This window comes from Rhipicephalus microplus, chromosome 4 (assembly GCF_043290135.1).
Source record: "Rhipicephalus microplus isolate Deutch F79 chromosome 4, USDA_Rmic, whole genome shotgun sequence".
NCBI lineage: Eukaryota > Metazoa > Arthropoda > Arachnida > Ixodida > Ixodidae > Rhipicephalus > Rhipicephalus microplus.
Genome location: NC_134703.1, coordinates 154,197,327 through 154,269,415, shown reverse-complemented (window position 1 = coordinate 154,269,415; position 72,089 = coordinate 154,197,327). Strand labels below are relative to the sequence as shown.

At 45.6% G+C, this 72,089-nt stretch overlaps 1 protein-coding gene across 1 annotated transcript; it reads left to right on the top strand.

Moving 5' to 3' along the window:
* The first annotated feature begins 38,119 nt into the window (after nucleotides 1-38,119).
* Nucleotides 38,120-52,410, top strand: LOC142814651 (uncharacterized). Its single transcript, XM_075893780.1, has 2 exons — nucleotides 38,120-38,320; nucleotides 43,784-52,410. The coding sequence occupies exon 2, from the start codon at nucleotides 46,561-46,563 to the stop codon at nucleotides 47,269-47,271; it is 711 nt and encodes a 236-aa protein (XP_075749895.1). The 5' UTR covers nucleotides 38,120-38,320; nucleotides 43,784-46,560; the 3' UTR covers nucleotides 47,272-52,410.
* Nucleotides 52,411-72,089: the final 19,679 nt, after the last annotated feature.

Sequence of the window (72,089 nt, the reverse complement as noted above, 5' to 3'; positions counted from 1 at the left end):
TGCTTCTTCCCGATTAACGAAATTTGCAAGAACTTTCAAATGTCCGGACTCAGGTTGGCGCTCCCCCACCCGCAAGAGGCCGAATGCTAATGGATATGTGTGAAAGGCATGATTTAATCATTTGCAACAGTACTGAGAAATATGAAGGGCAGATAATATGGGACGTGGGAAAGATGCAGTCGACAATAGACTACGCCATGATGTCACATAGGATGTATGCCGGGCTAAGTGTGATGCACATAGATGAATAGGGGCCGAGAAGCTTAGGTAGTGTTCACAAACGTATCAAGCCGAGTTTTGCAAGAGAAATAAAAATGAAAAAGAGGCATTACGAGCAACCACACAGTAATACTTATTCAGAAAGGCAAATATAAACAGCAACTAAAGAGATTGAGAAAATAATCACCAAGAATACTAAAACAGAGTGGACGTACACGAGTATAACTCGATTGTTTAAGTTGGAGCTTGCTAAGGTACGAGTCGAATCAACCGGGAAAAGGAGACACAGACCTAAGAGCTGGTGGAATGAGGAAGTTAAGAGAGCCATAGTAAGACGCCAGGAAGCCTCCAGGGAACATAGACATGCTTAACAGAGGGGTTAACCGAAAGACGATGTCAAAAGAAAGCAATAAAACGTTTTGAGCTGCAGAAGGGAAGTGTCCGATGTGATCAGTGAAGAGATTAGAAGAATAAGAGACCAATAGATGGCGGAAGTAAACAAGAACAATAGAAAGGTAGCTGCAATGTTTTGAAACCATATCTATTCTCTGAGTAACAAGAGAAGCATGGAACACTGGTTTATAACTACAGTTCAAGCGTTTAGACTAGAAGGGGATGATGCAATGGAATATACATAAACAATGACAGAAAAATTTAAACACCAAGAAAGCGCTGCATGCACCGTACCGAATTACAACGAATCAATCTGCGCAGTGGCCCCACTGGGACAACGAGAGTGGCAAAGGGCAGCAAAAAGGGTTCATCATCAGGCCCTGAAGAAATCTCAGTTATGATAATAATAAAGCAAGGACCAAACTCTAAGCAAACATTAAAAGAGGTAGCGAGCAAAGCAATAATGAATGACAATAATGAGTGAAAAGTAAGCAGGATGAGCATGATATATAAAAGAAAGGGGGACAAAGCTGGTGTAAAGAACTACCATCCTATAAGAGTGACATCGGTAGTTTACAGGCTGGTGATGCAGATAGTAAAGGAAAGACTACGGATATGTGTGGGGAATGATATAATGTTGGGAGAACTACAAGATGGGTTCCCTAGACGAAGGAGGTTGGAGGACAATCTGTTTTCATTCATGCAGTGTATTGAAGTAGCAGGAAAAGAATACAGGCCCCTGTTGCTGGCATTTCTAGATATTAAGGGAGCTTACGATAGTGTGATTCAAGTAGACTTGTGGAGAATACTGGACACACTAGATGTGGAAGATGGAATAACTAATCTTCGAAAGAATATCTGCAAAAGTAACAAGGTAGTTATAAAATGGGAAGAACAAGTATCTGAACCTATATAGATAAAACGCGGGCTTCGACACGGATCTCCCTTGTCACCTTTGTTACTTATGCTGTATCTACAGGAACTAGAACCTAATTTAAAGGGGGTCGACTCGGCTTCAGCCTATTATTTGCCAAGCAAGTAAAACCAATTGAACAGTCATTACCAGCATTGATGTATGCAGATTATGCAGTAGTATTCGCCGAAAACAAGGAAGAACTGCAGAGATCGATAGACATCTTTGGTACTGAGGGAGATGGGTTAAAGATGACGTTCAGCAGATAAAAATTGGCAATCATTATTTTAATAAATAAAATTAATCTGTAGTAAACGAAAGTAATGCACAACAACCTCAGAAGACAGCAGCGCTTCTAGATACGTAATAGTGCACTTCAAGTTGTAAAAGAATATGTCTACTTAGGGCATGTAATAACCGCGGAGCCGAACCACAAGATTGAAGTAACTAGAAGAATAAGAATGGGGTGGAGCACATTTGGCAAGCACTCTCAAATTATGACAGGTAGATTGCCACTATCTCTCAAGAGGAAGGTATATACCAGCTGTATCTTGCCATTACATAGCTACGGAGCAGAAACCTGGAGACTTACAAAGAGGGTTCAGCTTAAAATGTGGACGACGCAGCGAGCAATGGAAAGAAAAATAATAGGTGTAAACTAAAGAGACAAGAAGAGAGCAGAGTGGATTAGGGAACAAACGGGGATTAAGGATATAATAGTTGAAATCAAGAAGCGGAAATGAACATGGTCCGAGCATGTAGTGCGTAGACAGGATAACCACTGGCCATTATGGGTAACTGAATGAGAGAGAGAGAGAGATAAAGATGCAAGGAAAAGCAGGGAGGTTAACCAGACGCACATCTGGTTTGCTACCCTGCACTAGGGAAGGGATAAAGAGGAAAAAAGAGGTTGTAGAGAGATGAGAAGGTACACACAATCACGAGCACACTCGGGGAGCACACACAGTCTACAGGTGGTCGCTCAGGTTTGTTGACTTTGAGTAAAGCAGCAGTGCTTTAGTTGCTTTCTGCGCAACTGAGGCAGATGCCCAAGGTCTGAATGGATTCCTAGAGAAGGCAAGCGGGTTAGGGGGAGACAGAAGGTTAGGTGAGCAGATGAGTTCAAGAAGTTTGCGGGTATAAATTGGCAGCAGCAAGCACAGGACCGGGTTAACTGGCGGAACATGGGAGAGGCCTTTGTCCTGCAGTGGACGTAGTCAGGCTGATGATGATGATGATGGTAATAATTTTTATGATAACGAAGGCAGGGAGCATAAGGTACATGATGTGATGCTAAATATAGCGGATAAACACAAACATTTGGGCGTATAGATAAATAACAGGCCTGAGTACCAAAGGGGCACGAAAGATACGTAATGACTAAAGGCAACAGCATGCAGCTGTAATGAAAAATAGGACACGGTGGAACTACAATGAGTTTGTCGTTGTGAGAGGAATTTGGAAAGGTGTCATGATCCCGGGTTTGACATTCGGCAATGCGGTCTTGTGCATGAAATCAGAGGTTCAAGCAAGATTAGAAATTAAACGACGTGGCATAAGTAGCCTTGTTTTGGGAGCACACGGGTATACCCCATATTATGGGGCACATGATGACATTGAATGTACATCGTTTGAATGCAAGCAAGCTAGTAGCAAGAGAGAATTTGAGGAGCGGTTGAGAAAAATGGTTGAGGAGTGGTGGGCTAGGAAAGTTTACCACTATACTTGTACATGAAGAATGTTGATATTGAATGGAGGAAGCGAGCTCGAAAATCGTCAAGCAAGTATTTAGATAACAGCAGAAGGATGGATGAATGAACGGATGGACGGACGTCCGTCTGTCCATCCGTCCATTCATTCATTCATCCATTGATCCCAAAATTTTTATTATTTTATTATCTACCCCAAAACTTTTATTAATAATGCCGTAGTGGGCATCAAGCAGGTGTGCTTGCAGCAGTTACTCAATAAATGTTTGGAAAAAAGCATTGAGAAGCCGCTGTTCTATTTTTCGCTGTGACTGTGCGGCGCCTTCCGCGCAGGCCTGGCGTTTTTTTTTTTTTCGGGACGAAGCTCCTTATGCTGTGGGTCGTGTGTCCGCAATGTATGTAGTAGTAGTCGTCGTAGTAGTAGGTAGACATCTCCCTTTAGTCCTTAGAATGTCCACTGAATTACGGTACTTTTATATGATGAATATATGAAGAAAAGATGTGAGATGGCGGTAGTTGGTGTGTTCTCTAGATGGACGGATAGATTGACGGATGCACTGACGGTCAGACAGACAAACAGATGGACGGATGGATGGACGAATGGATAGATGGGCGGATGCACAGATAGATGCACGCACGGACGGACAGATGGACGCTCAGACAGGCGCACGGACGGAGGGACGCATGGATGAACAGATGAACGCACGCACGGATGGACGGACAGACGAACGGAGGCATGAAAGGATGAACAGAAGCACGGACTGATGGACGCTTCACCCCACCCATCATTATTAAGTCCTTGGATATTCTTTTATTTTAGGAGCTTTCACAAGATTTTACAAACAAAAAGTTCGATACCCCTGTAAAAAACTGATCTTTTGTTCATGTCTTTTCTTACACCTTATTCCGTGAACTTTAAATTAGGTGAAGAGCTGGAAGTGATTGCGTTGCGTTCGTAGTGCATGCCTCCGCTCCTTCTCGTCCCTCACTCAGTGATCCTAAAAGTCGTATTGTGCTCAGTTATCTCGCTCGGTTGGCGTGTCAGCTACGGGAAAGATAAAGACAACAAGTTGTGGCAGGCAGAGAACGGAAGCCGCAGTGAGCTACGCCGAACAAGTCAACCATGCATATGTGAATACGTGCCAGAAGGCTTAATAGGGAAACACATGTTTTCCGCGGCTCTGAGGCGTGCTTTCTCGAGAATTTCTAGTTCCACAAAGGTTTTTCAGTGTTTCCTAAAGGCAATGGATAAGCACAAGAATTTGGACTCATTATTTGAGCAGGTATTGATTTGGCATGACTACGTATGGGTAAGCGCAGCTTTCTGCAAGTCTGATTGGGCTCATCGAACTGTGTAGTCACTTGACGAATTGGTGAAGACGGTAGCCAAGCTCCTGTCGGAAAACTGCATTTATTAAAGGCTTGAATACGAGTTAGTTCGTCTAGTTAATTTTAGTCTATCCTACTTTTGACGTGTAGTTCATGAGATGTTAAGTAATTATGGGCTGCTTTCTGCTCATGACATTCTTATAGCCATGGTTTCAAAATGACTGAGTCTTTACTTTTGATAGTGTCACTCAAATACGCGTGGTGGACTAAATGCTTCTAGAAATTATTACAGAGAATGTTGATGGAGCCAACGCTCTCACAAGTAAACTTTTCTTTGTCAAGGCAACTCTATTGCCCTGATGAAAAGAACTCAACTTGCCGAAACACTGTTTCCAGCAACGTTTTTTCTCCAAAAACTTCTGATCGCTTCAAGCCTCTCCGTGACTCTAAACTTCTGTCTCGTTTGGTACTCAAGTTCTGTAAAAAAACTATGCACATCATCGTAACAAACGTGTTTGAGTCAAATAGCTATACTCGCAATTGTTGATAATTTTTGCATTCGTTTAAATATTCTGGGTTCAAGACTTCCTCGTTATGTCCATATGTGGGTTGTAAATTAAAGCGGCGTTTATAGATTAACATTTTCACACTACGCACGCATATCTGTTTTTTATACAAAACATGCAAGGAATAGGGCATTTTATATGTGTCAATCAAGTTTCGTGCTACTGAGATATCAGTCAGCTTAACTTTCGCCTCTTCAGAAAACACGAACAAAATTTAAGAAGAAGAGAATAACAAAACTTTATAGCCTCATTGCCCAAGTGGCCAGCAAACCTGAAAGAAGGCACGAGCGTATTCCGCTTGCATGCGAAGTGAGAAAAGATGGCTTCCGCAGCAACCCTCCTCATCTCAATATTTCGTGCTTTCTCTCTTTTTATGAACCTCACCAGTGAGGTTATGATAGAATTTTTTTTCCTGATTCGTCAGCATTAGGATGCCCAGCAAACCCCTGTGGTAATAGCGGCGCTGCCGCTGCCGAGAGCGAACACAGAGAGAGTTTCCACGCTCTGGTGTTGGTGCGCTTGGTGCGCCTGGTGAGCCTGCGGTATGCACATAGATGCTAAATTTACGCAATATACACCTTGTAACACCTGGCTGAAAGTAAAAAAACTGGCAGATTCCACATACAGTGGGACTCGATGATACGCGAAGCACGGATGAGAAATGTTGATATGTCTCTTTAAAATCAGCACAACGCTACCAGGTAGAGCTAAATGACACCGTACATGAATTCCGCGTCATGAGTATTATGTTTAGATGTTTTGTTTGCCCCCGTCCTCTATTCACGTCACGTGATACCGAATTCAGTACACGTGGAGCTAGCGAAACGGCCGTCAGCACGCTATGAGCGTGGTATGTTGTCATGTTCTTACGTGACACGCGTGTCAGGATTATCATGTTTGCACCAGTCTTACATTTAGTCATCTATTAACGCCACGTAACACCAAATTTGGTATGTGGAGCTAGCAAAAAGGCCGAGAGTGCATCATGAAGGGCCCAATATACTCCAGTGTAGCGTTGACGCGCGCGCACGCTGGGCACAGCGACGTTACGTTAGCAAAACGCGAGCACTCTCTAGTCTGACGCCAGGCGCGACCAGCGTCCGTCGGAGCGGCCCGACGGCGACCGGTGCGAAGTTGGACATGCTGCATTTCGTGCCGATGCGTTACCCAGGCAGCACGACGTCTCCCTTTTTTCGTGACGGAGGGACGCCGGACGAGCTGAAGCGCGCATGCGTCAAAGCAACCCAGCGCGGCATGCGCCTGCGAGTATGTAGCAGGACCGGCACCTGGCATGGCAACGCCGGCGTGACGCGACAAAATGAACGCCGGCGAGCACGTGCACCACGTTACTTCGAAATGTATTGGCGCCTTGACTGTGGTATGTAGTCATGTTCTCACATGACACGCATCTCATGATTATCACGTTTTCAGTAGTCGCAGAACTTCATCATTCATTGGCGTCCCGTAATACAAAATTTAGTATAAGTGAAGATCAGCGAAATGGCCACCAGGCCATCATGGGCATGGAATATAGTCATGTTGTTACATGACACGCACCTCATGATTATCATGCTTGCACCAGTCACATACTTTCCTCCTCCATTCACGTACTGTAATACCAATTTTGGTATTTGTGACGCTAGCAAAACGGCCGAGAGCGATGATGAGCGTGGCATGTAATGATGTTATTACATGACACGCATATCATGATTTTCTTAATAGGGTCTGTCACTTGTGTTTGCCATGCAATCTTGCCATACCAAACCAGTTTTGCAACATGCCATGTGAACAAAACCACCGCAAGAGCTGAAGAACCATAAAATGTAAACCATGACATTCATGACATACATGTCATGATTTTCATGTTAAGACTAGTCAAGTCTGTTTTTCATACAACCATGTTATGCCATACCAAGTTTGGTATGGATACCATTTTCGAAAGGGTCAGGAGAGCTAAAAGTCGTAGGCGGCTAGATAGATAGATAGATAGATAGATAGATAGATAGATAGATAGATAGATAGATAGATAGATAGATAGATAGATAGATAGATAGATAGATAGATAGATAGATAGATAGATAGATAGATAGATAGATAGATAGATAGATAGATAGATAGATAGATAGATAGATAGATAGATAGATAGATAGATAGATAGATAGATAGATAGATAGATAGATAGATAGATAGATAGATAGATAGATAGATAGATTAGATAGATAGATAGATAGATAGATAGATAGATAGATAGATAGATAGATAGATAGATAGATAGATAGATAGATAGATAGATAGATAGATAGATAGATAGATAGATAGATAGATAGATAGATAGATAGATAGATAGATAGATAGATAGATAGATAGATAGATACGCTCAAAGTCGCCGAAGTTTGCTAAGAAATTCTTCGCATCTAAAAAGGGCATTTACTTCCACTTGCTGACCGCTTTGCATCAAATTGAAGAGAAGTTCTCAAAAATATGGCAGCTGTCGTATATTTAAGTGTAACACACTAAGTAAAACATTAGCAGCATCAACCTCGGTTCCGAACTTTCGAAAAGCCAGAGCGGTTTTGAGATACAGTTCAGAAGCGAACATCTGATTGTCCAGTTGAAGTATGGCCTTGATAAAACAAGCTGACTCCCGCTGACCTCTCTCCTTCATTAGTGGTGCAACGAGGCACAAGAAAAGCCTCCTGCAAGTTGTTTCGCATGAAAATAAGCTGTTTACTTGCTTAGTTATTTGTTGTTGTTTTTTCATAACAATGACGTCTTGCGTCCCACGCCTTACGTAAGAGCGCACCGAGAACCATGCAGCATGGCTGAGGATTCACAATATAGATATAGGCAGGACCATTCAGTACAAAATGACGTAAATTTACACATTAATCATTTAGATTCAGATAATACAGGCGTATACAAGAATACAACACAATGCATTAAAAGAGACAGTGAGCATATTCAAAAATACACCACAAAATAAAAACGTTTCCTTTTTTGCAGTGTACTGACACCAAAGAAAACGTACGTGTCCGTAATCGACGTGTTGTACAGTCCACGAAGAGAGCCTCCTGTTCCCAACATTTTCTTTAATTCAGACTGAAGTCAAGTTATAACGTCCGTCTGTTTCCAGACAGACGCTGCGGATATGCCGGCATAAGTGATGGTTGAAGTTTTGAAGGGTCATAAACCACACTGAGTTCAAAGATGAGTTAGCAGTATCTTTCTCGCGTTCACGGCCTGTCTTACGGGCTCTAAGTCTTCGTTGTCACCAATTTGTTTTTAAAACACGTGGAATATTAGCACTAAGCCTGGAGCTTGTAAAAGTTTCACGTTTCTGCTGGCGCATTCGCAAATGCGAAAAATGCAGAAAAATTCATGCGAGATAACGCATACGATAGGCATGTTGCTGCGTGGAAAATCAGCTTAGGAGAGAATTTAGAAGAGATACATCTCGTATATTGACCAATATAAAGCTTATTTCACGTTGACGTATCATCAACGAATTGCTGGCGTCTCTATTAGGGCCTCAGGCGCAGGACATGCCGGTAAAAAATATCGCACTCGTTATTTGTAGCACCAGAGGTTCTTTAGAAGCCCTTTTACTCTGGTGGTTCGTAGAAATAATTTCTTTTTTTCTCTATTCAAATCTGTAGTCACTCACTGGTACTTAGAACAATACTGGTCTTTCAAAACCACGTGGCGGATCAATATTCGTCAATTAACTTATTTCTAAGTACTCAAGCTTTTTGGAGACGGCAAGTTTATGTTACGAATTCTTTACTTAATTGAATGTTTTGTTTGCCCGTTTCAAGGGTATGTACCACTGCTGGGCACGGCTTGATCGCTCGGTATGGGGACATTTTTATTCAAGTACTCTGTGAAACATGCCCAGTTACAGCCTGACAACCACCCAAGCTGTCCATTCCGCCCCATGGTAAATACGGAGTGCGGACTAAGTTCTAAAATCCGCAAGATAGTCGCAATACTCGTTAAGTTGAGAAACATCCAGTAAAGCATGATTGATAGAGCGCTAAAGTGAAGACATAAGGAGCACAAAGTAAAGAGCGAGAGCGCTTTTGCTGATGTCTTCGTCTTTGACGCTGCATCAGTCATGCACGTATTTTTAGTAGCCCGGCTATCCAATCTACTTCATCATAGAAAGCTTTGCTCAGAAAAATATAAAACTGCATGCAGCGATGTCACTATCCCCCTTTTTATTCTCTTGAGAAGTTCGTGGTTTTATACATTTCGAAGTATAAGATATAAAACTGTACTTTGAACACTCGCAGCGTTTTCGTCGACCAAACAAACAAAAGTCTTTGTTCATCGCTTGGAAATCAGGATTTCGCAATTTAGCTCCCAGCGTGTCACTTTTCGACGCACCCACTCCTCCAAATCCCCAGCATTACTTTCGTTTGCTTAGTGGGAGGTCGCACGGGCGCGGCCGACACCAGTGTGATATTCAGCATCGAAGGACTTGGCACGCACCGTTGCTTCGTCGAGACCGCGATCCCTTATGCGGACGCACAAATACCGGACGGACGCTGAAGCCTGAAGCTATGCCCGTATGCAAAAGAGCAGCGACGAAGACTGATTACTCCTGGGCCCCTGCTGCAACTGCTCTGTGGGGACCTTCACCGCAACGGGCACCGCTCTGCGGGGAACCACCAAGTGCGCCCATCTTTAATTTCCGGTTTCTTTCATTTCCGACGGTTTTAAATGCGCATGAACCGTCAACGTTCCTCCCCGTCCTCTATCTCTCATGCTGCTTACTGTGCTAGCGCTTTATAAAAAAACATTTTTTTTTCCATTTCTCATTTCACTGTTCATTTATTGCAAGTAATATTCCCTTTCGTGCAATGCCGTTCCCGTCACTGCGTTTTTGCGCTTCCTCTTTTGGAATAACATCTTCGAAAGTGCACATATACTTTAGCTTATTGGACACTCGCACTATTTCCCGTACAATTTATGCCTGCGCGTTGAAAGAAAAATTCCCTCGGCAAAATGCGAAACTCTCTGTGGCTCACGACCAGAAAATGGCGGGCTCTCTGTTGCCTTATATGGCTTCAGAGCGCACACGAGGTTTCAGCCGCCACCCCTGGGGATTGTGTCCGAGCGTGAGGATATATTTCAATGTTCTTTTCGAAAAATACAACTGAACGCTGAGGTTGCAAAATCATATTTGAAAATAGAGGATAAATCATGCCAGCTTGTACGAAAGACAAAACTTTGGAAAACTCCTCAGTTTATTGTGCATAGTGTGTTTCAATCCCCCCCCCCCCTTTTTTTTTTAATGACGATAGTGCTTTACGCCACTAAAGCGTTCATAACGTATTTTTCTTCCGTAAATCAGTGAAATGACCGCGACCAAATGACAAAAAAAAACGTGAAGGTGTCCTCTTGATGGGTGTCGAATTCGCGATATTTTATCGTTAAAACCATGAAAGAGGCTACGTTGCCTTTTTCACCCCTCACACTTTCCTTTCATAGAGCTAATGTTTAGTGGGGTGTCGCCACCTGGAAGTTAGAGTTGAGTAATGCGTGGTTTCCCTGATTGTGTGCTGGAAACTGCCGCTGCTATGTTTTCAACGCGTTTTCGAGGAGAAATGCCATTTCGCCAACGCACACCGTGAAGCGGCTGATTCATCCCGAGAAACGTGGACTTGCTGTACATGCCTCGTTTAGAAATCATTTAGAGAAGCTCTACAGCCTCGCTCAAAGCATTCATCCAAATCGAAGACAACTTTACGAAGCTCGCCTGCTATTCGCACCGGGCTTTTTGCTCGCCTTATGTAACGTCCCCGCCAGGCCAGAGGGTAGACACGACACTCGTCGCGTTTCTCTCTTAAAGACGATAGTCTTTCTTGGGGACCTTCGACGACAAAATTTAGGCCTGTCTGTCTGTCTGTCTGTCTGTCTGTCTGTCTGTCTGTCTGTCTGTCTGTCTGTCTGTCTGTTTGTCTGTACATTTGTCTGTTTGTCCACAGTAACGATACCCCGAACGTCATTAAGCAATACCTCAAACGGCCAACTCCATTCGCAGCGCCCACCTAAATTGTTCAAGTTTCAGTGTTCGCACTTGTGCGATTTTCAATTAAAAAGCAATTATTGCACTTATTTGAGCCACCATAACCACACGTTGACGTTTTGTATGTGTGCCTTCATACTATAGAAGGCACGCAAGAGTAAATCCAAGGACCATAGCGTTCACCACGCTGCGCTGACAGTGCAACGTGATGCTCAAAACGGCAAGTGTTTCCAACGCTTTGCTAAGACGACACGGTGTTGGCACATGCCCGTCGCTTTGCGTTCTACACATTATCGCCTTCGACACAGGCGCGCATCTTTATCCGCAGGCGCGCATGTCTTCTTTCGTTTTCGAAGATGACTGCCAGGTGGCACTCGTGTCTAACGTGCCTCTACGCACTCGTTCGCCTTCGCTGCACGGATCGAGACTCTAACGCAGCGCTTCCAGAATAGAATTCACCATTTTTTTACGCCAATATCAAAGAAATGTTTTGTTCACTCTCTCTACACGCAAGACTATCATCTTTCGCCGACATTTGCAGTGAGACATGCAGATATGGGGCCAATTTTTGTGTTTGACGCCCTTTTGAAGAAGTGGAGCGCCAGTACCAATGTTCGATTCCTGCTTGTTACTGCCATCTTAGCGTGTTATTTATGATAATTGTTGTCATGATAAATGCCAAATTAAGCTAGCTCAAGAGTTGAGTCATGATCATGGACGCTAGCTGTCGGGGCGAAGATGTGCCACGAGGAATCATCAAGGCCTGTTGATATCAAGTAATGCTATATCTACTAAACACCACCAGACATTGTACAAGCTTTCATATATCAAATCACTATAAACATTCCACTACTTCTGAGAATACGCGTTTCACCTTGGTGTTATACTGACTTCAATGACAAAGTGACCAAACAGACTTGGTAATTTTTAAATCGCAGATTAGCTTTAAGATGTCGCTCAACGTCAACGCATAGTAAAGTTGATGATAACTTTCTGTATCGACTGTAGCAAACATTCAGAACCGTTTACTTAATTCACATAAATTCGTATTGCGTAGAAGCTTCAGGATAAGAATATGATGGAGCTGCAAAAAGCGTCATAAATTTCCACTTTAGTTGCATGGCTTCACTGCATGAAAACATGCGTGCTGACAAAAGTAAAAGCTTGACAGAAGAAGCTCATTTGCTACTGTAAATATGTCTATCATGTGGATCGTGAATTCAACCATCTGCCATTGTGGTAGATTATGGGGCTGGAATATCGTGGCACATGCTGTGTGCTGGCTTATGATGTATTCTAGAGCAGAGAACGGCTCGGAAGCGTCAGAACCAGCGAGCCAAGCTGCCACCAAAAAGTGATTGCAAACAAGCCGATTCATGAAGCATCCACAAAAAAAAAGTGCTTGATCCCCTTTTTTAGAAATCGGTGTAACACGAAAGTGAAACGTGTTCTTGCCGAGGTAGTTGAGCACTTAGTGCACATTGTTTAGCAACTAAGGCGAAGAAATGAAAACTGCAGTAACAAATTGCAATGTCACGTGAAGAACGGCAAGCAGCTAGATACTTGCAGCACACACCACAAGAAAGCATGCACGAAAGGAGCATAGTCAGAACGAGCGTGGACAAACTGTTACATCTCGACACTGCAGCTTAAACAAAGGATGACTTATGAAACAAACGCACAAGTATACACCAGGACGAGCGTGAACGATGGTCACAATCCTTACTTCCTCGAGTGTGAGCAGCGTGATCTTTCGTGAACGCGGCCGCGGCAGCGAGATAAGTGATGTTCGTGCTCTCTTTAGGAATTGCGGCTTCAAATCAAGCTTGCGGTGGAAGCACAAGAGGAGCACCCGAATCACGAGAGAATCACGTCTGCGAGCGAGCCACCACGCTAGATAACGTCTGTACGCACTTTGACCACGCCATGCGGAGGCATCCAAGCACATTGGCGCGCGGGGTGGCGCGGCGCAACGCCCTTCAGAGGGCGCGCGCATATCGCGTGCTCATCATGCCATCTCGATATTAATCACAAAAACGCGCTAAATTGTTCAGTTCTGAGTACCGCAATGTTGAGTTCCGATCACCGACATGTTCTGTTCTGGCGGCGAGGCGCAAGAAATCCGAAAAATTGGTCAAGAGCACAAATATTTGTTGATACTCTACATCGAAGGAAAAGAAGAAAAAAATCGCCCATATCATCAGGGCACAACAATGCTCGCGATGTGGTGGCCGTGTGTCCCGACATCGACCACCACGCATGTGAATGACTGTAATGTGGCGTACAGTTACATAGAGTGTGTCTTGGTCAAAACGGGTATAATGTGTGGAGTTGTGAATTTCGTTTTGCTTTCGTGATTACTGCTTCGAGGTAAGACATCTAGCCTGAGGCTGGCAAAGACGAGGTCGGTACACGTTCCAATGAACCAGCAACTGGTCCTCGCGCACTTGTAGAACTGTCGGTATGCGCATAGATCTGCGTTCGCGGACACCTCAGTAGAGGTCAGCAAGCTCTCAACCATCTGCAAGGTCAATATCATATCGGCACACGATTCTTCTGTGGTCTCCATCTTCGTAATCTTTACTGTCACCAGCGTCATTGTCATGGTGTATAGTGGGTATATTCCAAGTGCTCGGATATGGCGCACAACACCAAGAGACAAGCCCCGACCTTCAGGAGCTTTGCCCATAAAAGTACTTAATCAAGAACAATGATGCAACATATCGAAGCATTTTACGCGAAGGCTTCTTTCCAAACGTGTGTATAAAAGTGCTATGGTCAAGATCCAATAAAACTCCACTACCAACTGATATCCTAACAAAGAGTGGTTAAAAAAGATCAGTGATGCAACATAATGAAAAAAAACTCGCAAAACATACAAGTGCGTCAACCCGACGAAAAGAGGCCATCACATTCGCTGTTACATCAGTAACCGTAAAGAGGAGCTGGTAATTTTTTTCGCCTTTTCTTGGTTTTTGTTCTGAACCTTGTTCATAAGACGATCAGTAGGTTCACTCATTACTGATATAACGCTGAGAGTGCTTGTCTTTTTATGCTGACGAACTGCACCACTGCGTACAATATTTACACAGTGTCCGGATTTGATCGATCGATTGATTGATATGTGGGGTTTAACGTCCCAAGACCACCATATGATTATGAGAGACGCCGTAGTGGAGGGCTCCGGAAATTTAGACCACCTGGGGTTCTTTAACGTGCACCCAAATCTGAGCACACGGGCCTACAACATTTCCGCCTCTATCGGAAATGCAGCCGCCGCAGCCGGGATTCGATCTCACGACCTGCGGGTCAGCAGCCGAGTACCTTAGCCACTAGACCACCGTGACGGGGCCAGTGTCAGGATGCTGCGAGGTTGGTCCTCGTGTACCGTATTTCATATCACTAGCTCATGAAGTATGCTATTGCACCGTGCAGAACACTGTAGGCAACTCTTGAAGAAGCACACAGGGAAATAATAGTTTGGTTGTGTCACTCGTTGTGCAGTTCTTTGTTTTGGTTCTTGGAATGCACTATTATACGCTACTATTTAAATAAGAATATTAATGAGAACTGACTGACAATTATGTCAAGGAAGGTATAGGGGATAAAACTAAAAGTAACTGTACTGTAAATATAAAGGAAGAAAAGTGGATGAAAATATAACTTACCCTTGGCAAAGACTGAACCTCGCACTTTAGAATAATACGTCTGATACTGCTACCAGCATGGCTATCCCTCCCCCACCACCACCACTTTACGGGATGTGCATTTGCATTAAACGTGGAAGTGTCAGTCAGCACTGAAGTTGATATTGCGGCGAGTTTGCGAGACTCATTTTTTGCCTATTGGCATCTCGTAGCACGTCACCCTACTATCAGCTGGCAGATGATCAATTATTCCACGTTTAATGCACACACATTGGCCGTAAACAGGATAGGCGAGAGCCACCTTGCCTGGCTCATACGCCATGTGTTTATTCCATTCTGACTTTTCTAAAGACAATGGTCTTTCTTGGGGACCTTCGACGCAAAAATTTTGGTCTGTCTGTCTGTCTGTCTGTCTGTCTGTCTGTCTGTCTGTCTGTCTGTCTATCTTTCTGTCTGTCTTTCTGTCTGTCTTTCTGTCTGTCTTTCTGTCTGTCTTTCTGTCTGTCTTTCTGTCTGTCTTTCTGTACATTTGTCTGTTTGTCCACTCTTACCGGCATCGGGTACTTTAAACGGCCGACCCCATCCGCAGCGACCACCTATGTTGCTCAAGGTTGAGCGTTCATGCTTGTGCAATTGTCAATTCAAAAGCAATTATTGCGCATATGTGGGGCACCATAACAACACGCATATATTCTGCATACACATCATTTACTAGAAAACGCATATATAAGTAATTTTAAGCACCGTAGCGCTTATCACGCTGCGCTTACCATGCAACGCTTGCACGGAACGGGGAGTGTTTTCAACGCTTTGCTAAGACGAGACGGTGGTGGCACCTACCCGTCGCCTTGCGTTCTACACCTTATCACCCCTGAGACGGGCGCGCACGACCACGCGCTTTGTTTTCCAAAAGAGACTGCCAGATGGCGCTCATGTATATCGTGTGACGTGACTTGATGCGCTCGTTCGCCTCCGCTGCACGCTCGAGGCACTCTAACGCAGCGCATCCGGAATACCATTCACCGATTTTTTTTTTTTTTTTGCGCAGAACATCAAACAAATGTTTTGTTCACTCTCTCTACGCGCAAGACTATCGTCTTTCGACGACATTTGCAGATTACATGCAGATACGGGGGCCAATTTTTCCTCTTGTCTTTTACTGTTAGTCACTGCTTTCCTACGTCAGTGTTCCCCCTTCCCCCATCGCACCTCAGTTGGTAGAGCATCGGGTGCGTTGTTCCAAAGTCGCAGGTTCTGTCCCTGCCCATGGCGAGTTATCTTTTCATCCACTTTTATTTCTTCACATTTACATTAGAACCATTCTTAATAGTATCCCTTATACATTACTTGGCATGATTGCCCATGAGACCTCATTATTTTTGTTTCTAACAATGAAAAAGCGCACCCTTAAGTTTACCATTCCTTCAAGTATTTAGGTGAGTTATTGTTCAAGACCTAAGTCACATTATGCCTTTCTTATGCCATCATTTTGTCGTGATATTCCTATCGTATATATAGTATAACCTTCAAGTTATTAGACTTTTCTGCGGAGGTACAGGACAGTATAGGCGTCATCCGATATTGAATTCAGTTATCTGTCCACTTTCTCTCAAAACAAGTAAATTACTAAATTAATAAGTTTACCTTTACACTAGAATGCAAATCTAGTTTGCTCGAAAAGATCGCCAGTTCTTGCAAAAAACCTGGAAGGTCATGGAGCAATAATTTTTCAGGTAGCAACAAATAAATCTTTTACGGTCTAGCTAGCTGCATTGGACGCGATTATTATGACGTGGATGCGAAAATAGCATAAGTTACGGTATGAATCAGTCCGTGAATATGAAGAAATTTAGTACACATACAGTTTAGAAATAGTCACACACAAATATCTCAAGGGTTTACGCCACTTATGTGTAGTATTCCGCGTTTTGTCTACCAATGTCAGAGATAGCATACCGCCATTATTGTGTGAAGACGTGTCGACATTTGTATTTATTTATTTATTCTTTCTATGGGTACCATTACACTGCGCGAAGGTTTGAGAAAATATCATAAAACTAATACGACAAACACTAAAACAGCAAAAATCTGAGCCTAGTACGTCTTCCAAGAAACGGTTGCACGATCGTCTTCCTGAACGGCTCTCTGTCCTTCCTGACGGTAGAGAAGGTCAAAAAGTGACTTCAGTCTTTTGTAGTCTTTAGCAAGTATATATATGTAAGAACGCATTTGTCAGACAGCTAATGTGAAGTATAAGGAGCATATCGCTATGATAGTTCACGAGGAACAACTGCGATGGTTCTGAAATGAAATCAGCCTGAAATTCCAGATGCCGATAATCAGTGCTTGGGGTGTGTGGGTCTACTGTGTGTTACCAAAACTTTGAGATCTAGAGGATTATCAAGTGAAGCTACGCATCAAGTCTCGTTGCATTATGCGAAGATTGCCGTGGTGTTTCAGGTAAATTCTAGGCACCGACTTGAATTTTGCCATGTGTATGTCACACTGCTATGACATACCGTAGCTTTAATTGAAAAGTGCAGCATACCAGTAGGGGAACGTACATAAGAGCTTTCTTAGAAGAAGCTCCAAACTTACAGACGTTAGGGGGGGGGGAGAGGGTAATGAATAATAACCAGAGATAACCAAGGTTGTTCATTCTCTGCTGAGAAAAAAATATTTGAGGGATCGAGAAATAAATTGGCGTTAGCATACCACACTCGAAAACTATCATTCACTCCACCTCGAGTGTTTGCAAATATTTTCTCACGGAAGCAGTGCTGCAGCGCTTACGCAGCCTTGCATACGGCTGCGAAAGAGCTTTAGGCGCAGGAAATTGTGGCCCCAAACGCAACCTCTTCTGTTAAAGGTTTATCGTTTAAACATATCCTGTGTAACTCGCCTGCTTTTGCCTATGAGAGATTTTAGTTTCTACGAAAGTACGCGCGGGAGCGATTAGCAATGTTGCAAATACTGGTTACGCATCGACATCATCAAATATTCACAGAAGACATAGTGCTCCTAATGAAGGAGGTTCCTTAATAAAAGCTGAAATAGCGCAGGCATTATGCAGGTCACATCTCTCCCGACAAGTTTATTTGAGTGGTTTAAGCTAATTTTAACTATATGCCCACAAGGCATTGCACCTGCCTTTTCGTTTGACACTTGCCCACATTTTAGCAACTGAGAGTAGGAAAACCAGGCTCCAATAAAGAATCTCGTGAAGCCTTAAACAAATCGCCCTGTGCAATGTTTTAATGCTGTGTAATGGCTCGGAAGGAGCGCAATACCGCCACCCTTATAATAATAATAAATGTTGGGGTTTAACATCCAGAAACCACCATACGATTATCAGAGATGCCGCAATGGAAGGCTCCGGAAATTTGGACCACCAGGGGTTCTGTAACGTGCACCTAAATCTAAGCACACATACCTCAAGCATGGGCCACAAGCTTTTACATCACTTTTCTAGTGGGGATCCGAGGCACCGCTGGGGGAATGTAAGAAACCGAAGAGTGCCTCACGGCTCCCTCTTTAACTCGTTTAACGCAAATCGATACTGCGCGGTCAAGAGAACAGAAACTCATCGAGCTTACTATACGGAGGCATTTCGCAAGCTGCAGAAAAGCCTACGGCTCCCCCCCCCACCCTCCTTCTTTCGCGCAAGTTGAACGTCCCCGATATCCACTTCTGATCTCTTTCCTCGGCTATCCCCTTCAGTACCATTATTGACATTAACATTGCGGGCAGTGACCCTTGGCTGGCTGAAGTAGCAGGAGGCCTCAGAACAAAGATAAACGCATACAAAAGCTGAGATCGTGAGTTACAGACACAAAGTGAACGGCGAGTTCATTAAAGCACAATAATAAAAGGTGGGGCCTAGCTTTCAGGGATCCCTCTTGAAATCCTCTCACCTACTACGGTTGAGCACGATGAGCACTTTGAGAAAGACTAAAGTAAAAAGGCTGTGTTCTAAGTTGCTTCGTTAAAGTAACGTAGAGAGCAGTCCTTGCTGCTTTCATCAATATGTAGCTTACGTCGGAGTCAATCCTTATCGCTGAATAGGCACGAGATGTATAGAAAAGCTGCGATCTTAAAAAAACGCATTTGTGAAGCGGAGCACACACACAAAAAACGAGCGTGAATGTACTGTACACATAAAAGCTAGTTTATCGGGCATGATTATAAATGCGCGAAAGTTCTACGTGCGAGTACAAAAGTTTAGATACAAATATAGGATGATCCGACCATTTGTGCGCAAAACTTGTGTCCACCTTCACCGCGCCATTATTAGTTCAATAAAAGCCGGGAATTAGGATGTTTTGGTTAAATTTCACAAATATGTGTGATATTGGCGTTAATCCTGTCTTTTAAGAAAACGATTTACTCATGCTTGATTTTTAAGTTATAAATAAAGCCATGAAACACACGGTGTTATCAGTATGCCTTATTATTTTAGACTCTTGGAAGTGCCAACACAGTTTTCAGTGGGGGGGGGGGGGGACTGCCTTATCACTTTTCCCGACAACCTTTCAGTATTTCTTACACAAGGCTATTTCACTGTGCACCCGATCAAGCGCTTCTTCTTATACACAATAAAAATTACACCCTTATGGGTGTAAAAGGGCGTTTTGCAGATTTGCATTTTTTTCGAATGGATGTAACACCCTTTTTTTGCTGGTACACCCTCAGAGAAGGGTGAAAGTGGCATAAGGGTGTTATTAGGCCGTTCGTGAGGGTGCTGAAGAACTGAAGGGTGTACACCTATAACTGCTGCAATAAAAATTGTTCCGTTTAACGTCCCAAATTTGTCATATAATCATTAGAGACGCCGTACCGAAGGGCTCCAAAAATTTAAACCACCTGAGGTTACTTAAGGTGCACCTAGGTCTAACTAAACAGGTCTCGCACTATATTTCTCGTCCACCAAAAATGCGGCCGCCGTGAACTGCCGGGATTTGATCCTGCGACTTGCGGGTCAACAGTTCAGCACCATTAGCACAAGACCGCCGACGCGGGAGTGCACGTGCAAGAATTGAGCTGCATTCATGCTAGCAAATAAAATACCACGCATAGCGCAAGGAATGCCTTTCCTAAGATAACAATGTCGTATGGATGAAAAAAATCAAGGAAATGATTGAGGCATTGGCAAATTTTACAGAACACTTCAAGAATAATTGAGAAAACGTAAAAGAGACTAACTTCTTTTTGCACTGTATGATTCGACATGCTTTGCCGCTTTATATCGTCCACATTATATGTGAATAAATGAATGGGCTGCTGTCACGGTCTACGGACAGCACATCTTCATGTGTAAAAGCAATTGAGAACAAAAAAGCTTGAATTTATTACGAAAACCCTTGCTCGGTCGAAAGCCGTTCGAGTGCAAGTCGTTTTCACAAGATTATCGAAGACGAGACATGCTTGGTCGAAAAGGAAAACAATGCACTACCTTCTGCAACCATGCGAGAGCACAAAATTAAGGTCAGAGAATGGCACGGTCAGTGGACGCAGCGCCTTAGCGAAGCGAAGGGGAGAAGGGTACGAGAGGAGGGAGAGAGACACGCCTCTCGCCCTCACACACACACACACACACATATATATATATATATATATATATATATATATATATATATATATATATATATATATATATATATATATATATATATCTGTATATATATATATTTCTTGAAAGTCTTCCTGGATTCCGGTCGAGTTGTAAGTCACCAGAAGAAGCGAACGAGCAAACGAAAAACGATGCTTTATTGCCAACGTTACGGCCGGGGACCGGCCTTCGTCAGGGCATACGTGACGTATGCCCTGACGAAGGCCGGTCCCCGGCCGTAACGTTGGCAATAAAGCATCGTTTTTCGTTTGCGTATGCCCTGACGAAGGCCGGTCCCCGGCCGTAACGTTGGCAATAAAGCATCGTTTTTCGTTTGCTCGTTCACTTGTCCTGGTGACTTATGTATATATATATATATATATATATATATATATATATATATATATATATATATATTGTGGGCATTTGTAACTTACATCGTCCTCATCCCTGCATAATCACAATCAACATCATCCGCTTGTCTCTTTGCCCTCATTGCCACTCTGGGTCATCATCATCGTCATCGTCTGTGTGCTGGCTCTGCCCGTTCGTTTTGCGAGGTCTTTCCTCAAATAAACGCTGTCGCAGCCAAGACTACCAAGACTTCATACGTGGTGGAGGGGGATTTTCGGTCCTCTGACCTCCCGCAGCCCGCTATACCCCCTGGAGCTTCGTTCAGGCCGCCGCTTGCGCCCACAGTCAGGCAGCATGTCCCAGACCGAGCCTGCCGGCACTTATGTCATCAACCACGCACCGCCGCAAGCTGCCCCTCCTACTTACATACACGGACATCAGCGGAAACCCCCGCTCTTCGCTGGTCTTCGGGGAGAAGACGTAGAAGACTGGCTTGATGACTACGACCGCGTAAGTGCCGCTATTAGGTGGGACGAGGCCGCCAAACTGCGTTACGTGCCTTTTTATCTGGTCGGAGTCGCGAAGACATGGTATTTTAACCATGTCGTTGACTTACCCGACTGGGCTACCTTCCAGCAGCAGCTGCGGCACGTCTTTGGGACACCAGACATTCGATCCGCCGTCGCGAAGAGGACACTCGATACTCGCCGACAACATCCCGGTGAATCGTATACTTCATACATCGAGGATGTCCTCGCACTCTGCCGGCGTGTCAATAAATCCATGCCGGAATCGGACAAAGTGCGCCACATATTGAAAGGCATTGGGCCTGTTGCCTTTAATGCCCTCGCTGTGCAAAACCCAGCTACCATCGCTGATGTCGGGGCGACATGCCAGCGCCTTGATGCGCTTGACTCCGTCCGCCTTCAACCAGACATCGGCGACCACCACTCCACGTCAGATGGCCATCTGCGTGACCTCATCCGGGACATTATACGCGAAGAATTGCGGTCCATGGGCTTCACACCTCCTACACCGCGACCTACACAGCCTTCGGGAATGCCCTTACGTGACATCATCAGGGAGGAACTTACATCCCTGACTGGCTCTGCGCCCGTACAGCCACCCGCTTCTCACCCTATAGCCACGTACCCTCAAGTTGCTGCCGTGCCTACCAGCGACGCCCACGCGACATTGCCACGTCAATCCTACGCGTCAGTTGCTGCCGCTACCCCTGTGAACTACCATTCCGTGCCCCCTGACCCTTCGGCCCACCTGACCGCGCTATCTCCAAGTGCCCCGAATGCTTTCTATTCCCCACCGTGGCGCTCGTCTCGCCCTGTATGCTACTACTGTGGCTATTGCGGCCACATATCTCGTTTCTGCCGGAAGCGCCAGCAAGATGAGCATCGGAACGATGTGCGTGAACGGGATTTTTACAACGGGGCGTCTTATCAAGGTCGGCGTTATTCGTCTCCCCCTCACCGGTCTCCATCTCCTCCTGCATCTACTGCACCACGAAACAGCCGAAACACGAGACGCCGCTCGCCTTCGCCCTTCCGCCGTTCCACTTCTCCACTTTGGCCCGCCTCATTCGCCTCTGATATTCATTCGGAAAACTAAGTGATGCAGTTTGTGGAGGAAAAACTGCATTCGGAATTAGAACTGACATTCCTCCATTAGGCCCGTGTAACATGGTTTCTGTGGAAGTGGAAGGAGTGCGAGTCGATGCTTTGGTGGACACAGGTGCGACATTGTCTGTGATACGTGCTGATTTGTGTGAACATTTAAGGAAAGTAATGACGCCTTACGATGGTCCCACGTTAGTTGCTGCCCAGGGGAACATCATTCGCCCTTCCGCGCTTTGTACTGTGCGTGTTTTCATCGACGGCATCCGCCATCATGTCCAGTTTGCTGTCCTGTCCCGCTGCTCTCACCAACTAATTTTAGGGTGGGATTTTCTATCATCTGCTTCCGCGGCGATTTGTTGTGGACAACGCGTCGTTCACCTCGCTGACACCGACTACATGCTTGACGATGATAATCAGAAGGCACTTCGTCTGGTCGCTGCGAAAGACACCGAACTCCCGCCACTACAAGAGCAAATTGTCACCATTACGTCCAACGACATCTATAACGGGGATGTATTGGTCTCACCGTCACCACTTTGCGTTCGCAAAGGTATAGTTCTTCCGTCCGGCGTCGTTCGTTTTTGCAATGGCTCGGCACTTGTCACCGCTGTCAACTCTACACCGGAGAAGATTTTACTGCCACAGGGCACTACTGTGGCCCGTGTTGCTGACTTCGAGCCTGTACTCGTCACGCCACTTCAGGCCATCGCATCCAAAGAACCTTGCCTCGGTGAGCATGTTTCTTCCTCCGCCTTTACCACCACTATCAGCAGCGAATTGACACATTCACAGAGGCAGCAGTTGCTCGCATTGTTACAGAAACATGCAAATTCTTTCGATATTCGCTCGTCTAAGCTGGGCCGCACTAATACTACAGCACATCGAATTCAAACTGTTGGGACATCTATTGTACACCGCCGACCCTACCGCGTGTCTCTAACTGAAAGAAAAATCATAGAAGAAAACGTTGCGGACATGCTTAAACGGGAAGTCATCCGTCCCTCATCTAGCCCTTGGTCGTCTCCTATTGTTTTGGTCCATAAAAAGGATGGCTCTGTGCGGTTTTGCGTGGACTACCGGGCGCTTAATAAGATCACACGCAAGGACGTGTACCCTATGCCACGCATTGACGACGCCCTTGATTCCCTACAAGGCGCGGAATTCTTTTCAAGTATCGACTTGCGCTCTGGGTACTGGCAGATTCCCATGCATGAAGACGATAAGGAGAAAACGGCATTCGCAACCCCCGACGGGCTATATGAATTCAACGTGATGCCTTTCGGGCTCTGCAACGCACCCGCGACTTTTGAGCGCATGATAGATACCATGCTGCGCGGCCTGAAATAGAAAAGTTGCCTTTGCTACCTGGACGACATTATTATCTTTTCGTCAACGTTTCCTGAGCACCTAGAACGATTGGATCAAGTTTTGATGTGCCCTGCCGGCGCCGGGCTTCAAATAAACACGAAGAAATGCTCTTTCGCTAGCAAATTTATAAAGGTCTTAGGACACGTCGTTAGCAAAGATGGCAACCGGCCCGACCCTGACAAGATTTCTGCAGTCCTTCACTTTCCGCGCCCCGAAAAACCAAAGGAGCTTCGCAGTTTTCTTGGCTTCGCCTCCTATTTTCGCCGGTTTATCCAGAACTTCGCTTCTATTGCTTCTCCATTAAACCAACTGCTTGCTTCCAACGTCCCCTTTCTGTGGTCTCAAGAATGCCAAACAGCATTCGACCTGTTGAAGCGGGCACTCACGTCTGCACCTCTGCTCTGCCACTTTGACGAAGCCGCACCAACTATCCTCCATACCGACGCTAGCGGCCTTGGTGTAGGAGCCGTTCTTCTACAACGCGACAAGTCTTCCCTAGAGAAAGTTATTGCATATGCCAGTCGCGTACTCACCGCTGCTGAAAAGAACTACACTATAACTGAGCAAGAGTGTTTGGCTGTGGTTTGGTCGGTGCAGAAGTTCCGTCCCTATCTCCACGGGCGTCACTTCACAATCGTTACGGACCACCATGCCTTATGCTGGCTTTCTACACTGAAGAATTTGTCCGGACGCTTGGGTCGGTGGATACTACGCTTCCAGGAGTACGACTTTGATATAACTTACAAGTCAGGCAGAAAACATCAGGACGCCGATGCTTTATCTCGTTGCCCGCTTCCAACTACCCATACGAGCGTTGGTGAGAACTCAACCGCCACATCTACCAAAGTTCATACGCTCGCATCAATAACGCAACCCTTTTCGGACGACGAGCCAACATTTATCTCTCGCCAGTGGTCCGATTCATACTGCAGACGCATCATGGACCACCTTTCGGGAGTTTCTCATCCACCAAACGCGCGACTCCGTCGTCAACTCCTGCACTTTAAGCTGGACAATGGGGTTCTCCACCGCCACGCCTACCACCCTGACGGTCAGCGCTGGGTTCCTGTACTGCCACGCTCTCTTCGACTTCAGGTGCTCGAAGCCTTCCACGACGACTTGACTGCTGGTCATCTTGGTTTTAAAAAAACTCTTGACCGCATTCGATGTCGTTATTACTGGCCTGGCCTTTCTTCTAGTGTAGCTCGGTACGTCGGTTCCTGCTACCCATGCCAGCGTCGTAAGCTCCCCACGTCGGCACCTGCTGGACCTCTACAGCCGCTTCCGTGCCCTTCAATGCCGTTCGAGGTTGTAGGTGTTGACCTTTACGGGCCTCTCCCCGTCACATCTGCTGGCAAACGATGGATAGTGACTGCCGTGGACCACCTGACACGCTACGCTGAGACTTGCTCTGTTATTACAGGCTCAGCTGTGGAAGTTGCAGACTTTATTCTTCACGCAATAATACTGCGTCATGGGGTTCCTCGTGTACTGCTTAGTGACAGCGGCAAAGTGTTCCTGTCACAAGTTGTAAATGAAGTACTGCGCGCATCTGGAACTATTCACAAGACAGCTTCAAGCTACCACCCTCAGACAAATGGTCTCACAGAAAGATTTCACCGAACCCTTGCAGACATGATAGCCGTTTACGTCCAACCTGACCACAAAAACTGGGACACTCTTTTACCATTCCTGACATTCGCTTACAACACCGCCGTTCAGCGAACAACTTGCTACTCACCGTTTTACCTCGTGTACGGACGCACCCCGACTACCTTTCTCGACGTCTCCTTCTTTAGCAGCCATGGGAATTCATGTCAGTCTTCTAGCGAAGAACACATTTCCCGCCTGGCCCAGTCTCGCCATCAGGCTCGCATCAATACTGAAGCGAGACAGCACGAGCGGAAGATCATCTATGACGAATCCCACCGCGTTGTGTCTTTCCAACCTGGTGACGAGGTTATGCTTTTGACACCTATTCGCACTCCTGGTCTCTGTGACAAATTCCAACCACGCTTCATCGGGCCATACATTGTTTTAGAACAGACTTCGCCGGTTAATTATCGTGTGACACCACTCGTCGCCCCAACAGACCGCCGCTACCGCAGCACAGAGATTGTTCACGTTTGTCGCATGAAACCTTTCACGCGACGTTCCCCATCACCTTGACTTACAGCGGCCAGGGTGTCCGCTTTCAAGTGGGGGGGAATTAGTGTGGGCATTTGTAACTTACATCGTCCTCATCCCTGCATAATCACAATCAACATCATCCGCTTGTCTCTTTGCCCTCATTGCCACTCTGAGTCATCATCATCGTCATCGTCTGTGTGCTGGCTCTGCCCGTTCGTTTTGCGAGGTCTTTCCTCAAATAAACGCTGTCGCAGCCAAGACTACCAAGACTTCATAATATATATACATATATATATATATATATATATATATGGGAAAGAAGTGTATACCTAAAGGCTCGTTTTTCCGTGTTTTAACACAATATTAATGAGATTTAACAGACTGTCACGATCTACGGACAGCACATCTTCATGTGTAAAAGCAATTGAGAACAAAAAAGCTTGAATTTATTACGAAAACCCTGCTCGGTCAAAACCCTTGCCCGGTCGAAAGAGCATCGAACGCGTTATTCGAAGGTCGTAGGTTCGTTTCCTGCTCACGGCTGGTTATTTTTCATCCACTTTTCTTTCTTCTTTCTTCTTATTTACATTCCATTGGTTCTAATAACTTCCCCTGTACTTTCCTTGGCATTACTTTCTGTTAGACCACATATATATATATATATATATGGAGGACGCTGCGACCCACGCCGTAAAATTTGTATTTGCTATCTATTCAGTTTGACATCCCTTCGGGGGGTGGGGGCGGGGGGTGTGGGGTTATCAGCAGGGGGCACTGCAGCCCGCTTCAGGTTACAGTGTTCCCTCTCTATTTCTCTATGCACCTATAGAGATTTACATCGCTCCCTAAATGACCAAGGGCCGCCCCCGCCCCCTTTCCCCCGTGGTGGGCACGCCTATGCATAGGCACCATCAATCATTGCAATAAAATTTTGTGTGTAAATGTGTGCGTCAACAATAGTATATTTCGAATTCAAGAACATGAGTGTTTTAGGTGATTATTACCGCTGTTATTCATTTGTTAAAAATGCGCTGTACCTGCAAACGTTTCAAACTTTGCGCGGTAAATTTATACGTTAATTTTGTTTGTTCGTAAAGATAAAACTATTTTGTCCCCTTCGTTTTTATGTTATATATATATATATATATATATATATATATATATATATATATATATATATATATATATATATATATATATATATATATATATATATATATATATATATATTCGTTTACTGTTTATACTTAAATGCACCCCTAAAGTAGTTTAGTGCGCCAATGTACGTCTGCGGAGCTGTAACCACGATACTTGTTTGGTGTGCGCCGACTGGTCGGCGCGCCGCTGCCGCCGACGTTTTTCATCGGCGCAATCGACGCGCCATTTATGCGCCAGTACTGACTTTTCGCAGATTTGTCTTCTTTTTCATCTTGATTTATAGCTTCGTTTCACATTTTATGTAGCCAGTAAAAACCAGGCTTCTTAGTTATCTTCATCCAGCTCCAGAGACCGAGAGTACCACTATGAACAGCGGAACGAGTTCGGCGGCCGCTGCATGAAATGACATATTGGACAAATTGACAAAAGATAAATGTAACAGTTACAGTAAATCATAGACATTGCACTCTTAGGCTTAAAAGCAATGTTTGCTGTTTTTTGTGTCGTAACCAGCTATGATTATGGTGATACGACGTTGAATGTATTGGCCCAGCGTTTTGATGCGTGCGAGTTCGCCATAGCACAATTCGAATATTCATACAGATGAAAACGGCATCATTATCAGTCCAAGATGGCAGCCTATAACTGTGCCCGAAACAGGGCGTATATAAAGAAGAAATGAAGTGGTAGCATTGCAGCACAAATGCAGCGCGTTATATGAAGGGAGGAGGAGGAATAAATGAGGAAAGACAGGGAGGTTAGGCGTTAGATGAAGAACTACACAAAACCCCGAAGGATGAAATCGAAAGGAAGAAGTTTAATGAAGATTAAAAGCGTCGAGGCATAATACATGCTCGAACCTACTCGGGGTATATCAGCACCTGTCCGCGGTGTTAAAGTTGATAATTTTCGAGGATGACCACTTATATGCAGCGTCTGAACATGCTGCAGAAAATATTCACCATCTGTTTTATTCTTTCACTTATCTGTTTGTACCGGCCTTTTAAGACATTGGATACCCGGGATGAAGATGCCAAGGCAGTGTAATATGGCAAGAGAGAGAAAGGAAGGCTGGGGGATTAACCATATCTTGGCATCCGGTTTGCTGCCTAGCACTGGGGGGTGAGAAATAAGGGCAAGAAAGGGCGTGTAGAGAGACAGAAAAGAAAACGCATGTGCACTCAGGAGTAAGATGGCAAAGTTAACAGAGGATTTATTACATTCTGTACAGACAGGGCGAGAGGTTTCTTGCGAATGAGCTCGGTGACTCACTATAAATTGTACTTTTTTATTTAATCAGGGAATGGGTCCAGAATGCGCTGTTGAATCACAAGACACACACACCATTTTTGACGGTGCCGCTCACACTCGCTCAAGTCAAAGTCTTTGATTGGGGCGTGGCCACTACACTGCACCTGTGACACCAAGAAACCATTGTGGTCGTCTCGTCGAACGTCTTATGGTGTCGGAATGCCACCTCACTTCCCGGCTAAGATGGACAGTACACGGCGGACAGCAGGCTGGCAGCCCTTCGGTGACTTGTTTGATGAACAAATAACGCGGCCCTACCCTGTCGGCCCAGGCGCCGCGCGTAACAACGGCTATCCAGTGGTGAGAAGAGGCGTACTAAGCTTGTCTGAGACCACCAGTTTTATAAAGAACAAAACAAAATTTTTAAAAAACTTGCCAGTAGACAATTTACAAAAGACGGCTGGATTCATCAAAAATGCAGAGACCGACATTTGAGCGACATGTCATATATGACATAGTTCCGCAAACTGGTTTTCATCACGTAACTTGAACGGACCTACTGGCACTGGGAGAAGTTAAGAATGATTGTCGCTGACAGATGTACTTCTGTTGCGAAGGTAATGCTCAGAGTCAACCAAATAAAACTTAACATTATATTCAAGTCTTGATAAAAAATAAGTGAAGTTAGAAAGCTCCTCAGGTGGCCAAATAATAAATTACTTCACCATACTTTATGAAGAAGTAATTTGCAAATAAATAATGCAACCGCTGTTTAAATGACATTCAATGACGTGACCGCAATCAACGGTGTGTCATCGCTATAAAACAGAAAAGTTATATGTGGACACGATCGGGCGATTGCGGCGGAGAACGAATATGTCACGTAATAAAAGCGATGTAATGTCGCACATTTTCATCTTTACAACTCCGTGCCCTTTTGCTTGCTCGTGATGTGTTCGAAGGAGCTAGCCAAGTCTCAGGTAGAAGTCAAGCAGAGTAGCCGGGGCTGATAAGAGCAACGTTTATGTTCACTATTTACACACTAAAGATAGCATCATGGAAGCTTGATGATAGCTTCTGAGAGCTGGCTCAGAGCGTCTCGATGCTCGCGTTTTAAGCCGTGGTCTTCTTAAAATTCTCTGCTGGAGAAAACAATAGACAGTTTGCAATAATCTGCAAGGCAGCTTTTCTGTAAGGTTAGTTTTCCAACCATAAACTCTTGTTCACAGACTGCTTTTCTCGCTCATTTTGTTTTTGCCATTCACCTTTTTGAGATCTTGTTGTGCTCGCGTGCCTTTGCTGGAATTTGGAGAGGCGACATTTTGTTGTGCTTGCGTGCATTCGCTGGAATTCGAAGAGGTAAAGACACAATGAGGAAGAAAAGCACTCTGTGAACGATAGCTTTTGGCTAGAAAATAAACCTTACAGGAAAGCTGCCTTGCAGATCACTGTAAATGGACAGACTGCATGTCGATTCAGTCCAGGGCAGTCCAAAGAAATTGTCGTCTTCATCTCCGTCCCCCAAATGGGGGGGGGGGGGTAGTGGTTAGAAGAACGCGCCTAATTTCTGCAGCCCAGCAGGGAGCATGGCGCAGCGAATAAAGATAAAAAAAACGAGAAGGAGAAAGAGAGAGAAAGTCAAACACTGCCTTCTTTTCTACCCAGGAAATAGAAAGGATGCATGTTCAGTTCATCACACGGCGAGAGAGAAACACAACGTAGGTCATAAAGCAATAATACGCACAACACAGCACAGTGCAATAACGTTGCATCGCACGTGCAGAAGGGCCTGCAGCACTAGGGAGGCTAGGGCCTGGGGGAGTGGAAGACTTGAAAGCACCACAGAGTGTGGGAAACATACCTGACGACGGATCCCAACCACTCGGCTAATTATTCAGCGCGTCTCGTGGCACGTCGAACAAATCAAGCTGCCTCGATTTCCGACAGCTCTTCCTAGGCCGTCAGTCAGTCAGGCGTGTCCAAAGAGTTTTTGACGAGGGGAGCCAACAGCCCTAAACAATTCGAAGTATGACTTTCGTGTTGTCGCCTCTTTTGGCGCACCTCGAAAGCGTTGACCCGGAACCAATCAGGGTAGGTGAGGTGACTTTCTGAGAACCTTACCTGCTTTCCAAACCAGTTACTGCATGCAAGCTTCCCCTGAATGGATGAATGTGTGGTTGAAGAAAAAGAAAAAGAGACTATCTTTCCTTGCGAGACCACGGCTCAGTCCCTTGAAGGGAAAGGGGAGAGTGGAGAAAATAGTTTAGAAGTAGGTAGGAGGTAAGAATAGCAGACTGGGCTTGTTGGTTTAACATATTTGCAGCTTAAGGCGCGAAAACGACACGGACGAAGAGAGACAGTACACACACACGGAGCGCCACTTCCAACAAAGATTTACTTCGAAAGAGCACAGAACATATATAGACACCGCGCGCGCCGTCACCGTGCCTTAATGCGCAGCCGCATTTAAGTAGCGTAACTCCTTTGGCGATAAAGAAATGGAGGCTACGCTGACGCACAGATCACCTAATTCGATTATTCTCTTGGCCTCAATGATTAGTCTTACTGATTTATCAGGGCTTCGGGCGACTACCGCGCAGGCGCTAAAGTTAGGAACGCAATGACAATCCCGGCAGTGAATTGCGAGGTGGCCCTCTCTGCCATTTCTGACGTTGTTATTATGCTGTCTTAGCCTATCATTCAGGCATTGCTCGGTATGGCCTACGTACCATCTACCACACGAACAGGGGAACTCGTAGACCACACCCTTCTGACAAATTACATACTTGTTTTGGTGGTTCACATTGCAGGCCGGAGCTTTCCTGAGAAAGGGGTTAGTCAACTTGCAGAGCCTGGAAAGTTTTAACGGCGCAGAGAAGACCACCTTTACATCAACCTGTTCGGCAATCTTTTTCAGATTATGGGATACGCGGTGTATATAAGGAATCACAGCAAGCTTAACATTATCCTGGGGTGACCCTTCGCTTGTGTGGCAGTTCCGCGACTTCTTCAAAATCTTCTCCGCCACTGACACCAAAGTGTGCTGTGGATAGCCCGCCTGCTCAAGACGGTCAACCTGCTTGAGGAAACTGTCTGCTGCTCTGTGTGGGCAGGATTTCTTGAAAGCATTCAGCAGGCACATGTTGGCGATGCTACGTTTGACAAGCTTAGAATGGGACGAGCTAAAAGGTAGTAATGGTTTGTTAGCACGAGGCTCATACTGCCAACATGTATGATCAGTTGTTACAAACAATCTAAGATCTAAAAACCTTATAGTCGAATCGACCGAAAGTTCGTGTGTCACTATTAAGGGCGATAAAACAAGCCTAAAAATTGTTAAGGTGTTAGTAACGACTTGGTCGGTGTCCATGAACTTTTTGTCTATGAGAACTAAAAAATCATCTACAAATCTAAAAACCCTGATGACACCGCTACCTTCGAGAAGGCTAGAAATGGTCCTGCCTGCGCGAGCTGGCAGGACCATTTTGTTGGCAGGACCATTCTTGTTAACGTCTTGTTTGGCGCTCACAACTATCCCAATCGCCACAATTATTCAAGAAAAAACTGAAGTGGCATCTGATGGCACAAGCAGTTCAACGCAATAGAAAGACAGAACGGGTGCTCGATTGCTCGCGAATCGTGCTGCTTCCTCGTCTTTGAAGCCACATTAATAATGAAACCGGAGCTTAGCACTCATACTCTGTTGATTAGGTACATAATCATAGATCAAGCTCAGTGTGGATTCCGACGTCACGTAATAAATGTGACCTGTAGTGCCACATGCATCACAACATGCTGCAGAACCCAATTCCATGCCTTCGTACCGTCATGCTCGTTTAATACGAACGTTTGTAGATTGGACTACAGAAACAACATTAAAGACCGAGAAATATTTGATTCTTCCGTTCATTAGTAACGCACTTCGTTATGCATTCTTCTGTTCTCTGGGAGCTGGTCACGTGAGTTTTGTAGCATGAATTAACATAAATTGCTGTTTCTATTTTACCACAGTCACCGAACGGTGTACTCTATGAACACATTACCTGCATTAAACTTCGTGTCAGCACAATGTATACAATGCTCAATTATCGCCCCCCCCCCCAAAAAAAACTACGTGTTTTGTGCCAAGAATTTCCTAATGCTTCGTTAGATATTCAGCCGTTTAAATTAAAAATAGCACCACCGTGAACGGGATTGACTGCGTGACCGAATTTCAGTGCAAAAAGCGCTTGAATAACTGCACCTTGCAGGTATGCAATATACATTGCATGAGGTTTTAGATGTGTGGTGACTTCACTAGTTCAAGTTACATTGTTTTTGTAGAATTAGCTTTTTAGTCACGTTTACTATGCTTTTTAATGTTAATATTTCACCTCATCAGTTATTTAGTGATGGTCATTTCATTTCCACATCCTTAAATGAGAGTTATGAATAGTTAATATCCAAGCACTTTTAAAGATATATGACTGGTTTTTATCCAAGGACCAACCCTAGAACGAGTTCCGGGAAGGGGGGAGATAGTAACAGTCTTATAATTCGAAAAATAAAATTTTCGGCTTTACAAGCCGGAACGTCAATACGACAACAAAGCACGCCATCCTGGGAGGTTTTAAATATTCGGAACAATAGGTCGGCAAAATAAATGGAGCCTACATAGACTCCCTCAGTAAATGTGCTTTTATCTTAGGACTCGATATAGGGCCCATCCTATAGCCAGAATTTCGGTCACATATAAAAATATTTTTCTCTGCAAAACATTTTCGCAATAGACTGCTTTCAATAGAGTAAATCAGCGCGACATTTTTCGAATACACCTGAGATAGTGGAATGATCGATCAAACTTTACGTGAATACTTATCACTTTTCGTCTCCACTGTCTCTTTCCAAGTTCGTGTTCTTCCTTTCTTGACATTCAACTTCACAGTAATTTAACAAATCCGCATCATATTGGTTCTATAGAAGAAAATAGCTTGTGGTATACGCATCTCAAATCAAACTTGGGCGTGCACTTACGCCCCATCTCACTGTTTTGTATCGATCATTTCAGCGTTCTCATTTCACTTACGGCATTGTCACGTGGTTGCGACGGCAAAGAATATGGTACGTGGGTTGCTCAAGACGACACTTTTTATTGAGTGAACATGTGCATAGGAAAGTGCAAAGTACTAGAAATTCGTGCTTTACACAGATAGCGGTAATTAGAGCATTGGTCGTCGATAAATTGATCTGCGCGAAAGTACGTCGTCATTTATACACGTAGCATCCATATCGTGGGTGTCTCAAGCTTATCAGAAGATTCTAAAATAATCTAGAGTGTTCGCGGACAGCCAAGCGTTCTTTGCGCAAGGCAACTGATTAATATGTGGTGTTTATTGCTTCAAAACTACCACATGATTATGAGAGATGCCGTAGTGGAGGACTCCAGAAATTTTGACAACCTGGGGTTCTTTAACATGCACCCAAATCGCAGCACATGGGCTTACAGCATTTTCGCCTCTATCGAAAATAAAGCAGCCGCAGGTGGGACTTGATCTCGCGACGTGCGGGTCAGTAGCCGAGTACCTAAGCTACTGAACCACTATGGCAGTTCCTTTGCGCAAGACTGTGGCATAAAAATACAAGCGAGCGTGGCAGTATAATAATGTTGCGATAAAATTTCAGCAGATGCAACATGTTTCACTGTGGATGCCATTTTCATACAGAACCGTCAGCGAGTGGCCACGCGTTGCAAGGTGGATCGACGTCTTTCGGTATTTTGAGTAGGCTAAATTTCTACCTAAAACATACGGCGTGACGACAGCAGTCACGTTGACTGTAAATATTAACGAAACGAAGTGCACACTTCGGTGGGATGATATGCATATCATTAAAAAGCTGTTGTGTATTTCTCAAAGGTCGAGATCCTCAATGGTCGAGCGACCCTTCCCTATCACGTGCTGGGTGAAAGGAATATATCCATGTAATGTTTACAGCCAGCCTATAGACCGCAACAACTGACGGTGGGGGCCGACATCACTCCTGTAAGTCTATTTAGTGATGTATCTGTTACAGTAAAAAGTAACTAAATACCTCGCTCGTTACTCAAATAAGAAAAAAGGGGAACGTTTCACGGCTCCACGTTATATAGATACATAAAAAAGGTAACGTATTACCGTTACCGTAACCGAAAAAAACAGAACGAATGTTACCTCTGCCGTAGCTCCGGAGTCATCAGTTTTAATCAATGTGTCTTTGCTGCAGAAACCCACAATGATAATTCTAAATCTCAAATTTATGTTTCACACATACTAACCCAAGCAAGGATTAGACTCAACATGTTCAATTAACGAGAATTATTCGTACCAATGTACTGAACCTTAGCAATGTCATATAGAAGCTTAATGATGTCTGCACACGTGATGGCTTCTGGCTCTGCAGTGACACAGGATGAAACCATTTTTTTATTGGAGCATTATACGCAAAGTGAGGTCCAATAATCCACGGTATTCATGAAAAAACTATGACTGAACTCTCATGAAATTTACAAATATCGGCCTTTTCTTGATCCTTCAGCACCTCCAATAAGGCAAGTCGAAATCGCCACTGTTGGACCTAGCCACCGGAATGGCCCGCCGCGCGCCAGTAGGCAATCACGGAGGCCTACATTGGTGCCTTTTTATTAGAGAGGGGGGGGGGGATCGGGAGGTGTCGTGGGGAAAAGGGGGGACACTTACAAGTTTGTGACACCAGATGTGCCTTGCAGAGACGTAAGTCTAGAAAAATCACGTCTTGCAACACACATCTTGCAATAGCAGCCTTTTTTTAATATGTTGCAGGTTTTATTTTTGTTTATCATCATCATCATCATCATCATCATCAGCCTGACTACGTCCACTGCAGGACAAAGGCCTCTCACATGTTCCGCCAGTTAACCCGGTCCTGTGCTTGCTGCTGCCAATTTATACCCGCAAACTTCTTAATCTCATCTGCCCACCTAACCTTCTGTCTCCCCCTAACCCGCTTCCCTTCTCTGGGAATCCAGTTAGTTACCCTTAATGACCAGCGGTTATCCTGTCTACGCGCTACATGCCCGGCCCATGTTCATTTCCTCTTCTTTATTTCAACTATGATATCCTTGTCCCCCGTTTGTCCCCTAATCCACTCTGCTCTTTTCTTGTCTCTTGAGGTTACACCTACATTTTTCTTTCCATTGCTCGCTGCGTCGTCCTCAATTTAAGCTGAACCCTCTTTGTAAGTCTCCAGGTTTCTGCTCCGTAGCTAAGTACCGGCAAGATACAGCTGTTATATACCTTCCTCTTGAGGGGTAGTGGCAATCTACCTGTCATAATTTGAGAGTGCTTGCTGAATGTGCTCCACCCCATTCTTATTCTTCTAGTTACTTCAACCTCGTGGTTAGGCTCTGCGGTTATTACCTGCCCTAAGTAGACATAATCTTTTACAACTTCAAGTGCACTATTACCTATCTCGAAGCGCTGCTCCTTTCCGAGGTTGTTGTACATTACTTTCGTTTTCTGCAGATTAATTTTAAGACCCACCTTTCTGCTCTCCTTGTCTAACTCCGTGATCATGAGTTGCAATTCGTCCCCTGAGTTACTCAGCAATGCAATGTCATCGGCGAAGCGCAAGCTGCTAAGGTATTCTCCATTAACTCTTATCCCTAATTGTTCCTATTCTAGGCTTCTGAAAACCTCCTGTAAGCACGTGGTAAATAGCATTGGGGAGATTGTGTCCCCCTGCCTTACACCCTTCTTGATTGGTATTCTGTTGCTTTCTTTATGAAGCATTATGGTAGCAGTTGATCCCCTGCAGATTTCTTCCAGAATGTTTATATATACTTCATCTACGCCCTGATTCTGCAGTGTCTGCATGACGGCTGATATTTCTACTGAATCAAACGCCTTCTCGTAATCTATGAAGGCTATGTACAGTGGTTGGTTATACTCTGAGCATTTCTCTATTGCCTGATTGATAGTATGAATGTGGTGAATTGTTGAGTAGCCTGTTCTAAATCCTGCTTGTTCCTTTCGTTGATTGAATTCTAATGTTTTCTTTACTCTGTTAGCAATTACCTTTGTAAATAGCTTGTATACTACAGAGAGCAAGCTGATCGGCCTGTAATTCTTCAAGTCCTTGTCATCTCCTTTCTTATGTATTAAGATGATGTTAGCGTTCTTCCAAGACTCTGGTGCCCTTCCCGTCAGGAGACACCCCGTAAACAGGGTGGCTAGTTTTTCTAACACAATCTGTCCTCCATCTTTCAGCAGGTCGGATGTTACCTGATCCTCACCAGCAGCTTTGCCTCTTTGCATGCTCTCCAAAGCTTTTCTGACTTCTTCTATCATTATTGGTGGGGTGTCACGTGGGTTAATGCCAGTTCTTATAGTATTAAGGTCGTGGTTGTCTCGGCTTCTGTACAGATCTCCGTAAAACTCCTCCGCTATTTTAACTATCCTATCTATATTGGTAGTTATTTTGCCTTCTTTGTCCCTTAGTGCATACATCCGACTTTTGCCTACTCTATAAGAATTTAAATCATGCCTAGAAATCAAATATACAAAAAACAAAGGTTCCCAGCACTCGTAATTGCATTGTTCTATTGTGTCTTTTCCGGAACAAGTCGAGAGTGGCAGTTGCTATTTCGATTTCTCACACATCTGATGGGTATTGAGCACGTGAACACGCTGCAAAAAAGCATTGAAAAATTGAATGTTTTATACATACTTATCAAGCATTCTTATTTGTGACGTTTTTAAGAGAAATTTTAATGGGGCCCACTTGCAAGGGGTGTTCCCCTTCCCTGACCAAACACCAAGGGGTCGGGGAGTCAACGTTCTCTGCAGGCGTGGTCAACGGACGCCCAGCTCGTGACTAGTATGAGCTGTGTATCTGAGCAAATATTGTATTTGCTCTCATCTGCACATATGACCATCGACAGGTTTTTGTCTTGGGGGGATGCAAACCCTTCTTTCAACTTGCATCACGACTGAGGGAGTAGGTCGTGTTGGTGTCGCTAGAGTGGGTAGCAAGTGCTAGTGGAGCTTGAAGGGTTCAAGTGTCCTTTTTGCACCACCCGCCTCGCCCACGCCCATGTCTGCACTTCATTCATTGAACACCGCGCTGAGAACTAGTTGAATAAAGGCGCAGATTTGTTTCCTTCCGCATCCTATACCGCTGCATAAAAGATTCTCACAATGTGAAAAGTAGGTATTTTGATTCGTTTGAAGGAAAGTTACATTCAAAGCATGACAGATACTCAAAAAAGCGGTTTCATGCAATCGTAATAAGAAAACTCGAAGCAGAGGTGCTTCTTCTTTTGTGCAGCATACAATGTAAAAGTAAGATCAGATCCGGAAAAAGCGAAATGAGTGACGTGCGTCACTGCTTGCTCATTGTTCAATAAAAGAAGGTTTCATGAAGTATGACGTTGCCAACAAAAACAACAAACTGATGCATCTTAAATTAAAAAAAGCAAAGTGCTGCACATTTACCGTAGGACAGGAACATAGATTGAAATACGCGTTATTTTTTCATGAAAGCGAAATAGAAACTATTTTACAAAACGCTTTACATTCATCGGGATGTCGACACACCAGTGTAGTGTCATTTATGCTATTTGGATTAAAATTCCTGAATTCCAACTAATTCAGTAACCTGTGGCAGAAGAGCCTTTCGAATTTTCACTTTCGGTTTCTGCGCCGCCGGCGCCGCGACCGCCGACGAAAATTGGCCGCGCGCCGCCGCCGATGAAAAAACCGGCGTGCGCCGACAACGCCGCCGCCGCCGACTCTGGACGACCCCCACGCCGCCGCCGGTCGAAATCGCCTCGGCGCACACCTCTATTGCTTGCTAGTCGGGCGCCTCGCTGCTGGTTGGTTCTGCTTCGATTTTTCTCGTTTTTTGAGGTGTGCTTGCGCGCTGCGTTCGTGTTTTGTGTTCTGTCGGAGCTGCCTATTACGAAGATGAACTTTACTCGAGCGAGGACGTGTGGCGTTGCATTTTGGAACACTCGCCAGGTATGTACCACATTCCTGCTGTCGGCGCTTTGTCAACACCGAGAGCGTGATAACGATGCCATGCTACGTTTTTCGTTACACGTGGGCGATAAGTGAGGTTTTTTAACGTAGCGGACCTGTTTGTGTGTGTCATTTCATCAGGATGAAGGCGTTTTTTGTGGGAAGTCAAGCGTGGGCGAGCTTTTTCTTTCGATACAAGCATGCTTCGGTGTGTGAAGCACATGGCGCGTGCGCGCGCAGTGGGAATTTCGGTGGCGGATTTGTGAGGCGCCCGCCTCTGTCGACAGTGGTGTTGGCAGGGAGCCCTGCTTGCGATGGACCAATATTTTGGTTAAATAATTGTTGGGCGAAGACGGCGTTTGTTAGCTGTAAGCGTTGATTACGCCTAGAGCGCGTATGTTTGGATCTGGTAGCTTGTTTTTTTTTCTTTGCATGCCTGTTCATATTGTGTGCTACAGGAGTCAACAGGTTCATATGTTGTACGTTTCATATGTTGTACGTCCAAAACAGTTTGAAAAGAGTTTCATATGTTGTACGTCCTTTTTTTAAACTGCTGTAACCGAAATGGCTGCGGGTAGCCGAACGTATGCCGGTGTATGCATCCACGCTGGCTCGCATCTTTGAACTACCGTGTTAAGCGCGAGACAGATGTGCGATTTTCCGTGCGATGCGGCGTCGCATGCTGCGGCGTGCCGCATGCGACGTTTCGGGACACACGAGGGCGAAGGAGCTGGATGGATGGATATGGCTGTACCCTTTAGATCGGGCGGTGGATAGCGCCACCAAGCCGTAATACTTAATGAACCCAAAACTATATTTATTTTCTTTCCTTAAAAAGTGAGTTTGAGGATTTAAGCCCAAACTCCATAAGCGCGAAAATGCACGCGACAGCGACGAGCGACGCTATGAGCGACGAAACAGGGCGTTCGCGCGACGTGTCGCGTGCTCGTTTTCGCGCGATCGCTCGGTTCTCCAGATTTGGAAACCGTCGCTCATCGCCCGGAAGTGCTGGGCTCAAGCAGCCAATAGCGAAAAACCGGAAAAGACGAAGACTACATAGGTGCACGTGACCCTGCCCGAGTCACGTATGCGCAACAAGAAATAACGCAATGTTTATTACGCATGCGCATATAAAAAATGCTGCAAGGCAATAATAAACACTTTCCGTTCCATTACACAACAATATATCTTATTTTTAAATTGGAAACCGCTCGCTACGCGGTTTTCTTGGTGCGAGTTGACGGCCTCATGCCAGCAACAGTGGAATTCGCTCGCCGAAGCCGTCGCGTGAATGAGGTTTGCCTGCGCTAGCGACTGATCGCGCGACGCCGATCTACGTCGCGTCGCTCGTCGCTGTCGCGTGCATTTTCGCGCTTATGGAGTTTGGGCTTTAAGGTGACGTTTCCGAAACCCATTCGGCAGTTCCCCCAGCAACCCCTCATCTTTTATCCATGCCTGCAGTCTTTCCTTTATAATCTGCATCGCCAGCCTGTAGACCACTGATGTCACTGTTGTAGGACGGTAGTTGTTCATGTCAGCTTTGTCCCCCTTTCCTTTATAGATCATGCTCATCCTGCTAAGTTTCCATCCATCGGGAACTTCATCATCGATTATTATTTTGCTCACTGCCTCTCTCAAAGCCTGCTTAGACTTCGGACCTAATGTCTTTATCAGCCTAATTGGAATGCCATCTGGGCCTGTTGATGTACTACTAGGAACCCTTTTCTCAGCCCTTTCCCACTCTCGTTGTGAAAATGGAGCCATTGCACCACTTGATTCGTCCTTGTCTATTGTGGTGCATAAAGTACTTCTTTGTTGAAATTTTTCTGTCACCGTTGTTCTTATATATTCAATAGCTTCGTCCCCTTCTAGCCTGGCACCTTGGGCTGTAGTTATAAAACTCTGCTCTAGGCTCGTCTCATTTGTTAGGGAGTTTAGATGGTTCCGAAATTTCGCAGCTACCTTTCTATCTTTTTTATGTACTTCTGCCAGCCACTGAGCTCCCTTTCTTCTAATTTTTTCATTGATCAGAAGGGATGCAGCCCTTCTACAGCTTGGAAAGGTTTCCCATTTTCTTTCAACATCATCTGTTGGTTCACCCCGCTGCTTAGCATGTCTGTGTTCCCTAGAGGCTTCCTGACGTTTTGCTATGGCTCTCTTAACTTCCTCATCCCACCAACTTTTGGGTTTGTGTCTTCTTTTCCTGGGTGACTTGTTACGCCGGAAGCTATCAGCGGCAGACTCCGCCTCCGTGCGGCGCCTCGGCATGCAGGGTCGAACGACTTGGTATCCTTGTAATGAGGCTCAAGACAAACAACATTGCACAGCCACGCGTCGTTCCACAAAAAATAATTACTAAATCACATTCGTGAACGACAAGCACGTCGCAACAACGGTAACAGCTGATTATTCACGACTCCGACAAGTAGGCCTAGCATGGCGGGCGCCGGCCGTCGCCTACGCCGTTCACACGTGAGCTCGTCATCGAGCGCTTGTTTTTGACAACACTATCAAGCATTGCACTCGGTATGTAATGTGTTAGCATACATTATTACTTTATCGATGCCATCGATAGCAAAGGTGGAAGCGAAGTGAGCAGCGCAGAGACGCCGGTAGATGTGTTTACCTGCGAAATGACCTTGCATCGCTGCTCACGATCCCCGATCTCACTAGCGGTTTCAAAACGGGCGTTGTCTTGCAGAAAAGGCACACTTCAAGCATCACTTTACTCAATTCAGAATAATATCACGTCACCAGGGAAATGTACTCGATGTCAGCAAATCCACGCTCGCACCGCTCCATCGACTCGCCTGGAGCCTTAGAAAACGGGTGATGGGAGCGGCGACAGGGAGATGGGGCCACTAGCATCGTGACGCCACTTGTATGCTCGCGCTGTGATTGGCTGCTGCCATGCAGTGGTGCGACGCTGCAACGAAAATAGGGAGTTTTAGTGCTGGGTACGCATTCTCTTGGGGCCTTGCGGGCTTGGAAGCGCGCGGCGTTGCGTGCCCAACCCATACCCAACCGGAATGCCTTTTAGTTGGCGCCACGGTGGCACGCACGCAAACGCAAGCCGCACGAAGTTCACACGCGCTCGCAGAGCCATAGTGTCTTGTCGCGTAAGTATTATTTAAGTCTTTTATGATTTAAAATGTTAAATTAAACATACATAGTGATCAGGACACTTTTTTTATAGTGTACAGTAATCTGGTATACGCAAAAAAATGAAATACAAGGTTATTGTAATGACAGTGTCGACATCTTGTGACACTTTGTGCAACCACAGTCATGAACATGTTAGCTTACGCGCAATGTTTTTGAGGTGAAAATGAATAAAAAGGTTACTCATTTGTAGTATTGTCGCTGCACAGTTTTTGCACCAGATGTACAATGCACAATGTTTCTGCAATAACAAAGTTGTGCTTGTCTGTTTCACTATGGCCGCGCTAGATGGCGCCACCTATTTAGCTGGTCGGGGGCCGGCATATGCCTTTTAGTTTCTATGTTCCAGGCCATTCTAGCTTTGGAAATCTGGCTGAAACCGTGTAATCGCTATAAGTGCTCGCACTTTGGCTTATTTTAACTCGACGGCTAGAGTATCCGCAGTGTGGATACCGTGAGTTCTTGCGAAGGTGGACCGCGTGGACGCATGGCCCCATCGCCCCAGCAATCTTGCGACGCATCTGTTTGGGGTTTCGCGCATGCGCAATACCGCCGCCCCAACGTCCTTCGTACACAAGCCACTTGGGTACCCAGCACTAAAACTCCCCAATATCTGGCCGGTTCGATGCTCGCCGCACCGGCTATGCGGCGGTGCTACGCGATGATACGTCACGAAACGTCGCCACTCCGGCAGTCGCATCGCACGCCGAATCGCAGAGAAAATCGCCCGTCTGTCTCGCGCTTTACTCGAGTTCGCGTGCAGCATGCTGCCTCGTCTTAGGTACGGCTCGCAAGGCTTGCACGTATGTACGCTTAGGTGTTTATGCAGCCCGTTTAGTCAAATCTGAGCTTATGTTATACACCCGCAATATAGGTTGTCTTATGCGTTCGGAACCCCAAAATTTTGAGCCGTTCGTTAAACTTTAACTTTATTCTCGAAAAAAATTTTCATGGCTTATTGGGACCAAATAAGTGTAGCTTAACTGTGCGAGCCCTAATTCGATCAGTAGTTCATGCGGTAGAGCCCATTTTATTTTATCCAGCTTGTTTTCGCTATGCTTAGATTTCATTATTTTGTGGTGGTTTATTATATATTGTATTTGCCTCACCCAAACTTTGTGGTCAAACTTTGCTAAGCACTTTTACTTGTACGAACAGTAAGAATAGTTTAGACCACGACCTCCAATGGCATTTAATAACAGATTACAAGCTTATACCCGTCTGGTCAGAAACACACATGAAAACATTGAAAAACCACACACTGGCCACGAATAACAGCACAGTCTTTGCAACTTGTGAATAGGGCTCCTGCGTGGGGGCCAAATTGTCATGCTTTCAATTGGGGTCAGCATGTTGTTTTAATTGTCTTCACATCAGATGACAAGCTTAAGTAAATTCTATAGGCATGTGCTACAATTATAGAAGGAATCTGCAGTGTTTGGAGAAACGAATAAATTATTTAACGCTCAAAACTTACAATAATAATATACATCATAGTATGCATACATAAGGCATGCACGTGTTACTGTGAAAATGGAAAATTGGACAGTATGTTCATCTGACAATCATGAATATAGGCTGCATGTTCGGAAATCAGTCTCATCAAATGTTGATTGTGTATTGCTAAATCGTGACCAATGCCTTCCAGTATTCTTGTTACTGGAGATTGTTACAGAAGTGCATGCTTTATTGGGATGGTATTTAGCTCAAGATGCGTGTGTTGTATTAGCATTTCCACATTTTTCCCCATTATTTATTAGACAGCCTGCAGTGAGGGGTATGTTAGGGATGAGTGAGGGGCACTGCCTTTTTAGCCACCTGGAATCATTGAATTAATAGCCATAATTTAGAAGTTGACAATAATAATTTAGTGAAACCAATTTTCTATGTTATTGGCATAATCGTCCTAATGTAGGCAGCCAGAAGAAAGTTACATTAGTTGTGTTCATACTAAAATTTGTAATTTAATTTTATGTGTTACCTCCAATGGATACTTGATCAAAGCGCATACCCTCATGCACGCGCTGCCCTATTAATGAATTGGCATGTATTCGCACTATGCGAGAGCACTATTCAAGTATAGTTAGTGACACATCTGTTATGTGGAAAATACATATTCTTTCGTAAGGTTGCAGCTATGTTCGCCAAAAACATTCAGGATATTTTTGTTGTAACATGTCTGGTTTTCGTACATCCTACTCTTTTAAAACACAACATTCCAGATCATTCTAAATAGAGTTCCGAATTCTGCTTCGCTAACACACATCAGTAAATTGTTTTTTTTTTTTGTTTCTCTCGCAGCCTATACATCATCGTCGTAGGAAGAGAGTGTGGGAGACGTCTGGACTAGCCTATCATCAAGGCTGGCTCGTGGAAAATTTGGCTGCTGGTGCACATCCGCGGCGCATGGCTTCTGTTTCTTCTGAAAAGCGAGCTGCACAGAGCCACCTGGTAGCTGTATTCAAGGAGCACAAAGGTTCAAGGTGTTCAAAGTTAACCCTTTTGTTTTTCCTTAAAAGAGAAGTCAGCGCTGTAAGTTATGTATGTAAAAGCCACCTCTGCTGATAGCTATGTATCTAGGAGGATGCAATGTGAGACAATAATTATCACTGTCAGCGGTGCCATTAAGCTTTATCAATCAACTTAATAGTGACCGCAGCAGGAGATCATGTATGTGTTAAATATTTGAGCCAGTCACATTTCTACATATTATCACTTGTAAGAATTTTAGCATGCCTGTGCTCATATATCCTGCTGGAAATTTAGTTGCGGCTTGCATTATTATGTGTGCAGGACAGTGAGCACTAGCGCAGACTCTGATTTCATGCATTTAATCTGACCCTGGGTGGAAGGCATGGGCAAACATCAAAACGGTTACTCTTGCTATTCGCTGGCGATAGCAAGAACCGACTGCTCGTTCTGCTAGGGAGTGATATTTTGCTGAACCTCACTGCCTTGCATGCGTAATCATGAACAGCAAAATTAAACTTTCGAACGGATATCTAGGAGCATAAACATAATCAAAAAAGTTTTCCAAGTGGGACTGTGTAGAAACACGACTGCCTCCAACTTTTTAATGCAAACATACTGCTTATTTGGGTTATTAAAATTTCAATATTTTTGGATGATTGGGCAGATGACAGCGTTATTTTCTTACTTTGTGTCCACCTGCACACAATCTGCCAAGGTGTTTTTTCTGTTTTTAAGGCTAAAATTCAGTGTAACTAGGCAGCGCATTTATGAATGTGTCAGTGCTACTTACTGAGCTCTCTATTGGATATTTTGTTTTTTCCAAGATCTACTGAGTAAGTTGCCCGCCAGACTCGCATGTCATGTTAATTGACGCCTTATGTGCAATTGGCCATTTAAAAACACTTTTTGTGTTGTGTTAAAAAGTAGCACATTAATGATTTTATCTTCAGTGTAACCTTCACTGAATATTCTATTTTAATTTATTTTTGTTACCTTAGTTATTTCATTGCCTTTGGGAAGTTCTATTCATAAGGCAATCAAGTGTTTTCCTACTGTCGTACTTTATCATACCTAACTTTGCCAATACCAAACCATGTTGGATATTTTACAGTGATACATACTCATGTTTAACATTGGTAATGATAACTGATAGAAGGCATACTAGAATATTGTAACGTGAGTCCTTGGATGGGGGGGGGGGGGGGTTGAATGGTGAATTTTTTCGACTACATAGTAATATCTGCTTGCTTTATTTCATGTCAAGTGGAATGAGAATAATATTTACTGAGGTTAACGTGTTAAAACCGCGATATAATTATCAGGGACACTGGAGTGGAGGGTTTCAGATATTTTGACCACCTGGGGTTCTTTAAAATGCATCCACGTCTAAGCAGACAGGTGTCAAGCATTTCCTCCTTCATCGAAATTGCAGCCACCACAGCCACGATTCGGTTTGACTTTGCGGCCTTCAGTTCAGCAGTCAAGGGTTACTTGAAGGGTATATTAGTTGTGGGCTGGGGTCTTGCTTCCATGATGCATCTTAAGTACAGCAGTTTGGTGCCAACTACTCTAAGCCGAAAAGGACTAAATCGGGGTATGCCATTAGACCTTTGCGAGACCAACTGCGCTGCCACAGATTTTGAACCAATTTTGGACTAACTGCGGGAGCAACTGCCATGGTCTAATGGCGGGACCAACCGCCGCGGGGTAACTGCGGGAGCGTCTGTTAGCCAACCACATTTACCCCCTAAAGGGTTAACGGTTGGCCCGCTCACGTTACACCTCAAGGACTAAGTGTAGGATCAACTGTTGCTCCACCCCATTTAGCCCTGAAAGGTTTAACAGTTATTCTGCTCACTTTAGACTCCCAAGGACTAAATGTAGGATCAACTGTTGCTCCACGCCATTTAGCCCTGGAAGGTTTTACAGTTGGCCTGCTCATGTTAGACCACAAGTACTAAATACAGGAGTAACTGTTAGCCTCCTTCAGTTAATCTAGAGTGGTTTAAGTTGGTCAACAAGTTTAAGTTGGTCAGGAGCAATATTTAGCACCCTTCATTGGTCCCAGCTAGTGTAATGGATCATGGTTAGCTAGACCACAAGGAGAACCTCTTGCCTCTTTCAGTAGAAACGCTCGTGCATAATTATACCACTAGAAAATGCGTCTAAAGCAACATTTAGGCTTACAAAGTCTGTCGTCCCAATCAGTTCAAATATAACCCCACACAAAGGGGTTTTACCTCAACTGAATAAATACCAATTATTTATCCTGAAAATGATGTTGGCTAGTGAAAGAATTTCTGGCACTTTGTGATGCTCATTAGCATTTGGGGGGGAAGTGGTTCTTAAAATTGGAAAAGAAAAGAAAAGTGAACCCCGCAACTGTCTGCAGCTAAGTGCGACACCTCAGCAGTGGTTCACATGGGAAGGGGAATGGGGGATAATAGACTTGAGCGAAGAGAGGAAAGAGAAAGGAGAGAGCGAGCAAAGGAAGGGGGGGACGCACAGATCGTCTACCAAAATCACGGGGCGCGAATTCTCTAAATTCGCTCACGCAGTCCGCTTCCGTCTACAAAGTCGAGCAGTGCTGAAAGGGCACGCTTGATATGCGCGCGGCCACTGTTCGGGAGCAAGAGGTGCTCAGTTGTTGTCCGAGGCAGGCCGAGAGCTCCGTACGTTGCGAGCATCACCTGTCTGCTCGCGTCACCAGCCGGGCAATGAAGCAAAAGGTGGTCCAGAGTCTCCAGGTCGCCACAGTCCATGCAGTATGGACTGCCACGCCCGGAGTGCCGATGTTTTCGCTCGGCGGTGTAGTTGTCTCCGGTGCGGAGACGGAGAAGGAAACCGCGGTCTCGTCTTGGGAGTCCCTTGAGAGGGAGCCGCCGCGGCGGCTTTCCAGCTGCTACGCGAGGGTCGGGATGACGCTCGCGCACGTAGCGGGCGGTGAGGAGACTGCCGGCATCCGCGGAGCACACGAAGTTGGTGACGCCGGTGTCGGGGTCGTGCGCATCCCTCGCGGCACAGTCGGCCGCCTCGTTGCCGGGTATTCCGATGTGCGAAGGCACCCAGTGCAGCGAAAGGTCGCACCCCGTTTGCTGCACGGCGTGCAGCTTCCGGGCAACTCTCTGCGCAAGGAGGCTGCCGTCTTCCTCGCGCGAGATCGCGGCCAAGGCCGCCCGGGAGTCGCAGATGATGGCTGCAGCGCTCATGGGTGCCTGCTCACTGAGGAAATCGGCTGCCAAATTTATAGCGGCGAGTTCCGCCACAGTGGAGGAGGCGAGGGAGGGGAGGCGGCACTTGAGAACCGCGCCGACTGATGGCACAACGCAGGCGGCGGCCGCGGAGCCGTCGCGAAGCACTGACCCGTCGACGTAAACAAGCAGCCGTCCGTTCAGCTGTTCGTGAAGGAGGGCGGAGCACTCCTGCTGCATCGCTGCCAGCGGGGTGCGCGCCTTCGCTTTGATGCCGCCAATGGTCTTGGTGATCACCAGAGGGGTGTGGCGGTAGGGTGGGATAGCCAGCCAGCTGGGGTACTGCATGTCTGGCACAACCGTCAAGAGCTCACTCGCCCGCTGCCCCATGGATGAGTGAGGTAGAGCATATAGCCTGTTCACAAGGAGCTGCCCCTGCCTTGTGGTTTTCAGCCGCAGTACATGATTTAGTGTCCGCTGGGTCACCCGCAGGGAGATGGGAGTTTCCCCCGCTTCGGCGAGCGTGGGGCCCACCTGGGAGGTTTGGGGAAGTCCGTAGTACTCCCGCACGGCGTTGCGATGGTCCGCGTCCAAGGCAGCTAGCTGGCAAGCACTCAACGAAGCCACTGCTGCAGTGTAGATCACGCGTGCCGATGCGACTGCGTTGTAGACTCGCAGGGCAAGGGCAGGGGTGCAGCCGTGCCCTCGCGCGAGGAGACTGCGTGCGGCGCCGAGTACCTTGCGGTTGCTCGTCCGCAGATCGTTGACGGCCGGTCGCCAGCTGAGCCGGTGGTCTATGGTCACCCCCAAGTAGCGCACCTTCGTGCTCCACTCGATGGGGAGGCCCCGGAGTGAGAGCCGAGGCGTGGAGCGGCGTGTTGACGCTCGCGGGTGGACGAGCAGTGCCTCCGTCTTGGAGGCGGCGAGCGCCAGTCCAACCCCGTTCAGGAATGCGTCAACCGCGTCGATGGCCACCTGGAGGGACTCGAGAAGGGCTGCCCGGTGGCGACCGGGGCCGCAGGCAAACAGCGCAATGTCATCGGCGTAAATCGCCACATGCACTTCACACGCCGTGTTGCACGGGATGTAGTCGGGCAGCTTGGCAAGAGCCAGATTGAACAGAAAAGGGCTCAGTATGCTGCCCTGGGGTACGCCTGCGGTGACGGAGTGGGGACCGCTGATTGTGGAGCCAACACGAACGCGAAGAGTGCGGTCGCCCAGGAAGCTCTCCAGGTAGTCAAACATCCGCCCGCACACACCGAGGTCACGAAGTGCGTCCAAAATCGATGCGTGGGGCAAACAGTCAAACGCACTTCTCACGTCGAGCAGCACGAGGATGCCGTAATCGCCGCGGTACTTGGCCTCCTCGAGGGTGGCGATCACGTCGGCCAGTGAGTCGAACGTACAGCGCCTTGGGCGAAATCCGCTCTGTTCGGGAGGGAATGCGTTGGTTGCGGTGGCAATCCAGCGAAGGCGTCGCAATGCCATGGCTTCCATGACTTTCCCTGCGGCCGAGGTAAGTGACACTGGCCGGTAGGATGAAAGCTCCGTGGCCGGCTTCCGTGGCTTCAGGATGGGCACAACGAGCGCCTCTTTCCAGCCAGGAGGCACCTGACTTGTGCGCCACACTTCGTTGTAGGCCTCCAGCAACCGGGGCCGCGTGGAGGGGTCAATGTTGCGCAGCACCTGGTAGGTGAGGCCGTCCACTCCCGGGGCAGACCGCTTCGTGCGGTTGTTGAGCACTGCGGTCAGCTCGCTGAGAGTAAACTCCTCCGTGCACAATGCGCGGATCTCTAGCAGAATGCCCTCGGTGGGGAAGTACCGCTCGGGAGCGAAGAGCTCAGGCCTGTTGAGTGCAGGCACAGGTGGTAGTCCCTGTGGAGGCTGTGGGCAAGCAGGAGGGGCAAACTTGTCTGCCAGCAGCTCAGCCAATTCCTGCGTGGCGATCTTCATTGCAACAGCAACACAGAGAACCGGGCAGCGAGGCTCTCTGGTGCGAAGAACGGCAGCGAAAATGCGCCAGGCTTGGGCGTGGTTCTGAGGGTCATCTAGTGACGAGCAGAGGCTCCCCCAGCTCTGGTTGCGACGGTGTCTGGCGTGCCTGCGGCACACCGCGTCAATACGGTTATAGGCACGCCAATGTTCCGCCTTCTGCGAGCGCACCGCCACAATCTGCGCCCTGCGACGCGCGGCGCGAAGGTTGAGGAGGCTGATGTCTGGTGCGGGGGTGCCCGCAGGTACGGTGCAGTGGGTGGTAGCTGCGTCGTGACACTCGGCCAGCGCGGTGAAGAAGTCTGCAGAGACTGACACTCTAGCACACAGTTCTCTGAAGCGAGTCCACTTCACAACACTGTAGGTCCGAGTGTACCTGATGTAAGCTGAGGGGGGTGTGACCACGATGGGGTAGTGGTCGGAGCCCTGAGAGTCCGGTGCACGTTGCCACTCATATTTACACGTACCACCCACGAGAGTCAGGTCGATGGCACTGTCGGACACACCACGGCGCGCGAGAGTACAGCTACCCGTGTTTATAACGAGCAGTCCGGCCTTTTGCACGGCATCGAGAAGGTCGCGCCCACGGTGGTTCGTCACGCCACTGCCCCACGAGGTGTGGTGAGAGTTAAAGTCGCCACCGATGGCCGCGTCGCGATTTAGGCGGTCTGCGAGGCGGCACACGAATTGGGTGTCCCAGCGTGCCGAGTAGTTCGATGTGCGCACGTACACGCTAGCGACACTGGTGTCCGTGCTCCCGATGCGCACAGTCAGGGCGACGGCCTCGAGGGTGTCACAGAGAATGTCCTCGATGTCCACTGCAGCGTGAGGGAGGTCGGCGCGCACATAAACCGAAGCCCGCGACGTGCCGGGAGGATGCGAGGGAGTGCTGCACCGGACTGCGCTACACTCTTCAAGTTCGCACTGCGTGGTGCTGTGATAGCCGACAAAGCCAGGTAGGTTGAGTGTTCCGACGCGAGCGTAGGTTTCCTGCAGCAGCAAGACGTCGTACTCGCGTCGGAGGAGTTGGGTAGACAGCTCGGCGTGACGGCAGCGGAGGGAACGAACGTTCCATTGAAGAATCCGCGGCCGAAACACCTTGCCGCTAGCCATGTTGATTGAGGGCAGCGTGGGCGGCCAGGGCCGCGTTGCACAGCTCGAACACAGGGCCGGATTGCGGTATTGTCCCGATGAGGGCCTGCACGGCAGCGGCCAGGGCACTAATCACCATGTCCTTTTGCACCTCGCAGTCGGGGGCCGAGGGTTCGGCGGCCGGGGGCGAAACAACCGCGCTGTACGTCCGGCCCGGTTGCACTACCGAGGAAATACCAGTGCACGGTGCTCGAGCAGGCACGGCTTTTCCCTCGCTCTTAAGGTTCCTCTCGGCCTCACGACGAGAGAGGGGCGGGTCCGCAGAGGCCATGATTTCTAGCACCTTCCTCTCGTGTTGCCAGCGAGGGCATCGGGGCTCGGTGGCGGGATGTGGGCCGCTGCAGTGTAGGCACTTGGGGCCGGGTGCAACGCAGTCGGCGCGGGCGTGGTCGCCGCCACAGCGCGAACAGCGTGGGGAGCTGGTGCACGTCGCATGAGTGTGTCCGAAAGCGCCACAGCCAGCGCACTGGAGAGGGCGGCGACGACGACAACGTACAGGGCGGGTCTGCTTAAATAACGCCACCTCAGGTGGCGGTGCGTTACCCACAAATCGGAGAAGGACATTGCGTCCGGTACGGGCACAAGAGAGGATGGGAGCAGAGCTCTCTATGTTGTTTTTGAGGACCTCCTCGTCAAAAGCCGCGTCAACGCCGTGAAGTACGCCGGTACAGGTTCCTTTGTTGGCGGTCTTGGCGTTGACAGCCACATTCCCGATGCTTTCCACTGCCAGGAGAGCGGAGGTGTCAGCTCCGGGTGTGGTGTCAACCGCAACAACGTTGCCGCTGAAGTTAATGCGCACACGCTTCGTGCCGGGCACCTTCGAGAGCTGTGCTGCAATTGCGTCGCGGCTGAGGGAGAGGAAGTTGTTCTTCCTGCCCTTGGGGCGGTAGAGGATGGTGGCAGAGGTGCGGCGGGGCTCATTCGCGACCAGGTGTTCGATAATATCGAGTTGGTGCTGGCGGCGACCTGGTTTCTGGCGGGGCCCCTTTCCCTTGCTTGGGGGAGCTGCGCTGGCTGGCTGCCTACTGGAAGGGGCATTTGTAGCTGTTGATGCCTGGCACGGAAATCCGTTTTTCTGCTGATGCTTGCGTCGGGCCTCTTCATAATCTGCTTCGGTAGAGGCGTCCACCGTCAGTGGGCGCATGGGGCCGAAAGCAGAAGGAGGGTGTGGCGCGGTGCTAGCGGCAGAGTTCGGAGGAGCTGCGGCCGTAGCAGACGACGCGCCCGTGCTCTCCTTTGAGCGGGAGAGTGGAGGAGAGTGCTGTTGTTGTGGCGAGGAGGTGGGAGGTAAACAGACCACCCCATCAGACACCGGAGAGGCCGCTCTCTCTGGAGGACGGGTCGGACGGGTTGCGTGACCGGAAGAAGGTGGGGAAGGCTCGAGGAGGGTGGGATTTTCTGTGGCGGTCTGGGAGGCTCCCGCTTGCGCAAGAGACTCCAATGTTGCCTCGGTTGCCCTTCCAGTAGAGGTCATGCGCGTTCCTTCGCCTGGAAAAAGGGGAGAGACAGCACTACGTGCACACCCCTCTCCGAACAGGTATTCTTGACGCCCGGCGCGGCAGGCTTGCCCAGCCAGCAGGCAAGGGCAGAAAGTGGTTGCCGGCGGCGCAGAGTGAGCGCGCGCTCTATTGGGGGGAGCTGCAAACGACGCCTGTTGTGTTGCTCGTTGGCGGCCTGGTCCGTCAGCGCAGATTCCGGTTCTGAAAAGGGCCAGACCCTTTGGGGAGGGCGACAGGGACGGAGAGGAGGACGGAGGCGTGTTGTGCTCCCAAGAGGAGGATGATGTGGGCGAGGAGGAATCGGTACTGGCCTGTTCCTCGCTGTCTGCCGGTGTTGATGCGACCGATTCTTGGTAGTCCTGCAGCTCAGCCTTGCTTCCCTCTTGTAGTGTGGGTACAAGATGGAGTGGGGAAGGCTGTGGTACTAAGGAAATGGCGGCGGCGGCCTCCTCGGCTGCGGCCGTTAGCTTCGCGCTTTTCGTCGTGGCGGCCTTGATTGTTGGTGCCTGACGCCGGCGTGGTGGCAACAGTTTCCCGATCCTTCGTACATGGGGCCGAGAAGTTGGGGTGCTGGTAGATGAGTGCTTTTGAAGACGATTGGCAGCAGCCTTCAGTTTACGAGCCCGGGTAATCATCGGGGCCGCAGGCGATTGTTTGGGTGAGCTGGGGCGGCTCGTTGCGGTAGCATGCAGGCTCGCGCAGAGGGTGATCTCGTCAGGAGCGTCCTTAGAAGGGGTGTCCGTCATTACTGGTAGAGGCGATGGGCCGTACTAGGCGAGGTCATTACAGATTAAAAAAAAAAAAAAAAGAACTAAGGGGAGATGAGAGGGCTCTACATTTCCTCAATATCTTGATAGCCCTGAACAGGGCTTGAGACAAAAAATGGCTCAATAGGACAAGGGAGGGAAGAAAAAATTAAAAACGGCGCACGGGTGTGCGCAAAAGCTATCAAAATAAAAAACTGGGGGAGAAAAAAAAAATGGAAGCATGGAAGCGCCCGTAAGGTACGGCGCCTCACTAGACGCTCGCGTGCTCCTCCAGGAAAACCGGTCGGGGACCGACCGAAAAACACGTCTGCTCTCTTCGGCGGTCGAGACGAGACTCCCATTAGCATTTGCCAGTCTGCCATTGCGATAACTTTTCCAGTGTTTCCAGGACATTCTTCCTATTCAAGTAAAACGGAAAATCAAAATCAAGTGAAGCCTGTTGATCCACATTGCTAAACCGAACGGTATGGCATTGCCACTTTGAGGAGCAATTTGTGTTTGCCAAATGCCCTGAATCCTGCAGAACTTTGCTTTTACTCTGTGGAAGAGTGAACAAAATACGTGGTGGAAGTGGCCCAGAACTTAGTGCAGAAAGCCTGCCGTCACTCGCAGTTTAGAAAGACTCTTATTGAGCAGCTTTGCAAAGCACAACATAACCAAAGCACATGTTAACCAACCGATTGATCATTTTTATTGTTATAATACAACACTGTATTTAAAAAACATAAATGCGAGCGAAATTGTAATTTTTAAGGTGTCTGGCTGTCACTATACGAGTAAACCATAGAAAACATGAATTTTAAGGAAAAAAAAAACAGCAGGACAATGCTAATCAACATGGTGGAAGTAAACAGGATGGCATGTCACCTAGGGCTTATGATGAAAAAAAAAACACTCATCAACATATCATAAGTGATTAGTCAAACATCTAGTAGTTAAATGAACACAAGAATAAGTCGGGAAAATCCCACTTTTAACCACAAACAGCTCTTGAACAGGACTATGACGATTATGTGGCACGAGCAGTGCATAATCTAGCACAATAACAAAATGAATAGATACCACGTCATATGCCCGGAATAGACGTGGAATCAATGACGAGTAAGGTAAAAACACAGTATACTATACTGATGGGAGACTTTAATACAAAAGTAGGGAAGAAGCAGGCTGGAAACCAGGCAGTAGGAGATAATGGCATCGGTACTAGAAACGCCAGAGGAGAGCTACTAGTAGAATTCACAGAACGCAATAATTTACGGATCTTGAATACCTTCTACCGAAAATGAGGAAACCGCAAGTGAACACGGAGGAGCCCTAATGGCGCGAAAATAAGAATGAAACAGACTGTATAATGACTGCACGCCCAGGCATCGTGCAGGATGTGGAAGTGCTTGGCAAGGGACGATGCGGTGACCATAGAGTGGTACGGTCTCAAATTCGCTTAGACTTGAAGAAGGAATGACAGAAAATGATACGCAACAAGCCAATCAATGAGCTAGCACTGAGAGGGAAAGTACAGGAATTCAGTCTCGCTTCAGAACAGGTACTCAGCTCTTAGGAAACCAACCTTAGCGTAGATAGAATGAATGATAATCTGACGAGTATCATTACGGACTGTGCAGCGGAAGTTGGAGGCAGGGTAGCTAGACAGGACACTGGCAAGCTTTCCCGGGAAACGAAGAATCTCATTAAGAAGCGTCAAATCATGAAAGTTTCAAGAACAACAGACAAAATAGAACTGGCAGAACTTTCGAAAGTGAATAATAGGCGTAAGGTAAGATGGTATAACATGTAGAGAATCGAACACGTTCTGAAAAACAAAGGAAGCGTCAAAGCAGTGAAGTATGCACTAAGGGACAAAAAAGGCAAAATAACTACCAATATGGATAGGATAGTTGAAATAGCGGAGGAGTTTTGCAGAGATCTGTAGAGTAGCCGAGACAACCACGACCTTAAGGGGAGATGCTACTCGAAAAAGGTTTTTTTTTATTTCATAACCCAGCTCCTTGAAATTTTAGGTGTTAGTAAAGCTTGCAGTGCTGATTTCATAACTGCAATTATTTGTTTGATAGCTATAGTAGTTCCGGAGTTACTACAACTTTGATATCAAAATATAGTGTTTTTTGTGCACATAATAAAGCTTACTAAAAATTTTCACACAGAATTGCAAAATGGCTCATTCTGCTGCACTTGAGCAGTACAATACAGAAAAGTACCTCAAACAGAAAATTTATTTGCTACATTAAAAAAAAAAAAATTAAAAGTACTAAATGCATATTTTACATCTCTCTATCAGTGTATCAAGTTGTGTAACAAAAAATCTGTGATGTATAATGCAACCTAAAGTAGATACTTGTATTCTAGAGTGGCTGATTAAGCTCTGTGCAAAATTTCATCAAGATAGGACTATTTTATGCCTAAAAAAGATTGTGCACAAGATGAGAGAATTACCTCAAAATGGAAATCGAGAAAAATGCATTTGAAAGTTGTAAATATGTTTACTCATGATTACACAGTGCGATTTGCACAAAACTTGGTGATATCATAGAAGGGACACAGCTAGAGCACCTAAAATTGTCCTGCTCCATATGTGGATCCTTCTCGCCGCTTGAGAAGGGAGTCATCAAGGCGCGCTTTCTTTGCCACGTTCCGCCGATGGGCCCTTGCCTCGGCTGTTTCACACGCAGACATTCTTTCGATTCTCCTCTGGTCGCGGGATTGGCCCAGGGTGATCAGTTGATCCGGTGGGACTACACCAAGCTCCTCTAGCACGTGTTCAAAGCTTGAATGTCCTTTATTGAACCACAACACGGCCATAGCAGCTGCAGTTTCCACTGTTGTCCGGGAGGCAAACTTAGTCTTCGGACACAACAACCAGATTTTGCTGTTCAAAGATTCTGCAGCGTTTTGGGTCTTCCCTTGGATACAACGCACCAGCAACTTTTCATCTGTGAGCCGCTTGTAAATGGGAAGCACAGCCAATCCTTGAGCCTTGGTCAAGATTGGTGTGTGGTCGGGTGGGGCCTCCCCAAGCGCTTCAGCTCGCCTATGCTTGCACCAGGAAGTCGCCCCTTCTGGACAGTATCGGTGGCTGCCTGCTGTGTTGCTCGATGATGAATGGAAATATGAGGCCCAGATGGCACGATGCATTTTCAGAATATCACCTCTGTTGTTTGTGATTGCAATACGGTAATAGTTCTGCAGCTTCTGAATTGTGCCATCTGTCAGCTTTTCCCCTCGTGGAAGTCTTGTTGGCAGTTTCCGAAGTGCAGTGCCTAGACGCTTGGCCACATGGTTTGTGCATCCTCCTTGTCCACAACAGCTTCACCATATACCTTGGCCTCAGCGACAGCGGTATAAGCTTTGCTGTCCCCATCACTGAGGAACTTGGTGAAGCGCAATGGTGTTGTGTATGAGGATGTCCTGCCCCATATGCGCAAAGCTGCCTCAGTCTCCATGGCACGAGAGGAGCACTCTGTATTTTTTTCGCAGACAGGTGTGTGGAATGCTTGCCATATTTCTTCCTCATCACCCAAGTCCTGGTGCCGGCTACAGGCAAGGCAGTAATTCGATAGCACTTCAAAATCTAGGCACAAACCAGTGTCCACAGACACAGCAGTGCCGATGCCATTGTGGCTCTTGTGCCCTCTTTTTTGCCATGTGCCATCATACATGACAGCAACATCAGCCCCATCCACTTTCTCTTTAGTTATCATCCGCGCTTTCGCCAGGTTTTCTTGCACAGCTTTGGTAGCTGCAGCATGAACTTTTTTGCCGATTGCAATAAAAGTCTTATGATGCATAGGTATTGGCAGTCCAAGAATAGCGCAAAAACGCGACAGCTGTTCATGCCCAATGCCTATTGCACGCGCAGCCACAACTACCTTCACATTGACAGCGAAGCTGTCACGCGAGCTGCCGCTTCGGTAGCTCTAGTCATCACCGGCATCGGTGGGCTGTCTTTCCGGCAGAACACGCCGCGAACTATGCGCGGCAGAAACCACTGACTCAGGACACTCACTGTTATCACAGTGCAGCTCGAGGAACGAAGAGAGGCCCTTACGTTTACTTGCAGTGTCGCGAACGACGAGTCCAGCGGTGTGGCATGTTGGACAAACAGCACGGCTTACCATCGATGTCAGTGCGCCGATGTCACAAAATACTCCGCTCACAGAGCCACAAACACTCTTCGTTCTTTCGCTTTCGAACTGTTCAATCTTTTTTTCTGATGCGCTGATGAACTTGATCGCGGCGTCGATTTCGTCAAAGTTCCCGCAAGCCGCCGTATCCCCGCTGCCTTGATTAGGCCTAGTGGCCCGCGGCTCGCATTCTTCTACCGCTGCTTTGCGCTTCGGTTTACGTCGACGCCCTTGGTACTTGTTCTTGCTTGCAAACTTTCGTGCTCGGAAGTCTCGCTTCTTCGAGTTATCCATGGTGAACTCGGAAAAACGTAGAAACGCACGGCAAGTGCCGATCGTCGCAAGCGCTCAGCGAGCGAGGCCGATCAGATGTAGCCAATGGCGGCCTCGGTAGCGTACCATGTGACCGGTAGAGATGCGCGAAGCGGCTGCAGCTTGGCTGCAAACCGACTTGGAAACGACTGTTTTGTGAAATTCCTCACTAAAATACGAAACTAGGGGGACGCCTGTACACTAGAAGGAGCCTTGATCTACACCACCGAACAAACCCCGATGGCGGACGTCATCGTGTTGCCGAGTGGCGGATTTTCAAAAATAGCCGTCGGATGCGTGAATTCGCGACTTCGGCAGCTACCTTCACTAGCGCAGATCGACTTTTTACCACTTTCTCGTTTGAATTCAGCTATGACCTTTGGGGAAATGATAGTTGAATGATCAAAAGTGATTTTAGAAGCAATATCTCAAAAGTGGAAATTTTCGCAAAAAACGCGATTTTTCGACCCGCATCTCCCCTTAACACTATAACAACTAGCAGTAACCCAGATGACACCCCACCAGTAATAATAGAAGTCAGAAAAGCTTTGTAGAGCATGCAAAGAGGCAAAGCTGCTGGTGAGGATCAGGTAACATCAGATCTGCTGAAAGATGGAGGACAGATTGTGTTAGAAAAACTAGCCACCCTCTTTACGAGGTGTCTCCTGATGGGAAGAGTACCAGAGTCTTGGGAGAATGCTAACATCATCTTAATACATAAGAAAGGAGATGACAAGAACTTGAAAAATTACAGGCCGATCTGCGTGCTTGCTGTAGTATACAATCTACTTACAAAGGTAATTGCTAACAGAGTAAAGAAAACATTAGAATTCAATCCATCAAAGGAACAAGCAGGATTTCAAACAGGCTACTCAACAATCGACCACATTCATACTATCAATCAGGTAATAGAGAAATGCTCAGAAATAACCAACCACTATACATAGCCTTCATAGATTACGAGAAGGTGTTTGATTCAGTAGAAATACTAGACGTCATGCAGACACTGCCAAATCAGGGCGTCGATGAAGTATATATAAACATCCTGGAAGAAATCTGCAGGGGATCAACTGCTACCATAGTGCATCATAAAGAAAGCAACAGAATACCAATCAAGAAGGGTGTAAGGCAGGGGGACACAATCTTCCCAATGCTATTTACCGCGTGCTTACAGGAGGTTTCCAGAAGCCTAGAATGGGAACAGTAAGGGATAAGAGTTAATGGAGAGTACCTTAGTAACCTGCGCTTTGCCGATGACATTGCATTGCTGAGTAACCCAGGGGACGAATTGCAACTCATAATCACGGAGTTGGACAAGGAGAGCAGAAAGGTGGGTCTTAAAATGAATAGGCAAAAAACGAAAGTAATGTACAACAACCTCGGAAAAGAGCAGCGCTTCGAGACAGGTAATAGTGCACTTCAAGTTGTAAAAGAAATATGTCTACTTAGGGCAGGTAATAACCGCAGAGCCGAACCACGAGATTGAAGTAACTAGAAGAATAAGAATGGGGTGGAGCACATTTGGCAAGCACTCTCAAATTATGACAGGTAGATTACCCCTATCCCTGAAGAGGAAGGTATATAACAGCTGTATCTTGCCGGTGCTTACCTACGGAGCAGAACCTTGGAGACTTACAAAGAGGATTCAGCTTAAATTGAGGACAGTGCAGGGAACAATGGAAAGAAAAATGGCAGGTGTAACCTTAAGAGACAAGAAGAGAGCAGAGTGGATTAGGGAACAAACAGGGGTTAAGGATATCATAGTTGAAATCCAGAAGAGAAAATGGGCATGGGCTGGGCATGTAGCGCGTAGATAGGATAACTGCTGGTCATAAAGGGTAACTACCTGGATTATCAGAGAAGACAAGCGAGTTAGGGGGAGACAGAACGTTAGGTGGGCATACGAGATTAAGAAGTTTGCGTGTGTAAATTAGTAAATTAGCAGCAACAAGCACAGGACCTAGTTGACTGGTGGGGGAACATGGGAGAGGCCTTTGTCCTGCAGTGGATGTAGTGAGGCTGATGATGATGATGCCCAGAATATTGAGTAGTTAGGAATATCATGGCTTCACATTAATGCTCATATGTATATTTTTTCAATTTAAGCAAATTTAGTAAGTGAAAAATTGTTATATCAGCACTGTAGAGTTTATATTCATTACATTCATATAAAAAAATGTTTTTTCCCAGCACCTATTTTCTATCACAATAGAAAACGTATTGCACTTTTACACAAAAGAAAAGGTCTCTGGACTAGCTAGTTAAAAATGAAAGTGCCATCTACAATGATAATGAAACAGCCTAACAAAGCAAGAAAATATTTTGAGAATCTACATAAAGCTGAAATAGTCCAGCAATACAGCATAGTGTAAGAAAGCATCATTAAAGCCATGAACACACTTAATAACTACTTGCCGTAATCCCATTTGCTAGGCAGCATATAGAAAATCAGAAGTAACAAACAACGTTAAATCTCACACTTGTCGGTAATGAAATGGTATTTTCACAGCATAACACCTCCACGTAAAATATTGCAACAAAACAGTACAAAAGCCTAACATGAAGTAAGTGGACAGGCTTGAAATATCACAGCTCAATAATGGCTTCATAGAACACTACATATTTCCTTTCTCTGACGATACAAACACTAAATGGCAAAATAGATGTCCTAAGAAATGTCATTGAAAACTTTTTAGATGACATTTACCTGAATGAAACACCCATGATCTGCAAGTGTCAAGTGCAAAACATTTGATTGGTATGTGGGTTTTGACTTCCAAAAACTACCGTATGATTATGGGAGACGCCGTGGAGGGCTCCGGAAATTTTGACCACCTGGGGTTCTTTAACGTGCACCCAAATCTGAGCCCACCTGCCTACAGAATTTTCGCCTCCATGGAAAATACAGCCGCCGCAGCCGGGATCTGGTCCCGCGACCTGTAGGTCAGCAGCTGAGTACCTTAGCCACTATAGAGCACAGCAGTGAGGCGTGCAAAAAGAAAAAAAAAGGAAATGTACCAGTTGCAGTACTCCAGTGGTTATAGTGATCGAGTGCTGACCCGGAGGTCACGGGATTGCAACCTAGTCACCACGGCTGCATTGTCGATAAAAGCAAAAATGCTTGAGACCAGTGTACTTAGTATAGATGGCATCGACACGCCATCTAGCAACGAGACGCCTGCTGCGGTGCGCATGCATGTCCCGGCGTATCAGTTGGCCTCTCATTTCAGTCTTTCTAATGCGTTTGGGGCATTCGTAGCAAAAACAACTGGGTGTCGCTTTTTTTGCTCCATCGAATTCGTGCTGTTATTTAATGTAGCGGCAGTGACGGGGCTGGTTCAAGCACTGGGCTTGCGTTATTTACAACAATTGATTAGCATAACTAAACATAGCTACCATCACACAACTTAATAAACCAAAAAAATAAATTAGGTTTTCTCAGCCGAGCTCGCCTTGTCAGGTTAAGCCAAGTTAGACACTCATAAGCTTAGTTATATAATGTCACTGTAGAAAAAACTAATCAAATTTATATAAGCAAGGTGTCACCTAATACACTCGTGTGTAAGTAGGCTTAATTAGTACAGTCCAGCTTCCTTTCATGCTAATTTAAGCTTCATTACACCCAAGTGGGCCGAGATAAGTACAGCCAAATACAATTAAGCACAGTTGATCATGCTATGCCTTAATTTAGATCAGCAAAATTAGCTTAAAAAGGCTAACCTTAGCCCAGCACTTGAACCGCCTCATCACAGCTGCTACGTAAAAGAACGGCACAAATTTAATAGAGCAAAGAAAGCGGCACTCAGTTGTCGTTTTGGCTGCAAGCGGCGTAACAGCGTCAGACAGAGTGGCATGAGAGGCCAACTGATACAACTAGACGTGCTTACGTACTGCAGATGGTGTCGCGTCGCTAGATAGCGCGTGTATGCCTTCTGCCACACGATTCTGTGGTCTGCACATCACAGAAACCCAGGTGGTCGAAATTTCCAGAGCTCTACGCTACAGTGTCTCTCAATCAAATCATCGTTTTATGATAATAAATCCCAGCAATTACTACATTACAGTAAAAACAACACAGACATAAAGAGACATTAGCATCATCCTGAAATTTTCTTTCATGATAAAACGCACACAGTTGAACCCCTTTATATTAAGAGGCAGTGGAGTGTCCCGATAAAAATATGGATAGATTAGAAAAAGTGAACAGGTACATTGCTTATAAGAGACACTTCGTAAAATCTACAACAGCTTCCAGTGACGTTTCCTTCAAAGGGTTACAACTGCGTGTTCTATAAACAAACCCATAATAAATGAATTTCGCCACAAAGGTGGAAAGTACAAAAGCATGGATGCATTTAATGGGCATGTATATCAAGTATGTATCTTGAAAAGGCCAGTACTTTCATAGTCAGAAAAGAGAATGTTATACTGACACACTTAGACTACTTTCATGCTGCCATTAGGATGCCTCAAGAATATGCCGTGCATGCTTATAACTATTCCGAAAAGAAACAGTGTATTTCTCAAACAACAGCTTGCACTTGCACACATTCCAATAAATAGCCTGATTAGCAAAGCTAACAATAGTGGTCCCCTTTCCACTTTATTAGCATGTTCATGCAGGCGATGTTTAAGGCACTGAAACAGTCTGGCCAGAATATCAGCTGCATGATCATGTTCATGTAGTGGAACAAGGGCACTGATGGCAACTTGGCTATCCAGGCTGTTCATTGCAATATGCGCAAGTGCAAACTGTTGTTTGAGAAATACACTATTTGGTTTTGGGATGGCTATAATCACAGATGGGAGATTTCCGAAACATCCAGCTGCAGCTTGAGGGCTCTAACTGTCCTCTTTTTGATCACAAAAGAGCTGGCCTTTATGAAGGACATATTTGATCTATGTGCTCAATGAGTGTATGAATGCTTGTATAGCACATGCTTGTGTGGTGAAATTAATCTGTTCTTATTTGTTTTGTTTGTAGGGTATACATGTCTTGTGTAATTTTTAAATTTCATTCTGCAGCTAACGCCTGCTCACATCTGTATTATCCTTTAGTCTGAAAATATTTGCACTTGACACTGTTGGACTATGCAGTAACAGTTGGCTTAAATTATTGCACTATTAAAAATTACTTAAGCCTACATGTTACTGTGCAAACAGTGCTACAGCAAGCCGAGTGAGGGGTGTAAGGCTCACTCCGCTGTCAACTTGAGCAGCGCGGCAGAACAAGAACAGCGATTTTTTCGCTTTCAGATCAAACACAATGTAAAAAAACCCAATACAAAGCTATTTGTGTTGCAACTGCTGCCAGTAAATTTTCTTCAATTATAGAGATGTCCTCTAGCCGCACAGTAAATAGCGTGGCATCAAAAATGCTGCTTCTTCTGTATGTAACTTTTGGAAACAGGTAGGTGGCCTCTGGGTCCTGAAAGAGAATGCATTGAGCACTTTGTTATTATCTTTCGAGCTGCACAACATCAAGAAAAGTTTTTTTGCCAAGAGCAGAAGACTAAGTGAATATCCGCTAAGTACAGAGAGCCCCGCTTACTATGTGACAATTCAATAAATTGGTAGAGAAAAAGTGTTTTTTGATACTCCTCAGCAGTTTATCAGTATCACGGTATAGATTATCCAATGTGCATTGTCCTAAACCAAGTAGACCGAAGAAGCCTAAAAGTTTTATTGGAAATTAAAAGATCCTCCCTGATTGTTCAACTCCAAGTCCACAGGCTGCCTGCCACAATGGGCAAAAATTGCACTTGTTATTGAAATTAGTCAATTAGCAGAAGACATTAAAAGAGTATTACAGTGCAGGCTAGAAAAAAAAGTAAATAAAAGCAGGAAAATTTCTTTGTGAGGGTTTCCTGTAAAAATGTATTGTCAAAACATACTAAAGCCGATAGAAAGTCTATTGGGCATGAGGACATATTGTGGCGCCACCATGCAGAGGCGGCCCTGTGACGTACGTGATTGAATTGCTCGGCCGCCCTCTCGCGCACAGCCCGCAGCTGCTCTCGCATCTCCTCTTTTTATTCTTTTAAATGTACTGCACTCAACAAAATCAGTAAAATACACCTGCAGCTTCTTCCCTCACTGCAGCTTCTTCCCTGAAGAGCTAAATAACTGCCGTGGAAATATTTTACACTTCTCATTAATGCCTGACTACTAACATCGTCTGCTATGGTCACCTCAATGAAAAACTTGAGGGCCGAGCGCGCCACCTCTTGAAAAGTCGGAACTCATTCCGTGTCGAATTGAAGTATCAAATAGGTATTAACGGTAAAGAAACTTATCTTTGCTGCACGAAATACGTGCAACCAATCTACTTCATTTATTGTGGGTTTGCGTCTAAGAGGGTCTGTGGTTGACATGACAAGCATGTGCAAATTGCATCTTTGTTTAGCACACATAGCCCTACGAAGCACAGCACAAGCGATTTCTGCACTTTGTGGGTAGCGACACAGCATTATTACAGCCGCATGCAGCCGCATGCCGCCGCAACCTTTCCGTTATCATTGCAGGCAAATGTGAGAATCATGCACGCGCGTGCCTCATTCAGTGTTGTAACTTCTCTTTGTGGCACAATCCTAATATTTATTGTGCAAAAATTTCTATGGTGGTGACGCGTTGCACATTAAATCGCCATCGAGCCACACAGGGGTGACAATTCTGAATGATTGGTTCAGTTCGAGAGATTCTATACAGGGATAAATCATGATAAAATTATGATCAGCTAGCCGTATCATTTTGCACCCTTGAAAGTGGATGCTGCGAGGTCTGGCGTACCGTGATCTAAATGGCAATATCATGTTTCAGTAAAATAGCCAATGTCCAGTTTTTTTTTTTCTTCTTACAGCCTTATTCATAAGCTGTGCAATATTCACGGCAGCTCTTTTCTCCTGTAGATCAAAACAACATTGAGAGGTAGTGACAGTGGCTATGGCCCATTGCACACGTAATCTATAAGCAAGGAACTAAACCTGTGAGCTGAAGTTATGGACAACACCGGCGTTGGCAGAATTTTTTTTTTTTCACGAAGCACCACCTATATCCCAGATTAGAATTGGGCCCGGGCAGGCAGCGGTAGTAAACCATCACTTTGTGCGCATATACCATGGAATATGGGGGGGGGGGAGGGTCAGGGGCTAGGTGTGCCAACCCTTGCCTACCACACCACTGGCGCATGGAAACCCGTGTGGTCGGGTACACACACAAGGACGGACGACCAAGAAGGAGGATGGTGGTGGCACAAACTGCGGTAAAGGTTACCTTGGCGAGAGAAGTAAGCTTTTGGGGAGACTGGATCAGCACATGTATAATGTAAGAAAGAAGGTTTCGTCAAACGCGCTCCTCGAACACGCAGAAGCAACTGGCCACGAAATGGACCGAAATAGGATGAAAATAACGAAAATATAGGGGAAAAAATTGGACTTGCGGGCTATCTTGACTCTGACAATTCAGACAACAGTGCACATTTTTTTAACGGCAACTTCCCGCAGATGTACGCTTCTACGTCCTATTTTTTAAAATATACATGATCGGACCATTTGCATTCATTTTTCGTGGTGAATGAGGCTCCTGTGCAGAATCTGAAACGATCTGCTTTTATGTGAACAGTCATGGTCTGTGCTCATTTCAACCCCATGGACTCTAACACAACAACATAGAAAGAGAGAATTAACAGTGGCAGTGACAGTGGCATCGCATACGCAGCAAACTGTGGCACGCAGCCGGTAACTTTTACTGCGACTTTTCGCATTGTGTAGTCTGCAGAAGTCCATGCACCATAAGTCATAGCAATGCAATGCTTTTAAAAAATGAAAACACCGCGAAGTCGCGGTTAAAAACAATGCATCCAATCGCCACTTTTCATCCGCCAGAGCAAGGCGAGATCACATGATCACAGCGATTTCAGCAAACACACCTGTTTGCCTGGTGTCAATCTATCAATAAACAAGGGCCATATTTTGAACTTAGAGCCCCACTGGTATCAACAGCAGCTCTACCTCCCTCAAACTTTATTATTTATATTCATATGGCCTTTGAACGTGGTTATGAGTGGGTTAAACTTCAACAATAGTCAGGTGAAGTTATTAAACTGCTCAGCACAAAATTTAGAAAATGAACACAAAAGACGATGGCAGCGCTGGTCTTCATCTCTTGGGTTTGTTGTCTAAAAATGTTTGCGCTGAGCAGTATAATATTGGAATACCAACTAACCTAATCTCACACTTAACGTTACTTGAAAACTTTTCTAATGCTCCAGCTTAGTAGATCAGCACTGTTCCCCTCAAAATAACTTCATTGTCAAAGGTTACTTGCCTCAGGACAAATGAAGGCTTCCATACGCTCTTTCACGAGACTTGGCAAAACACACACTGCTGCCGTTAGCAGGACATCTGAATTAGGGAACAAATGGGTCAGTGGCTTTATCACATCATGTTGCAAGAAATTCATCGAGAAAATACCATACACAGTTATCTACAAGCCCTTTTTAATACAGTTCAACCCCTTTAGAAGAGGCATGCTCCAACCAGCAATTCTTGTCTTTAATATGAGACGTCCCTTATAAGCAGGGTATCTCGTACTAATTTGCTTATCAAGCCGTATTTTACTCTAGGCACACTGTTGCCTCTTATACTCATTTTTGTTATATCAGTGTGCCTCTTATAAATGAGCTCGACTGTACCAAAATATGTCACTGAGCACTACAGTCTATTTATCACCCACATTATGGCGGGGCACAATCTCAGTTGGTTTTTTTCTCTCAAAACAGAAAATTCATTTAGTATTATCGCGATTTATTTATTTGTTTATAAATGCATGTACACGGCACATCTAGTACCCATCGCATGCTCTGTTGCATTTCGCACAACTGAGCACAATATAAATTTACCCATAGCATGGGTGACGACTTCATTATAGTACAGTATAGTACTATATTGCAGTATAGTACTAATAACCGATGACTACCTAGACAGCATGTTTGCATTGGCTGCATTGGTTACTCTTGGCCACAGACGTAAAATGCACTCAGTGCCACTTTCAGCTCACAGCACTTTTCTGTGATCATAAGGCCAGCTGTGTTAACAAAAACCAACAACTTGGTTCTGCCTCTGACTGTGCTTTCTGAAACCAAAGCTGCAGCTGATTGCTACAAAATCTTTACCAAAATTTAACCATCATGCACTCAAGTAATGAGCTGTCCCACCTATGATCAGTGAGTTGCTGGCTACTTACTGAAACAGAAAAAGCTAAAGACATTATTTTTGTAACAGTACTTCGTAAGAGATAAACTGCTCCTTCACCTTTGCCTAGTGCTGACGATTCTGCATATTGAGCCACAGCTATCAAATGAAAGCTACGTTGCAGAACTTCAGCTTGCACCTTGGCTGTTTACTGAATGTCATTAACATGTGCCAGGGCGTTTTCTTCCAAGTGCAGTGCCTTAAAGTATAGATAAAAGATGCTGCTGAAGAATAACCATAATTTTCTTGCTTTTCCATACCAAAGGCTATTTGACAACTATTATGTTTGTGGCATTGATCTCCTTAAAAATGCCTTTTGAACCAAAGATAGTGACCCTTTGTACCTTGAAAGTATTTAGATCATTACCATTATTTTTTGGGGCCTCGAGAGCATAGTCGGCAGAATCCACAAGCTCTTTCATAAACCCGTCCAAGTGCCGCTTCTTCCAAGCGACATCAACAATTTTAGCAGCTGCAGCTGCAAAAGAGTGCTCTAAGGCATCCACTAGCTGCACCTTTGTAAGTAGGTGGAACTCCAAGTGGGCCTAAAAAAAATAAGGTTACAGCCAAAAGTTACCATAATTCTTTTGGTGACTGTCATAGCAAGATATAAAAAGTGTGCTATAGTAGAAGTTATGCACTCTCCGTTGCAAACTCAAGAGCCACAGAATGCCATTTATTGCTTCGTCCTTAGAAGTTCTTTTTCTATTTTTATTCCTTAGACGATATTGCAGATTTATGCATTAATTATTGAAAACAGGTAACAGAACACTTCTGAAAGCCCAATGCCCATTTCTTTATATTAGCATCTCAAAAGCTTATTTAATTGAGTTAAGCATGATAAATTTTATAAAATTTCTGCAAGATAAGATTTATTCACAAAATCAAAAGATTTTGATGTTGCTATGAAGCATTTTGTTCCTTTCTTTTTTTCCTTTCACTACAATGACTATTTAGCTGCATATATGATAAATTTGTTGCCGTAATTTGAAACTTTCTAAAGGAGTACCAAAGACCTTTTCAAAATATCATTTTTTTTTGTTTTTAAGTGGAAATTATGAATCTTAAAAGAAAAAAAAAAGAAATGCTGGCACTTATTAAATCATTTTTTTTCGTTTACCACTTTTTAGTTTGATTTACCAAGAGGTACTTGTGTCTGAATACAATTATACAAAGAGAGTTACATAAAACTAGAACTATGTTTTGCCACTCACAAATCCAGATTGATAATCGTTAGCTGTACTGCTACACAACTGACACAATCACCTACTCACAAACTAAATCAATAAAAAAATTAGGTGTGGAGTAAAAAGAACTAGCAACTTATTCAAAGCTCTTTCAGGCACACGAACATATTTTAAGGGTTGCGAGCATTTCTGTTATGTCCGGTGTTGTCGTCGGCCCATAGACGTACGCGTTGGTCGCGGTAGTCCGAAAGCTCAGACAGCCTCGAACGGTTAAAATCAAGTTCATTCCTATTCGGATGGAGGCGGCGGCCGAACTGCCGGGGGAAATGACGGCGGCTCGTTTGCGCCGAACGGGGGAATGGGAGGAGTCAACATCTGGAAGCAGTTTCAGCATCCGGTCCTTCGCGGGTTCGGAGGCTTGCTCGTGACACAGAAGTGCTTGGAACACAACATGTCTTTCCTCCTTAGATTGTCGCTTGGAAGCGATCTGGGGGCTGCCGTGGGGGCGTGGACGCTCTGGACGCACTAGGAAGAGAAGCCTCCGCTCGCTGGGTGTCGTTTCTCTTGTGTTCAGGGCCGGCGGGTGGCAGCGCCGATTCATCTGGTGCGAGATGCCAGGCTAAGTGGAACGAAGTTTCCGTCGAGGTGGCTGCTTGAATGGGAGGTTCCCTTGGCAAATTACCTGAACGGCGTAGCTGATTAAGGGGATGGTGTGTGGCCTTTCCACCAATGTCGACGAGCCATGACCGCAAACCTATGCGTTTGAGTGCCGTCTCTTCAACCCAGCCGGGCTTTCTGTGGAACTGGCGGGCGTATATGCGCTGTCCACTTTCAATTCTCCTGCTATGCGGGAGCCTCTCTTAGGGACCATCGAACCGACGCAACATTAGGAATGGGCTACACCACTCGTTGTCGTCCGAAAGAAGAACGGTACCCTACGCCTCTGCGGAGACTACCGGAGCACTGTCAACCTGGCGACAAAAGCATCTTCCTACCCACTGCCGACACCAGAAGAGGTTTTTAGCATGCTTCGTGGTGAAAAAATCTTCAGCATTTTGGACTTGACACAAGCCTACCAGCAGCTGAAGGTGAGCGAATCAACGTCTGAACTGCTCACGATAAACACTATTAAGGGTCTTTACAAATTTAAAAGGCTATCATTCGGAATATCTGCAGCGCCAGCAATCTTGCATCAATTTATGGAGTCTACACTTAGCGGGATCCCAGGTGTTTGCGTCTACTTGGACGATGTTATTGTCGGTGCCGCCTCCAATGAAGAGCACACAGAACGCTTGGAGCTCATTTTGGAAAGGCTAGCAAATGCTAATTTGCGCATCAGTAAAGAAAAATGTGTTTTTGCGGTGCCTGAAGTGAAGTTTCTTGGACATCAAATTGACGCGCAGGGTATCCATCCCATCCTCGTCGCCACTGTTATGTCCGGTGTTGTCGTCGGCCCATAGACGTACGCGTTGGTCGCGGTAGTTCAAAAGCTCAGACAGCCTCGAACGGTTAAAAACAAGTTTATTCCTATTCGGATGGAGGCGGCGGCCGAACTGCCGAGGGAAACGACGGTGGCTCGTTTGCGCCGAGCAGGGGAAGGAGAGGAGTCAACATCTAGAATCAGTTTCAGCATCCGGTCCTTCGCGGGTTTGGAGGCTCGCTCGTGACACAGGGGTGCTTGGAACACAACGATTTCTTAACTTCTGCCTTTAATTCAGCAAAATAAAAGTAAAAATTAAGTTCTTCAAACTTATACAACAAATCTAAAATAATAGCATTCTAAACAAGACTTTCACAAATATAAGACTTATTTTTAATGTCCTGCAGGGTGATGGTACATGCAGTTGTGAATAATATAACTGTTCTACAGCTACATTTAAAGTTGTGGCTAGGAACTGGCCAAAGGGTGCAGGTAAGCCACGCGATTGTGCCCTTTGAAGGAATGAGTCCTGCAACACAGACCCAAGTCACTGTACCATGAAGAAATAAGTGAATGTGAATGCTTACAATGGTGTTTGTTGTAAGTGCTGGATATTTTTCCACAACATCAGCCACACTTGGAATTTGTTTGGAAATCCATAATCTTCGCTCCGAATACGTTCTGGATATGGGGTCCATGAGATATTCATAGTTCGGACTGGCTTTTAACATTCCTTTTTGCATGCCAGCAATGTGAGCTGCAATGCTGCCCTCATCCTCAGCATCATTGAGGTTCAAAGCCTCGAGAAAGGGCAAACTTGTTACTTTTGTGAAAGCAATGCTGTCATGTAGAGATGCGCAGTGAATGTTTGCATGCACTAGTGGGAACAAGTTATCCTTTACTTGATTTGGCATTAGTAGAGGGGTTTAGATGTGAAGAATAAAAGAAATACCAAGGGCCAAGAAGCACACTTAGCCTTGATGTTAACTTCTGCCTTGACACCTGGTTACATACCCATTAGCTGGAAATAGCAGTTTTCTCTTGCCGAGACCACTCAAGAGCTCCAGACTGAACGTTTCTTTCACACTGTGGCTGTTAATGAGGTATATATGTGCATTTTAAATGTGGAATCATCAGTCAGTGTCGCCAGTAGCTGTGGCGGAAATTGTGGAACATCCTTCTTCTTGCCTGGCCACTTTTCTTTCTTAACAATCCCATAACATTCACTACTAATAACATCCCCTACATTTCTCTTGGCATTATTGTCTGTTAGTTCTCACTAATATTGCTGCTGTTACAGGGTATTTCGAAGTGTGTGCAATTGCAAATGCCATCATGCTGTGGCATTCATACTTTAACAAAAAAACCTCAATAGATAACAAAAATAGGTTGTATCAGCAGTACGACTTGTTTACCACTTTTTAGTTTGATTTACCAAGAGGTACTTGTGTCTGAATACAATTATACAGAGAGAGTTACATAAAACTACAACTATGTTTTGCCACTCACAAATCCAGATTGATAATCGTTTGCTGCACTGCTGCACAACTGACACAATCACCTACTCACAAACTAAATCAATCAAAAAGTTAGGTGTGGTTTAAAAACAACTAGCATGTTATTCAAAGCTCTTTCAGGCACACGAACATATTTTAAGTGTTGCAAGCATTTCTTAACTTCTGTCTTTAATTCAGCAAAATAAAAGTAAAAATTAAGTTCTTCAAACTTATACAACAAATCTCAGATAATAGCATTCTAAACAAGACTTTCACAAATATAAGAATTATTTTTTATGTCCTGCAGGGTGTTGGTAAATGCACTTGTGAATAGTATAACTGTTCTACAGCTACATTTAAAGGTGTGGCCAGGAACTGGCCAAACGGTGCAGATAAGCCACGCGATTGTGCTCTTTGAAGGAATGAGTCCTGCAACACAGAGCCAAGTCACTGTACCATGATGAAATAAGTGAATGTGAATGCTTACAATGGTGCTTGTTGTAAGTGCTGGATATTTTTCCACAACATCAGCCACACTTGGAATTTGTTTGGAAATCCATAATCTTCGCTGCGAATACGTTCTGGATATAGAGTCCATGAGATATTCATAGTTCGGACTGGCTTTTAACATTTCTTTTTGCATGCCAGCTATGTGAGCTGCAATGCTGTCCCTATCCTCAGCATCATTGAGGTTCAAAGCCTAGAGAAAGGACAAACTTATTACTTTTGTGAATCAATGCTGTCATGTAGAGATGCGCAGTGAATGTTTGCATGCACTAGTGGGAACAAGTTATCCTTTACTTGATTTGGCATTAGTAAAGGGGTTTAGATGTGAAGAATAACAGAAATACCAAGGGCCAAGAAGCACACTTAGCCTTGATGTTTACTTCTGCCTTGACACCTGGTTACATACCCGTTAGCTGGAAATAGCAGTTTTCTCTTGCCGAGACCACTCAAGAGGTTCAGACTGAATGTTTCTTTCACACTGTGGCTGGTAATGAGGTATATATGTGCATTTTAAATGTAGAATCATCAGTCAGTGTCGCCAGTAGCTGTGGCGGCAATTGTGGAACATCTTTCTTTTTGCCTGGCCACTTTTTTTTCTTAACAATCCCATAACATTCACTGCTAATAACATCCCCTACATTTCTCTTGGCATTATTGTCCGTTAGTTCTCAGTAATATTGCTGCTGTTACAGGGTATTTCGAAGTGTGTGCAATTGCAAATGCTATCATGGTGTGGCATTCATACTTTAACAAAAAAACCTCAATAGATAACAAAAATAGGTTGTACCAGCAGTACGACTTGTTTACCACTTTTTAGTTTGATTTACCATGAGGTACTTGTGTTTAATACAGTTATACAGAGAGAGTTACATAAAACTAGAACTATGTTTTGCCACTCACAAATCCAGATTGATAATCGTTTACTGCACTGCTACACAACTGACACAATCACCTTCTCACAAACTAAATCAATAAAAAAATTAGGTGTGGAGTAAAAACAACTAGCAGCTTATTCAAAGCTCTTTCAGGCACACGAACATATTTTAAGTGTTGCGAGCATTTCTTAACTTCTGCCTTTAATTCAGCAAAATAAAAGTAAAAATTAAGTTCTTCAAACTTATACAACAAATCTAAGATAATAGCATTCTAAACAAGACTTTCACAAATAAGACTTATTTTTAATGTCCTACGGGGTGATGGTAAATGCAGTTGTGAATAATAT

Coding starts and splice junctions, on each gene's coding strand:
- LOC142814651 (XM_075893780.1), top strand. CDS start 46,561: ATGCGCGCGGCCACTGTTCGGGAGCAAGAGGTGCTCAGTTGTTGTCCG.